This window comes from Hetaerina americana, unplaced genomic scaffold, assembly GCF_022747635.1.
Source record: "Hetaerina americana unplaced genomic scaffold, ioHetAmer1.1.p SCAF_9, whole genome shotgun sequence".
NCBI lineage: Eukaryota > Metazoa > Arthropoda > Insecta > Odonata > Calopterygidae > Hetaerina > Hetaerina americana.
This window is the reverse complement of record NW_027287538.1, coordinates 20,940,729-21,012,817: the sequence shown is the minus strand read 5'-3', so window position 1 is coordinate 21,012,817 and position 72,089 is coordinate 20,940,729. Positions and strand designations below refer to the sequence as shown.

Genomic DNA, 72,089 nt, shown 5'->3' with positions numbered 1-72,089 from the left:
GCTGAATCCGATCCCACATTTATCAAAAGGATCATTACTGGAGACGAGACGTGGGTTTATGAGTACGACACGCAATCCAGACATCAGGCAAGTGAATGGCGTTCACCAAATGAGCCGAGACCAAAAAAACCACGTCGTTTTCAGTCAAAAAAGAAGGCAATGCTGACGGTTTTCATGGATTACAACGGTGTAGTGCATCATGAATTTTTGCCAGAAGGCCAGACAGTAAACAAAGAGTATTATTTGGGCGTTATGAGACGTTTGCGTGAAGCAATTCGCCGAAAGAGACCAGAAATGTGGGCAGAAAACTCGTGGATTTTGCACCATGATAACGCACCGTCGCACAGTGCTATCATTATTCGTAATTTTTTGACGAAAAATGCAACAAATACCATCCAACAGCCACCGAATTCACCTGATTTGGCTCCCTGTGACTTCTTTCTGTTCAATCGAGTTAAAAAACCATTACGGGGAACGCGTTTTAGCAGCCGAGAGGAAGTAATGGAAAAATCGCAGGAAGCACTGATGGACATACCGAAAACCGAATATAAAAAATGTTTCGAGGATTGGATCAAGCGCTGGCATAAGTGTGTTGCAGTCGATGGGGATTACTTTGAAGGGGACAATATAGATTTAGATGAATAAACTTGTATTTTTAATTTTCTGAATAAATTCCGGGAAATTTTTGATCAAGGTAGTATATTTATATGTGTTCCTATCCCTTTTCCTTATATCTGTTTCTGTATAAATGAGTATTTATTCGCCGTTTGGCGGGATTTCGTGTCTGAATGTATATATATATATATATATATTTTTTTTTAATGGCCAGACTGCCTTTACTTTTCGAACAACAATGCCCGCGTTCGTATGTACATATACAAGGCCCTGAACACTTCTTCTTCGCAATCTTATCCTTTCTTATTTCCAGCACGACCACCCTCATAGCGACACAGTTTCGGACCCATTAAAGAGCAATATGCGGCACGTCTTGGCACCAATCCTAAAAGATAGCTCTAGGTCCGTAAGACGAGGAAGGCGTAGGGGGAGGATCAGCTTGAAGAGGGTTGTCATTGTGGGGGGGGACGGGACTGAAATGGGAGCTTCGCCCCTCGGGATCGAGGAGACGACATGTCCCGGAGATAACAATGCCCTACGCCCGCTAGATTGCTTGAGCGGAACAGTCAGCATGAACAAATGAGATTGACGTTGCGAGCAACTCCATGTAAAGCACATGTGTTAAGAATGAGAATCACTAGCAAAAAACCCTATCAAAGATACAGGACATCCTGTATGAGTGTAAAATTTTATTATTTTGTGTGCGGTCAATGTGGTCATTCATCGTAAAGGACGCAAAGGAAGGTGGATTCAGAGCATTTGGATTGAAGATTGCGAATGTTGCAGAATACTGTGATTTACAGCGTAGTTAGGCAGGCCGAATTGGGGGATTAAAAGGATAGGACAGACACATAGATTTTGGACGGAATGAAGAGAAGAAAAACGTCTGCGGAATTGTGGACGGGTTTATTACAATTTCAGGTGTCAGGTTATATGTTTCGTGAGGAGAGGAAACGACATTTATCGTTGTCCGGTTTATGTTCATCGAAAGTTTACCTTAAACGCTAAGCTGCCGAAAAGTAATAATTTCATTGAACTGATTCGAGGCATCTCATATTTCTTTAGGGTTGAAAATTTCGTAGAATTACTTCGAATAAAATTTAGTCTGCCATATGGAGCGTGGTTTTCTAAGGTGCGGAATCATGGTCATTGAAGCAGGAGGATAGACGTAGATTGGAGGCTTTTGAAATGTCGGTGCGGTGAAGAATGGAGAAGGTGAAATGGACAGAGAAGAAAACAAATGAGGAAGTACTTGGTATGGTGGGTGAGGAGAGTGGTTTGTTGGGAGAAATCCTATGGAGGCAGGAAAAGTGGATGAAGGGGGTATTGACTGGCAGTGAGATGTTGAAGACTGTAATAGAGGGAAGAATGTTAGGCAAACGAGGAAAGGGAAGGAACAGGATAGGGATTATTGGCGGAATGAAGGGAGAAATGAAGTACTCAGAGATGAAGAGGGACATGATGCAGTGTAGGATGATGGATTTTGTGTTTTTTTAGGAGTAGTAAAATATTTATTTGGTAGTAGTCTCCATCCAAAAATCTACCTTAACCGGTAAATTACATATAGTAACAATAATCACTATTCCCATCTTTAAATTGGATTTACTCAAGTCTTCCATCCTACTCTAATCAGTGTTGTAATACCTTTCATCCCCTGCCTGGGGCGTCTCTGTTTTACATCCTTCTTCATTTGTTTCCTATGCAATTCTCACTCGGTCTTCCATTACGGGTTATTCCCTTCAATGTATTACGTTAATTACCAATATATTTTGTGCCTCAAGGCGTGTGTCACATCCATTTACAGTTCTTCTTCTTAGCCGTAGCATGATAATTATTCCCCCTCACGAGCATGGCACAAAGTGTGAACTCGTGCTCATCATCCTAAGGGTCATTTTTAGCTTTTTCATGAATGTGAAGGGTCGATTATTCGGTTCGAATAATTTCGCAGAAATCCTTCGAGCAAGCATGCGAACTGTTTTAAACAGGTTCAATTGAATTTCCGTTTGTCACTACGAACACGGCAACAATACGGACAACTCTTTCGATAAACAGCGCCATTACAACAATCATTTAGAAGAGAAAACAATGTCCTTTAGGACGACTGCATAGGACATATTGATTTCGGCCATGCGACCACATGCGACATAAATACCAAAAAACCACAAATTAAATATGCCAATGATCAAATAATTAGAATAACGGCATACCATTAGGCCGGGCAAAGTGATCAGTTCACTGTGTTCTGTTAAATTTACGGCCGTAAAGCAAATCAGATAGTTAAATTAAGCTTTTACTCTTACCAACAATAAAAATTGTGATCTAAAATAATGGAGGAATGCCATTAATTTACTATATCAGTCACCCACAAAAAAATATCACTGGACAAAAAAACTCTCTCGAAAAAGCATAAAAAAAGGTTTCTGCAGATAAGAGAGAAACGGAAGTGGTTGGTTCACTGACATCACTGTGACGCGTCTATCGCTCTCAGATAAATATGAATGTGCAAGTTGAGAGCAAAATGACACGCCCAAGTCATATGAACCATGGAGGAATGGACCGGCACAACTGAACCGATGAGAGGTAAGTAGAGAAATTTTGGAAGCCAATTCCAAACCAATCCCTCTGCCATTAGCTACGGTTTGTTAGTTTTTTGAATATTGAACCGATAATAATTCGCATGGAAATGTTTATGACTTTGTTCTCATCACTTCACGAGATATTGTTCGTCTTTTGCCGCTGGAAAAGTAAACATTACCCATCCACAACCATCGTTTTTGAATACGAAATGCCAATTCCCTAAGTTATTTCAATTTTTAAATGGTACTTTATTTTTTAAAATGTATGAGTCAATCTGGGTACAATCAAGTCCTGAAAGCATTGGTATAAAATGAAATACTAGGTGTGAGATTATGAGAAAAACAAATTTGCTCTTTTCCATACATTCGTATATTCATATATCATTCGTAAATCTGTGCAAAAGGGCAAATTCGTTTTTCTCATAATGACGAACTTCCACTACATCTCGCCTGAATCTGTTTTTAGATCTGAGGTATGAGATGACAATCTATGTAATAACAAAGCAAAAGTTATGCGGTTATCGACTGAAAGGAAGAAACGAAGTATTTCTCTAAAATATGAGTTCTCAAATTAGAGCAGGTGGAACATTTAACATATCTCGGAAGTCTTCTGAACGTATTTACCTGTTTCTTAGATTTTGGTTTGGTTTGGTTTCTTAGATATTGCAGAAAATAGGAATAGATTGGAGGGAAAGGAGGCTAATCCGCAACCTGTACATGTCTCAGACTGCTCAGGTGCGGGTGGGGAACGGGGAGTCCGGTTGGGTAGTGTTAGGAAGAGGTGTAAGGCAGGGTTGCCCATTGCACCCATATGCAGAGGAAATGATTAAAGGGCCATAGGAAGAACTGGAGGTAGGATTGAAAGTGGGTGGGGAATTCGTAAAATCAGTTAGGTTCGCTGATGACCAAGCTTTAGTTGTTTGTCAGTCAGCCAAGGGGTTGCAAGCATTGCTTAGTGAATTGGAAATTCAGTGCGACAGGTATGGGATGAGAATCAATATTAATAAAACAAAGGTTATGCGATTTTCTCGAAAGAAAAAGGCTAAGCTTAACATTAAAGTAGGAGGGCATAAACTAGAGCAGGTAGAACAGTTTACGTATCTCGGTAGTGTTTTGGACCAACACGGTCAAAGTAGTAGGGACGTAAGGAGAAGAATTGCGCTAGGCAAAGAGGCTTTCACAAGGAGGAGGGAGTTGATGAGACGGACGTTGAGTAAGGATATTAAGAAAAGACTCGTAAAAACTTTGATATGGAGCGTAGCTATGTACGGCGCGGAAACATGGTCACTGAAGCGGGAGGATAGATGTAGATTGGAGGCTTTTGAAATGTGGGTTTGGAGAAGGATGGAGAAGGTGAAATGGACAGAGAAGAAAACAAATGAGGAAGTACTGGGTATTCCTATTTCACTCCCGGTGCACAGGCGATGAGGCAGAGTTCGTTTTTGATCGTTAGATCGTCAAGGCGACTATGTAGAAAAATAACTAAAAGCTCAGCCTTTCATACGATGTACACAAAGTTGAGAATAAAGTTTTAATTTTTAATTAAAAAAAACAGGAGACCTTACTTTTCGAATCGCCCTCGTATGACGTTAACATGAGGGTCACTTTTAGCAACCTATTAAGGCCAAAACTGAAGTTTTATGACCGCTAGTTAAGTTCCAAACTGACCGTTAAACAGTTCAATAACTATCGAATTACTTCAATTTGTTCATAATGCTTACATTAAACTATAATTAATCCTGTTTGTTAATAAAAACGGATTAGTCAGTAAACTCTAACTTAGATTAACTTCCAGGATAACTAGAGATTGGATGTAACGAGATATTATTAAACCGGGCCTTAGTAAAGTTCACTTGAATACATACGTATTTTCCTAGTAATATATTTGTCGGAAAATAGAAAAAAATTGTTAAATATACAGAGGCCGTTTTGTTTAAATGGCCAAATGAATACGCGACGCCATTATCGACCTAACATTTAGATGCCTCTATTATTGGCATTCATGGTCCTTCTCTAAATTCGTCATTCAAGCATGTTATTTTAAGTGATTGAGTTTTACGTATTATCTTTCCAGGTTTTGAAAATATTAGTTAAAACAATATTAGTAACGATAGCATTAAGGCCGATTATGGCATAACGGGAAATGATGGTAGTACATATTCAATGCAGAAATTCGCATTACACATCACAAACATCCACTTGTCTGCCCGGAGACCGTACGAAGCCACGCTTTTCGATCTTTCTGACTCACGAGCTCATATTGTGTACGCGCCTGCGCAGGAGTGAAAACATTTAATGAGCGAACGGATGAATAACCTTTATCCAAGCATCACTGATCGCGTCAGAAGAAACAAATGCGTAGGGCGCTAATTTAAACGCACCCGACCAATTGCGGGAGAGAGGAAATGGCTGGCTAAAAAAATCAGCGCTTCAAAAGGCGGGATTTGGGCAGTTAGGGGTAGACTGAGCCAGTGATCATGATCCTAAAAAAAACGTTTTCACAACCGTTTAGGAAGGCTAACACTTTTTGTATATATTAAAAAAAATGAGATTAAAAAATGAAATCAAAATTTAAGTAAAAGTGTTTCGATTTGGAAGCATTCGAGATGTTTATAACGGATCCGCCATTTTTCATACAGATCATAAATTAAACGAATTATATGTTTTTAGAGGTGTGATATTATTTCATATTTTTCAGTGGTATCTCGATCCATACTTGAGGTGCTTTGTGGAGGGCACTTTGAGTAAGTACGCCGTCCGTCGGATGGGACGTTAAACTGCGGACCCCTTGGCGCCTTTCGTAAAGAGTAGGCTAATGCCGACGCCGGGTTTCTCTCCAGCCTTCATCCTTTCCTGTCCATCCCCTATGGCGCAAATGACCTCAGCAGTTGGTCGCCTCCCCTAAAAAACTACAATATTATTTCATAGATGTTGCCATACTCTTATTGATATTCCGTCGACAGATTCACTTTTTAAAATCCCAGTATACACACGTGGGTAAAATTTATAATCACCATTCTACCCCCTTCCGATAGGTTAATGTTTGCTCCTGGCACTACACAATACTGCAGCACTCCCAAGCACTTTTTCTCATTGCAGCACACCCAAATTTCTTTTCTTATTTCCTCCCACTTCCCCACTTTCTCAGCACTCTTCCCTTCATTTGTAAATGTCTTCTCCCTCAGCACGCTACGAGTATTGCCTCTCAACTTCGTAATCTCCTGCATTCAATTGCCCTACCCTTTTAGAATTTCACTGACCATCTTCTCTTTTTTTCTTTACGCAATGCCCAGACCTCCATTTGTTTTCCATTCCTTCTATTTTACTTTCTTCGTTTTTCTCCAAACCCACATCTAAAAATCCTCCTTCAAACTACGCTTTCTCCTCCATCCTCAAAGATCAAGTTTCCGAGCCGTACACAACTACGTCCCATTTTAAAGTTTTTGCAAGATTTATTTTTTTTTGCATCTTTACTTAAGGTGGTTTCATCAACTCCCTAATATTTCCCCAAACTCTTAACTTACCTCACGCAATTCTTCTTTTTGATTTCTCCACCACTCTGCCCACCATTATCCATATGACTTCTCAATTAGGTGCAGCATGGGAAATACGTACTGGATTACAATAATTGAACTATTTTGACGTCTGGATTGATAGCAAACCAATTAATATTCATGCTATTGTTAGGACATTGTTTATTCGCCTGCCAATGGTTACCATTCACAACAATCAATCAAATAATCGATTTCAATTTATTCTTACCTATCCTTTCCTACACTAGAACAATCGACCACAAAGGTATTTTTTGATAGGTGGGGTTAGAGGTCACGTCATACTCAATCCTACAAGATTTTTTTTTAAGATAATCTACCGGTTAAGGTAGGTTTTTGGATGGACACAACTACCAAACAAACATTTTATTACTCCCAACAAAACACAAAATCCCTCATCCCACTCTATATCAGGTCCCTCTTCATCTCTGAGTACTTTCTTCCTCCCTTCATCCCGTCCAACATCCCTATCCTGTTCCTTCCCTTTCCTCGTTTGCCTAACATTCTCCCCTCAATTACAGTCTTCAACATCCCACTGCCGGTCAACACCCCCTTCATCCACTTTTCCTGCCTCCTTAGGATTTCTCCCAACAAACCCCTCTCTTCGCCCACCATACCAAGAACTTCCTCATTTGTTTTCTTCTCTGTCCATTTCACCTTCTCCATTCTTCTCCACACCCACATTTCAAAAGCCTCCAGTCTACGTCTATCCTCCTGCTTCAATGACCACGTTTCCGCTCCGTACATAGCCACGCTCCATATAAAAGTTTTTACGAGTCTTTTCTTAACATCCTTACTCATCCTACAAGATATGAATGAGAAATACACACATTGATTCAGGGTAATAAGGAGGGCCGGTCACATTCCCAGTTCCATAATTTGGTTTTCTCGAAAGGATCTTGTACCCTAAAATAGGGTTCCTGGTCATTAATATGTTAAAAGATGACCACTGCGGTCTGAAGAAGGTTTAGCCACAGGCAGGTGAATGTAGAAAAGTACTCGGGAGGTAATCCTATAGAAAAAACTGTCATCGGTGAGAATCTATCAAATAATGGGAGGTCTCAGGCGATTCCTAGCAAATACTAACATTCACGCCTTATAGAGAGAACTAAATCTTGTTTGCCTAGCATCATTTCCTTCATCAGTCCCTTCAAACCAATTTAATATCGCTTCAATTGAGTTCAGTTTAATCATATGCCTACTTGAAAAATGGCAAACATTACCAATATCAATTAAAAATGTAAATTGAACGCATTTATGATAAATTTCACATTAAACGTGAAATAAAAAGGAATATCACAGGAAAATTCGCGAAAACATGAACGAAATATAACAATGATTATCGATATCAATGGCATTTATGATACACAAATGCAGATGAAGATGAATTCAGTTCATTTATATCATAAGCAAAATAGTTGCTATATCCAATATTACCTACGCAAACGATTAGTTTGGAGTTTTACGTATGAATAGGATTGTGAGAACTGCAAATGATTTTTTTTTCACATGGTCAGATCCAAGCAGTTATCGAAGACTCACAAGAGGCAAAAAGTATGAATCCATCGAGGCACAAAAACGTGAATGAAGACAATTGAAGGGAAACCAAGGGAATGGACGGAAATAAGAACGTATACCCTAAACGATGACGATACGTCTACATCTACATCTACATAATACCCCGCAAGCCGCCGCAAGGGCGTGTGGCGGGGGGTGTTAGGTCACCAACCGTAAAAACCAAAAATACCACATGCAAAAAACAACACGGAAAATTACACCCCAGCAGCGCACACACTCATGCAAAACTCCCTCCATCCAATACTCATGCAAACACATACACCGCAAAACAACAAAAAACTGCACCCCAGGATACAGCACCAAAGCCATCCTACAACACGCAAGCCAGGACACAACAAGCAAGAATGTGAAACATCACTACCACATGAAAATGCACCACAAAACACTCAACCCCCCAAAGAGACAGTAAAAGGAAGGGAATTCGACCCAACGTTGCAGGTAGCAGGAATTTCCCCCCGCCGGGAGGGAAGAGGGACTGAAAGGGAAACTTAAAAACAGATGAACAGAACACGAATGATGTCATGCGGAAAGAATGGGTTATTATAACAAAACACATAAGGTTAGTGGAGGAGCATGCATTTAAGTAGAACTAATTATTTTTTAGACACTGAGGGTGGCAAGTGGAATTTTTACTATCTATAATCCTACAGTTGCTATCCCGTATTGTCCGTGGGAAGAAGGAGTCCTTGAGTCGGCTAGTCCTGGCATCTATTTCCCGAATTTTATATGCATGATCCAAGCGACCAATGTATGTAGGAGTACGAATAATCTGCGAGACCTCGGTGCTGAAACATGCGGATCTGAATTTATTTAATAATTTCAGTCTTGCATTGAATCGTCTCTCTTCTAATGATTCCCACCCCAAATCCATGAGCATTTCGGTAACGCTTTGCGTTTTATCGTAGGAATTTTTTACAAAACGGGCTGCCCGGCGTTGAACCTTCTCAATTTCCCGAATGAGACCTTTTTCACTCGGGTCCCACACGCTGCAGTACACTGCACTACGTGATCCAAATTACGACAGAGTTCAAAAGAGAAACGCCATGACATGAAAAACTTAACAGATGAGTGATTGCGAACACTGTTAAGAAAATATTCTTAGAGTAGATGACCATTTATTGGGACGGATGGTTTCATTACTGGAGCATGTGTCCGATACACATATCTTGGTTGCGAAATTGGCGCATTATATATGCAAATTTATTCGCACGTAATTGGGTCGCCTTGTGTGAGCGGATTTCGCGATGTGAAATCAAAAGTCGAGTAATTACGAAAATATCGACTATCTTCGAGAAGAAGATCGATTTTGTAGGCGAGAGTAGATTAATCTCACCCGAACACTTAGATTTTCGGCGTGTGCAAAATTACTACGTGACTAATTACTACATTAAGGGTAAAACACAGCATACCGGCGATACCCTAGCCACCATACTCTCCGGATCTTGCTCTAGCGGACTTTATCCTATTTCCTAATTTTAAATCCAACTTGAAAGGACGCCGATTTGAAACTGCAGAAAACAGCCAACAAAATTGTACCGCAGACTTAAAAAGGCTACCCGGAAAGAAGCGTTCGAGGCGGAAATTCGAAAGCAGGAAAAAACCTTGGGAGTCAAGGGCCTTAAAAACGATCAGTATGATTACAGGGTAACTTATAAAAACAAGTATTTATTCAAACAGTCTCATCTTTTTTTAAACGGACCTCGTATGTTAGTGCGAGCGGTTATCCCCGGCTTTGACGGACCAATATATCCGATAAGATAAGTCATAAAAAATATTCCAAAACTCACGAATTCCGCTGTAGCTGTTTACAATGCACGAAGCGTGTTCCCAGCTGCCGGCATGAATCAATAAAATCTTAATTCTGAGTAAAAAAATGAGCTACCATCTTTGTGAGAAAAAATTATTTTTAATGAAAAAATCGACTTTTTTAGATCGTAAAAAAATTGTCAGAAAATTTAACCTTTCCCATCTTCCTGCTGACCAGTATCCTTAAAATCTTCATATTTAAGTAAATAGTTTTGCTCCAACGACCATATTTCCGAGCCGCACAAAACAACGTTCTCTTTTTTAAGTTTTAACGAGCCCTTCTATAACATTCGTAAAGTCCCCTCTCTCATCGACTGCCTCCTCCTCACGAAAGTTTCTTCATCTGATGCAATACTTATTCCTATGTACCTCCTACGTGTACTTTGTCCATCATAGTCCCTAGCACTTCCAAGATAGGAATGTTGTTCCAACTAATCTATTTTTTTGTTTATTTAAGATTTTCATTTGCTTTTTATTTCTAGAAAATCTCATAACCGATGTTTTGTTTACATTAATTCTGATCTTATACCTATCGCACTGACATTTCAATGCACTGAGCTAAGTTTGCCAGCCCTTGGCCAACTGAAGAACTAAAACCTGGGCACCAACTGACATAACTGATTTTAAGAATTTCCCGCCAACTTTAATTTATATTCCCAGTTCCTCGGTCCATAATACCTGTATAAACCTCTTTAATCATTTCCTCCCGGTGATAATGGGCAACCCTGCCTTACACCTCTTCCTAACACTGCCCATCCGGACTCAACGTTCCTCATTCTCACCTGAGCAGTCCGAGACATGTACAGGTTGCCGACTCCTGTCGCCTCCAATCTATTCCTATTTTCCGCAATATACTCATTAGATTTTCCCAATTCACTCCATCAAACGCTTTTTCGAAATCTACGAAACAGGCAAATACCTCCTGGTTGTGTTCTATATTCCTATTATTAATAATCGCATTACTGCAATGGCATCTCGCGTACCTCTTCCCTTCCTAAACCCAAACTGTTCATACCCTAAGTAATCATTTGCCCTACTCTTTATCCTTTTGTTTATGATCCTGAGAACAACTTAAGCTGCGTGGGATATCAAACTTCTTGTTCTGTAGTCCTCACATGATGTAGCCTTTACCTTTTTCGGAATAGGAACTAAAACTGATCTCACAAAGTCTCCCGGCCAGATTTCTTCCTCATAGATACTACGAATCAGTCAATATAGACTCTTCCTCCCAAATTTTCTTAAACCTATAAGTAGTTCCCAAGGAATTGTGTCTACCCCTACCGCCTTATTTGATTTCTATTCTCTGGATCTACTTTCTATATCACCATGAAGTAAGCCTGGACCTAAGCTATCTTCATCTATGTTATATTCCCGTTCTCTGTTTAGCCTTTCTGGCCTAGTGACTTTACCGAACAAGGTTTTTATAAAAAGGATCTGTAACATTTTTTATCCTGACGTGTGCGTGAAGTGATGGATTCAGACCGCCGTTTAAGTGTGCGCATGATCGCAGATCGCATTGGCAGTTCGCACCATTATCACTGAAAATTTGGCGATGCGAAAGATCTGCGCTAAACTCTTCCCGAAGGTCTTGACGGACGACTAAGAGCAGAGTCGAGCGTCTGCTTGCAAGACCTTCTGCAAGGGCATCGCGACGGTTCCCCACCCTCCGTACATCCCGACTTGGCACCAGCAGACTTTTTCCTCTTCCCTAAAGTGAAATTTTCCCTTGAAGGACACCACCATGGGGCCCTAAGTGTCGTCAAAGAAGCTTGTACGCGAACCTTAAAGTACCTTTCGGAATACACCTACCAGGGAGCCTTCAAATAGTGGAAAGGCCGCTGGCAAAAGTGTGTCAATATTCAAGGGATGTACTTGGAGGAAGTTTGAGGCATTCAATTTTTTTTCGAAAGGTTTCCCGATACTTTTTATGCAAACCAAGTACAGTTCTTCTAATTATTCCTTCCATCTCTATTGGATCTTCTCTGTTTCAATTCAAAAATGTCCCAACTTCTCTTTGATTAATAAATCAAAAGAGAGATGGTACTTTTTTCCACACTTACCATCTCTCTTTTGATTTATTAGAATGGATTTCCACAAAGTGAAACCTGAAACCATCGAGTTTATTCTCTTTGATTGCTTGCTACCATGCATTCATAATATAATATTAATTTGAATAATTAGTTAATACAATCGAGTAAGCCATTAGAGAGGCAATTTAGGCACTCAGCGACATTGTATGGCAATATCCAGCGTCGGGAATCCTTGCCACCTAGGCATTTTGGGCGACAGTCATAGGTACGATTATATTTCAGTTCCTAGATAATTGCCAAACGCAGATCTATAACTACACATGTATGGGTATTGGAATAGCTTTTATTTGAAGTAATCTTAGGTCTGGTCAGTCTACTAGGTTTTCTAGCTTCTCGATACACCTAAGATACACCTACATATATGATCCGGCACTTTTAACCCACTTTCTTACCCGATATTGAATTAATTTTTTAGTTCCGCATAAACACTGTTCCTGTTAGTCTTAATTCCTAACTAAAATGTCTATTCCTTCTCCCTTCTTCTCATTTTCCTCTCCTCTAACAAGCAATCTTCCTTTGTTTTCCTCTCCATCCATTTCATTATTTCCATTCTTCTCCACACCAACATCTCATAAGATTCAAATATACGCCAGTCATCTTGTTTCCACTACCATGTTTCCGCGCATGTACAAAACCGCGCTCCATAACAAAGTCCTCACTATTCTCATCTCAACGTCCCTGACATCAATTCCCTCTTTGTAGAAGCTTCTTTGGCTGAACAGAAAATAAGTCGGCCTCGCATAGTACAGTAGAATAATTTCCAGAATAATCTTTCAATGGAACTTACTCCAAGAATTCTCTTTCTCCATCAATCCGCTCTGTGTCTAGAGTAGATAGATGTGGTGACAACGAGTGGTAACTAGCCGAACTTAGAGGCTCGTTGACTTAGGCTAGGCCAGTTCTTGATCGGCGATTCTTTCCTGATTTTACCATTCTTTTGGAGTGCTAGTAACTAAAATAAAGAGCTGATGTAATTGTTGTAAGTTTAACGCTTGAAATAATAGCTATCGAGTCAACAATCGGCGATTATTTGGCAGAAGTTAATAGTTAATCGCACGCAACAATTTACGACAGGCTGTGATTGTTGATCACGTGATTTGGGATCAACAAGCAGTTGGCGGGACGGGAGCCTTTTAATGAGGTGAAACGGTTGAGTTAGATAACGGGAGGAAGGAGTAGTGGAGAGGCGGGAGGTTGTGGTTCAAGATGCTTGGGCAAATTATAGCTCGTGAGTGAATGAGTGAGAGCGGACTCCGACGAGGAGGAAAGTGAGTGGGGAAGGCAGGGAGTGTGAGTAGAGGGGAGGTGGAAGAGAGACTGGTGCGAAGGGGAGGGACGGTGAGGGGCCGAGAAGAGAGGCGGTGGGGACAGAGGGATAAACACTTAACACGGGATCACGACCGCGCGCGTTCCATGAACCAGTTGGAAAGAAGGAAGGGATATGAGAGCAGTTGAGTTCGGGTCTACCCCTGAGAAAGTTAACTCCACGTAGCGAGGAGGACAAAAAGCTCTCTCCGTAGAGGCAAGAGACAGGTAGTTTGTTGTGAGGGAGAGGCTGAGAGTGGTGTTGGAAGAAGGGAACTATCTCGCACGTGGCTTCTGTGAAGGATATAACCAAATTTGAAAAAAATAAAAGGAGGAGGAATTTCCCTAAAAACACAGTCGCCCATTTCGTCTGGTGTCAAAGCCGGCTGACTGCTTCGTCGCCATGGAAGCGGAGAGGACCTCTCTGAGGTGGATACTGACCGCCACAGTCTTCTTGGCGGTTATCTCCCGTGAGTTTTTCATATTTTTCTAAAAGAGACCCCATACTTTTTTCGACTATTTCCCACCATATTCGTGTGATTCGTTTGCTTCCGTCACAACGGCGACTCAAGCAAACATTGGGAAGAATCGAATTCAGAACATTCTCTCGATTCGAAAATAAACACACAGTCCCAACTCCTTCCCCTCAGTAAAAGAAAAACGTACGGTACAGGCATGTGAAAGAAAACTTGTGAAGGTCTTGTGTTTTCCCCTCTTACAGTGTTGCCGCATTTTCAGAGTACGGAGGACGATTTCGAGGATACTGAGACCGATTTTTCTGAAGGCAAGGCATTTTAGTGGGAGAAAAAATTTCGCGTTTTACAGACGAGGAAAGGAACTGGTTTTTGTTCGTATTTTTACTGAGTTCGCTACACGCAAGTTTCTTGCAAAAGGTTTGACCAGGTAACGAATATAATAAGCAGCTCGTTATGATCAATGATAAAAATTGAATGTTCAAGTTAATCCCGAAATATAAGAGAATTGTGATGAATCTTCTAGTTGTGATAACTTAGGGGAAACACATTATTAATTGATTCTTTCCTGCAAATTTTATCAAAATGAGTTCTTGTTTATTTTCCTAACCGAAATGCTTGAGTCGAACGGTGCAAATCTATCGGTTGCATGTTTATTTCTATAAATTCTTCCAGATTGTTCAATCACCCGAAAGATGTCCCATTGCTCTTTTTATAGATGTTCTACCAGCGCAAATTCTCAGTTTCGTATGTTTTTCTCAAGTGTTTTAAACGAATTATTTTGAAATCGTTCTTCGGAGCGCACCTCGAATTTCTCAAGTCACTTGTTCTTCCGCCGCGAGGTTTATTCCATAACCCGCGCCGTCGATTCATGTCTGATTCATGGAATTACGCCATTTTCAACATGTTCGTTGCTTCGGTCAATTTGCCATTTCTTCGGGACTGTAATGAGGATAAAACTTCCTGATGGCTGTCGGAGTAATATTTTTCTCTGTGAGCAGTATAGCCATCGTACAATCAGATGGAGAACTGTACACTAAATGAGAAAAGTCTTGTTTCAAATCTACGTCGGAATCGCCTCAATGATCATGCTCACGGTATCTTATTGCCGTTTATCAGTATTTGTACACTATTAGGTTCGTTTTTCAGTAAGGGAAACCCGTGATTGGTAAGTGAATATAGTCAGTGAATAGGCACAAAAAAACACGTATTTTTTGACAATTTTTTCCCAAAAAAGTGATAGTATTTTAAATTTAGTGCGATTAATTGTATTTAGTTTAAAACCTAGCCAGGGATGTATGCTTGAGAAAAGCGTGGTAAATTTTAGACTCTTATGATACGCAGACAATTTAGGGGCGTTCGTGAAAAAAGGAATCAATTAATTTCGGCTGAATTTAATTTTTTTTTAATATTTGCAGCCGAGAGAACTAGGACATTTTTTTAGGAAAGTAAAACTCTTGAACTTGGCGACGAAATTGAATATGACAGAACATAAACAAGGTTGCGAGGTACATTCACTTAGTCTTAATGCAACTTTCGGCATGTATGAGGCTCTGATGGTGTGTAAATCCACAATACTTAGTAACAGCGCTTAACATACATGATCATACGTCATTTCTGAAAGTTGTAAAAACAAGTCGAAATCATCTACATTAACAATTAAAGACAAAGTACAGGTGAACACAAAAACGAGTGATAACATCTATTTTGCTTGGATTTGAGCACTAACCTAAAATATAAATGCATTCCCATCTTTCTTTCATTTTAATAAATAGATCGACAAAATCCTTATGGATATAGAATTACGAGCAGGGACTATATTATTTATCAGTTTGTTTGTTCACCTTCGCAACGATGCTCAGCGCGGTGACCCAACAATGGAATTCTGTCATTTATTTATTTAGTTAACAAAAACGAAACGTTAAGACCCTTGTGAATTGTTACATCCGGCTTTAAGTGAGGTTTTTCCCAAGAGTCAAGACGTATCTAAATCCCTTCTTCATGAAAACGGAATATTCACTCCATTACATCAAAATATTTACGTGTGTGTTTTCAAGATGAAATTTACAAGAATCGATTTCTCTTGTATAGCGTACCGGTGCAAATATTAATTTGCGCGTTAATTGGATGGAGCAATACGGACAGCAATCAAAATTCCTACAGAATTCCTCGGACGCTCTCAAAAAGTTGACATGTCAGGAAAAGAACCGGACGTTAGAAGTCCCTGGATAGTAATAGCAGCGAACTGAGAAGCAGTCCTACCGACGAAGACAGGGGCGTGACCTAATCGGTTTCGTGTGTCACCGTGAACAAATAAGGACTCCTAATTGACGAAACCGGTAATAAAACGATTCCTTCCTAGGTTTCAACAAAAAGCTCGGGATATCTACACAATATCCCGCAAGGGTGTGTGGCGGGGGGTGTTAGATCACCACCCGTATGCCTTTTACTCATGAATGCTCACTACCATCTTTCCTCCGTGTTGCAACAGTGACTAAAGGAAAAGCAGCTTGCAAATTGTAACTCACTCGTATTTTCTGTTTTCTGTAATAGCCTCAATAATTAATGTTTATCAAACATTCATGATATGCTTGACAGACTTGAAGTGACTAGTGGAAGGGTAGTTGTGTGAGTAGAACGTTCGATTAATATACTTTTGTCAGCCGGTTTTAAGCCTGGAGTGATGTCTTTGGACAAAACCATCTAAAATAATTAGTAGCGGTGCGATTTCCTAGTGAATAAGAGCTTGGCGGGAAACCGAGTAGTAGTAGTTTTGAGGGGAGGCGACCGACAGCTAAGGTCATTTGCGCCATAGGGGATGGACAGGAAAGGATGAAGGGTGGAGAGAAACCCGGCGTCGGCATTAGCCTACTCTTTACGAAAGGCGCCAAGGGGTCCGCAGTTTAACGTCCCATCCGACGGACGGCGTACTCACTCAAAGTGCCCTCCACAAAGCACCTCAAGTAGGGATCGAGATACCTCTGAAAAATATTCAACACCACCGGGATTCGAACCCGCGCCCTCAGGGTGGGAAGCCCCCGCACCATCTCGATCCCCGCGGGAAACCGAATGGTGCCACAAGGGAAGGTATTAGGGTCACCCTATTGATGTGCATGTGAATTTCACGTATTGGCTTTGTGTTTTTGAGATGCGGGATTGGAGAATAATAGAAAAGATAAAATGGACGGATAGGAAGCCGAAGTTGTGAGTATGTTCACGGGGAAGAGAAAGGAATAGGTAATGCTCATTCAAGGTGTTCTTCCTGTTTGAAAAGTAGGTCTTTACCAATTTACTTAAAAGTATCGTGAGAACTTTACCTTTCTTTGCCCTACATTCCCTTCTTTCCCTTTCCCTTCTTTCTTTCGTAACTTACTTCCAGTGTTCATGCTGTCTATGAAGTTCTCATTTTCTCCCTTCCTTCCTCTATACCCCACTTACTACCCAAAGTGTTTTCCATTCCATATCAAGGCCTTTTCAATAAAACCATCATAGCTTTCAATATTTCCTCCATTCACAATTTATTCTGCCTTATTCGTATTCCCAAAGTAGCATTTTTCACTCTTCGCCCACCATTATTTAAAACCTCTTCGTTTCCCTTCCTCTCTTTCTCTCTTTTTCTAACTAACTTTCTCTATTCTTCTTCTCCATCCCCAACCCCACATCTCGATATCCTCTTGATCTATGCTCATCCCCTCATTGTCTCATAAGACCAAGTCTCACATCCTTATAACACCACGTTTCAATATTGAAGTCTTAACCAATCTCGAATTAACCACTCACTTGCTACGTATACAAGTCATCAATTCACTTTCTCTTTTTAATGCTTCGTTTTTTAACTTAATTCTTCTCTTTAAGTTCCAATTAAAATGCTCATTTTTTTCACTACAATACGGCCCAAATACATTGACTGCTCCAGTGTATTTTTTCCTTCTTTGATATGTGACTTTGCTTTCCTGCTCCTGGAGAATCTATTTGCTTTCATTTTCTTGTTGTTAATTTCAGTTCCCGTACCTATCGCATTGTTCCTGTAAACCAATCAATGATAACTACAAACTCTCGGCTTTGTAGCTATCATTGAGTGCTTTGTTGGCTGCAATATATTATTGCAGCCAACAAAGCACTCAATGAACTTGATTGTATTGTTTGATTGCCTGCAAACCTTACTGATTTAATCAAAAAGGATATTGTAGGGAGAATTTCGAAGATGGCAGGACAATCAGTTGAAGGATACATTGATAATAATGGAAAGTTGAAGACTGATATGGAGAAAAAAATGCTTGAAGGATTATTGGCAAGCTGAATAAGTAGAAGCGACGTAGTTTGGAGTTTCAATATCGGAAATAATAGTTGAGTAGAACACACCGCTTACAAAATATTTGCTAAAATGGAAGCTTTTGATGAACTGCTGATGAGGAAGAGAATAATATCGCCCGTTAACGGGAAGAAATCAGATTATTTTAATTAGGAGTAGACTAAAGAGGATTCAATATTTAAATAATGCAATGATTCCCACGATATGTGAATGCAGTCACTTAAAACGGCATGAATTTTAGAAGTAACAGAACATATTGGATAAGGAGGAAAATTATTGGCTCACGTATGTCAGTATTTTTTTTAAGTCTGGCGGTCAAGTGATCTAGTTTGTCGAAGTATTTACGTCATAATTGTCAGCAAACAGCATTAACCTAACTGTTGAGGAGAACATACCCATGTTTGCAAACCTGCTAGAAGTTGAAATTTCAATTCGGATTTCAACGTATCTCTTTAGACTACGAAATATGCTGCGTACTCTTTCATTTTCATCGGGAGGTTTACCTTTGAAATGAAGCGAAAGGGATTTGTAAAATGTTATTGCCATAATACAGTTTGGGTCAGTTTTGAAGGTATTCTCCCAAACAAACAGATAATTGGTCGCAACGAAGAATGGAAGCCTTGAAGTAGTAGTAGTTGTAGTTTTTAGGGGAGGCGACCGACAACTGAGGTCATTTCCGCCTTGAAGCTTAGCCCAATACTAAAACAATGGCATGAGCACGCATTTATGGTCATTGTGGCAGAGATATGTAATAGCTTTTAGCAACCGTTGTTTAGACCGGGAAAGTACGGCTCTGGCAGGAGCACGAATCCTTCGCCATTGTTGTGTACGGGTATAACAGTGTTGGCAACGTTGTTTATGTTTATCGATCACGGATCGGATGAGTCGAAACAGTAATACAGGTATCGTAATGTGCTCTTCCTAGGAAAACCTTCTTAGACCTTCAATCTGAATCCTTCCTTAAGTGGTAGATTAATGGTTATAATAATAATAAGGATTACCTCGAAGTGAACTTAACCTCCATCTATCAAAACAAATCTTCGGGTTTCAGAGCATTGTGTTGAGATAGTTAGAGGGCTCTTCATTATCCTTGAAAACCAATTACACATCGTCTTCGACTTCTGAAGCTCTTCCTCGCAACATGAAACACCTTTTGCCTGACATCATTCTTGTCTTCCTCCTCCTCCTTAAGATTCCTAATCCCTCCCCTCCAAGTCCCCCGCATACGCAACAGTCTAACTTCTATTGCATCATTTGACATCCCACGACTTGCCAATGTCATTTACGAGTACATTGATGTTTCCCGACTTCTTTTACCTCCCATCAATTCCTCTTTCCCATGACTACATCCAGCGTTTATTTTGTATTCCCCTCAGTCCCATCTATTGCCTCCATCTTTCTCTGTATCAACAATGATAAATCGTCTCCATTAGTCGTCTTTTCTCAGGCATCAGGTATCTGAGCCTCATAATAATCGACCACTTTTGAAGGCTTTCTTATTAATTTTCTTCATCGCTTCCGTATCTCTATCGTTTATTCACTTCAATTCGTCTTTACTCTTTTTATATTTATCCAGACACTTATTTAAAATAGTCAAGATCTACTTGGTATTTCAGAACATGTATGGGTTCAAAGGTGGATGAGGATGCAGATAAGTGAACGCCCTGCTAAATTTCAGACGCTATAAAATTAAAATGTCCTCTTCCTTTTTGAGAAAAATGAATGGATAGTTAAAGGAATGTTTTCTAATTTCTTCTACTATATTGATGGTAGGGCATACCTTAGAACAGCTAGCGTATTTAACATATTTTGGAGGTGATTTAGAAGAAAACGGAGAGATAAGCGCAGGCATAAAAAAGAATTTCACTCGGTAAAGAAGTGCTAAAAAAAATGTCGCGAGTTTCTTGCAGGTACCTGCATGTAAGAATTTAAAGAAAAGATTTCTGAAAACTTTGACGCAGAGTGTACTTTTTCAAAGGCTCGGAAACTTGGCCGCATTTTAGGTACCCTGGTCGAAATTTAGTACGGCTCGGAAACCTGGAGGAAAGAGAATAAGAGCCGATTGGAGGTTTATGAGATGAGAATGTGGCGGAGGAGAACGGAGAAAATAATTTGGACGGAAAGAAAGACAAAACTGCGATGTTTAAATTAATGGTAGACAAGGAGGGGAATTCGCTGTTGTGGAAATCCGAATTAGGCAGGGTAAAGTGGTTGGAGGAGGTAATATAGAAATGTATGATGGTTATGTTGAAGGGAAAACACGTTGGGCAAGAGAGGAGCAGAGGAAGGAAGAGAGTTGGCTCTTCAGACAGAATGAAGACAGGCAGAAGTTACGAAGAAATGAAGAGGGAAATAATGTCGGACAAAGAAAGAAGAAATCCTTGCAATACTTAGGAGTAAATAGTCTTTAAGGATCGTCTAAAACCTGCCATTAAAATATTACCTTAAGTTAACAAAAACTAGAGCATCGACCCGACGCTCTACTCTCATTGTTGAAGTTAGATGGATGGTCTGCATTATAAGGCGCCCGTCTTCGGATATTCTGGAAGAATACGGTGACGTAGGCATTCATCTAAGTTGAACGTACGTGTGTCGAAAGCTATCAAACAGAGAGGACCTCTCGCGAAAGGTTATCCACCCTTCGTAGACCCAATCTGCTTGCGCTTTGATAATATATATGTTTTTAACCCCCCAGTCAAGAGCGAATCTAACCCGTCCCATGGACCCACGGATGAAAGGATACTTTTTCCATTAGCGTGGACCAGAAAAGCCGAAAGTGGCGCGAATAGTCAACAACCTAAAGAGTCTGTTAACTATCCCAGAGTGCGAATGTTGTCATGGGGACGGAATGAGAGTTTGACCGACTCTACTTATCATGCGAGTGCTACAAAACTGGCGAAACAAATCGATCAATAACCGATGACGTCTGAACCCGACAATCACATGATATAATGCCAGGAAATCAGCGTCCAATGACGGAGAAGGAATAGGAAATTGGCCATCGGGATTGTTGTGAAGAGGCCATTGCCACGGGTAACACGCATAATTCTCACCTCAATTCGATTTCGACTCATAGATGTCTCTAGTTACATCTGGTTAAACTATCGTTTTGACTCGAATAAATTGCCGGGGAGAGGAATAATATGTTGCCCGTCACATGTTTAACAAGATCAAATCATTTCTCTCGTCGATTCACATTTATTACATGAAGACTGGAGGCATTGTTTAGTTGTATAAAACAGCCGAAAATGACTCAAAGTTTTTTTAAAAATAACTTTAAGATTTGTGATTTGTGGTTTTAACAATTGAATCTCAAATTTAGTACTTTCCAACATTTTAGCTCACTTTTGCACAATTTTGCAAATTATAAAACATTTTTTGAACCACCAGGAGTTATTTTTTCCGTTTCATAACGTTACAAATAGGTAAACAACAAGGTGAAGAAGCATTTACAAAGAGGCGGTAAAAATCGAAGTATCTTTCTCAAACAGAAATAATTTGGTTCGAGTGCTATTCTATTATCAATCCACAAGCTATTCAACTTTCAAAACAATTAATGATGCTGAATCATATCATAAGCTTATGAAAAGTCGAAGGTAACCGCGGCCGATACCCCACCATCACTCAATATTCCAAATATGTCCTGAATTAAGGTATTCAGTTTCATTTCACACGAAAAAACATGCCCAAATCCGCATTTTTCTGTTTTAGCTGTGACTTTGATATGAGAAAACGTATTTTTCTGGACAAATGGTTAACTGTGGCGTTCCAGTTTCTCACTCCGCTGAGATTTCTGCTATTTGTATTGACGTATTTAAAAAAATACACTTTTCAAATTATTGAAAAGAACACAACAAATAAACTACGGAATTTCTAGATACGTAATTTCGTGTGTACTACACGATCCGTGTATAGGTTATAATCACCCAAATGGAAGTTTTCCTTTCGGGGTCACGAAGGCTTCATTGAGAGAAGGGAGAGAGATAAGGGGGAGGAATAATGCGGATGTAAGCCATTTCGCCGTATTTTTCGTGGTAGCCCCACGCGTCAAGTTGGCTTGCATATTTGGCATGTCTCGCCAGGAGCCCAATGAAAATTCGCACAGTCGAAATCGTTAGCCGTGTGACCAAGGTCACAACTTGCGTAACTGCATCGGCCATATATATCCATCTAAAGGGTGACAGGGCGAAACAGTGGAATACATATTTATCCGTGAGGCGTACGCAGTAGGTCATATACATCAACATATATCCATACGCCTACGCGACAATGGGCAGGAGAATGTCGGAAAGACTAGTCAAAGAAACGACTACGATAACAGTATTTAATTTAATGAACGACTTATGGACGTTAATGTGGAAAGATAAAACAAGGATGTAAAATTTCACTGCTTCCTGATTTAAGCACACGCGTTTCAAGTGTTACGAGACGCAATGATGTTTGAACGCGTCGTTAGGGCGATGACTTTTTGGCGTTGAATTCAGCGATGACGGTTTGTGCGTCGAAACACGCCATGTTTACAAATCAACAATAGAATATTTGTTTGTTTCACCTTGATACGTTTAATGCCATCTATTGGTTCTTTTACCATCTACAATAGTGTACAATAAATATACAATGGAAGAGTAATATTTTAACTCAGCGAATAGCATTAATAACGCAAAATATTAATTATAAATAATACATATTATAACCTATCCACACCATTTATCATAAACGAGTTCATCTTCTCGATCTCTCCACGTGTAAACTGTTAGCTTTCCGCAAATTTTCATCACCCACAGCGGAAGTTCGTGATCACCGGCTTCTTTCAGTTTGTTTTTCTATTAAGAACGCAAAGTTCTTTTCTTTGGTTAGAATAATTTCATAGCATTTACTTCAAGCAAGAAAGCCAATCAGATAAAGGTTGGTTTCAAGAAAGAGGAAGGCTCAGTCGATAGTGTTAACGTTAACTTTAAAATAGGAGGGCAAAACCTAGAGCATGTGGGACAATTTAACTATCTTGGCGGTATTTGGAACCAGATAGGTCAAATTAGTTGGAAAATCAAAAGAAAAACCACATTAAGCGGAAGAATCTTTCACAAGGAGGAAGAAATTCACGATAGGGATGTTGATTAAGATTGTCTAGAAACAGCTCGCCGAAACTTATGAGCATGGTTTTGCACGGCGCAGAAACATGGGCATTGGAGCAGGATTATAAAGCGTAGATCGGAAGCCTTTGAGATAATTCAGTTGATGAGAAGGATCAGGAATGTGAAATGGTTGGAAAGGGAAACAAGCAAGGAAGTGCCACTCATGGTATGGGAGGAGGAGATAGGTTTGTAGGGAGAAATCCAAAGCAGGTAAATGAATGATGGATTCAGAGCATCTTTATTGGTGATGGCATCTTGAAGAATAATGTGATATTTAAAAAGTGATGAACGTTAGGCAGGTGAGGTAAGGATAGAAAATGGGGTAAGGCTCATGTTCAATGGAATGAAGGGAGATAAAAAGTATGCAGAATGGTTTAAATCCAATGCAGGCTGTTAGGGTGCATCATTAGAAGAGGAAGATGAGAAATGTATAGATTGTCACTCTGTGCCCACCAAGAACCTAAGTTAAATTGTAGACTACCAATAAAAATAATATGAATGAATACCCACTATGATCTAAACTTCATTTCTTTATTATTTTATATGCTATTTCTCTCTCAGAAATTAATAAAAGTCAAATATATATATATATATATATATATATATATATATATATATATATATATATATATATATATATATATACATATATATATATATATAAAATATCTTCGAAATGGAACGCTCTTCGGCGACACACAAATATATAAAAAACACAGATGTAGATTCAAAGATTCTGAAGACGACAGCCGTGCTGTCGAAACGTAAATAACAAATTGTGAGTGTCCTTTCTTTGTGTCTCTATATTCTAAAAATCTACATCTGTGTTTTTTATATATTTGTATATATATATATATATATATATATATATATATATATATATATATATATATATATATATATATATATAATGATATATATATGTGTATATATAAATAAATATATATATTTATATTATATATATCTCCCACTTGTTCTTCTTTTAGTTTTTTGAAAAAAAATAAATCAAAGTTTATCTCTTGTCACTCTTCCAGAAGATTATCTGGCTCAAAGTCAACACTTTATCAAAGAGATAACAGTTTGAAAGTGCGCAAAACCCATATGGAATGTTATCATACTTGAATTATTTCAGCGGAATCCCCCCTCCTGAATGAAAGTTTTATAAAAACCCCTTCCAGTGATTTTGTTGAAAGTTCACATTGGAAGTACCTGCTCCTGAGTGACTTCTTCCTCTTTCAAGCAAAAAAGTGCAGCTCGGCAAAATGTCAGGTAGAGTAGACTTGTAAAATTCTTGAATTCACTAGAAGAAAGTTGACTTTATGTGAAGATGGGTAATTGAGATGCTTGTTCTTTCCAAGTATTCACCAAATGAGCATGCCTATTTCAGACAACACATGAACACTGGTTTGGTAGGTTATGTGTTCACAGACTCCAGTTTTCTCCAGCCCCTTCCCATTTGTCTCAGGTAGAACTATCACCTGGAAACTTTTTATCATTCCTCTCTGTAGTTTGAATTCTTATTCATGTATTCCTTCTGACCCTTTTGGGAAGTCTCAATTTTCCATAACTACTTTTCATCTTCCCTCCAATTTTTCCATTAGCTATTAGACCTAAATGGTCAAAGTAGTAGGGACGTAAGGGTGAAGAATTGCACTAGACAGAGAGGCTTTCACAAGGAGGAAGGAATTGATGACAGGAACATCGAGTGTGTATGTTAAGAAAAGACTTATTAAAACTTTGATATGGAGCGTAGTTATGCACGGCATGGAAACATGGTATTTGAGGTAGGATGACTATCTATTTGAGGCTTTTGAAATGTGATTGGAGAGGGATGGAAATGGTAAAATGGAAGGAAAGGAAAACAAATGGGGATGTACCTAAGTAAATAAGTATTTAATGGAATATTTTGTCTTCGAAAAAATTCAAAATTAATAGTCGTGACTCATTATATCTTTTAAATACCTATCCTCTTCTGAGTATAAAATTATCAACAGCAGCCTACGGTCAGTATCATTATTATTAGGTAATCTACCGGTTAAGGTAGGTTTTTGGATGGACATAATTACTAATTAAATAATTCGTGGCCCCTAGCAAAACACAACATCCCACTCTACATCAGGTCCCTCTTCAGCTCTGAGTACTTTCTTCCTCCCTTCATCCCATCCAACATCCCTATCCTGTTCCTTCCCTTTCCTCTTTTGCCCAACATTCTCCCCTCAATTACAGTCTTCAACATCCCACTGCCGGTCAACACCCCCTTCATCCACTTTTCCTGCCTCCATAGGATTGCTCCCAACAAACCCCTGTCTTCGCCCACCATACCAAGTACTTCCTCATTTGTTTTCTTCTCTGTCCATTTCACCTTCTACATCCTTCTCCACACCCACATTTCAAAAGCTTCCAATCTACGTCTATCCTCCTGCTTTAATGACCACGTTTCCTCATGGTCAGTATTATGATGTTTAAATAAGATTAATTTATTTTAAATTGAATATAATTTTCAGATTTTCTCTGCCAAAAAAGATTATAGATTAAATTTTTTTAATATGAAAATAGCTCCCTCTTTCTAGAGGTTATCTAGTTCAAATTACTGTTTGGCACAGCCCATTATTAGAGGTTCCACATTACAATGACCTTTGCTAATGTGTTGGAAAAATATGGCTACAGACTGGAAGTGTTATTTGGTCCTTCACAAACGTAATCGCCACTCTGCCACTTAAATATTCAATGATGTGTTTCACTTACCAACAGACTGGAGTGATGCAGCCACAAACATCGCCTCGACAACCGATGAAGAACTATCGACCCTCACCGAAAACCTTCTCCGGCACGACATCCACAATGCTGCCAAGTACGTGACCATAAACATACAAGGGAGAGCACCATCTGGCACCAGGGAGGACCGTGCACCAAATCCGTGAGTATAGTCTCACTGTTTCTTCAATAAAAATCAAAAAGCATGAGGGATCCTGTGAAAAAAATGAAATGAGGTATGAATTCAAATGAGAGCAATGCCTATGGAATCAATAAATTTGCATATAGTTCTTCTTTCATATATAATGATTGCATTAAAGTGAAATTTGGCTGTGTCAGGTGCATGGATATCAACTTAGCACTGAGGGTATGGGATACAATTAGCGTTGGTGGACAAAATAGGAGATAGAGGTATAAGTGGATCATATAAGAGTGTGAATTGAATGCTCTGGTATTAGATGAACTGATATATGATTTATGTTGAGATAATGGATGAGAGTTGATTGACTGACAACATATGTATTGGAAGAGAAGATTGAAATAATGGATTGTGAGAGAGGAAAGGTTAGACTGAGTGAATCACGAGTTAATATCATCAAAAAAAGACTCTTAAGAGCAGTGACAGATCCAAGGGAGAAGGAAGGAGAACCCATGTACTGGCAATCGTAGAACATTTTTGGTTTTAATTAAAATTTGAATATTAATATTTACATACATGCAGGACAAAACTTTTGAATGTCTTAATATCGACACAAATTATCCACTGCAATGCGGATAGCAGTCTTAAAATTAGTGCATTTGAAAATGCTATGATTTTTCAAAGTTTGAAAATACATCATTGGCCTTGATTGGGATTTGAACCCAGGCCCATAAATGTCTGACCAAGTATTTTAGCCAGTTAAGTTACCAAGGTATCCTCTTACACTGAAATTTTATGCATATTTGGAAGATGACTCCATTAAAAAGTTATTGTCACAGCATCTTCTGGAACACTTCGAATTTTTCTAAAGTAAATACCGCTGTTTACATATGGGCTTTAACCTTGTGGAATTAAACATACTTATCAGCATTCCTTGTATTGTAAAAAAGTTATTAAAATTATTTTCGCTCATGCATAATAATGCCACCCTATCTCAGCCCTTAAGAGATTTACTGCTATGGCTCAAAATAGTTCAAAGTATCACAAACAGAAGATAAAATTCAAAACAATATATTACTATGATTGAGATGAAATAAATATGCTAGGAAAGGGTTATTTAGAAAATAAAATTTAATGAGAGTGAATGGATTGCCTGGATCACAAGCTAACATTAGATTTTATAGTCAATGCGTCAAGACTAAAAAAAAAAAAACCAACCACAGTTATCAACCCGAATACCATTGGTTTTGATTGGTGAGGGTAGAGCTTCATCTAGTGCTTAGCACCAAAAACAGCGTGTGATAGCCACACATTAACATTGTATTATGGGTGGCAAATGCCTTTCACTGTACTGCCTCTGAGGTTTCCCAGAAAGATCTGACACCCAAAAAATCACACAGCTCAGGTCAAAGGTTTAGGGTCACCAAGAGACATCACCCAGGACTCAAACCTGAACTTTGGTCCCTGGTCCAGTTCTCTACTCACTGTGGAATACCATGTATCTTTGAAGTAGAACGGCACTGAGAATATGTCTAAATCTAATTTTGAATTTCACCTCCCCAGGCTGTTGACAGTGGACTCAAGAGCTTACCAAATCTTAAGCATCTCGAAACTGAAACTCCTTTACAACAACTATGTAGCAGATACAGGCGTGACTGAGCATGTGACTGCTGGGGAAAGAGCTGAAGAAAATAATCTATTGGATGCAGTCGTCGTGACACCAGTCATGACAAGAACACATAGGTTCCTGGCGGACAAAGGTAACTTCTGTTCATCTTAGGTCATTTATTTTAATGTGACCTTGGTGATTTGACCAAAGGGAATTAGGTTAATTGTGTAAATCATCAGTGGTAATATTATTGAAGTAATTGAGGAAGTCAGATATGTTGTCTGGAGAAGTGTCAATGTAATATAGGAAGCATTATCGATGTAATGGGCATGGGTAAGTGGATGGAAAATAGTTGAAGGAGAGTTTAATTGTAGTTTAAAAAATTTTCAAGAAGAAAAATGTTGTTTAAGAAGCTGGAGAAAGGGTTTCCCATATATCAATGCCAGCGTTATAGTGATTGTCCATTGAAAATACACATAATCAATTTCAGTCATTTAATATTTGTTAATCAATTTTTTATTATTTTTTTAAATTAATTAATTTATTTATTAATGGTAGTTTTTGTTTAAGGTAGGTTTTAGAAAAACACCCATGTATTCAATAACATCACCTAGCATAAAACAACCTGGCATCCGATGGTAGAAATAAACCCTTCTTCGACTTTGAATTTTTCCTACCTTTCTTCATCACATCCAACACGCAACTATCCCATTCCCACCCCTTCCTTGTTCGATTAATATTCTCTACGCTAATCATCGCAATATTATTCAACATCCCAATACCAATCAAAATGCTCTGATTCCACCTTTCCTGCCTTGTTTGGATTTCTCTTGTCAATTCCCTCTCTATCCTTCCCTGATACAATGCCTCGCACTTCTTCATTTGTTCATCTCTTCGACCATTTCACCTTTCCCTTTCTTCTCCACACCTACGTTTCAAAAGCCTCCAATCTACACCAATCATCATGCTTCAAAGGTGATGTTTCTATGCCATGTTTCCATGGAAGCTAAGTCGTTGAAACACAATGATGGTCGTAGAGATTGAAGTCTCCCAAGACATGGGGGTGGAGAAGGATGGGAAAGGCAAAATTGACAGTATGGCAAAAAAAGGAAGAAGGTTAGTTTAAATTATTTAAAAAATTATTTTTTCTGTAATTATGTGCAACTAATGTAATTAGAAGATTATGAAAACAAAGTTTGGAAATTTAAAAAAAATGTATTGAAATTGTCAGAATTTTTGCACCCAAAAAGTTGGAAAAAAATTCAAATTTTACGAATATAAAATGAATTATGTCCATTAAATAGAAATGTATTTATTTGTGCAAAAATTATAATTATTTATCATGGTGATATTTTTTTTATTTGCATTAAAAAACTTGTATGTTCATGTTTTTTCAGTTGCCAAACCTCAGAAAAACTTTTCGACTTTTTCATAATATTAATTGCATAATTGAGAATAAATATAATTTTTTTTTAATTATAAAAACATAGGATGATTTTCATGTCCTATTGTGAATGTAATATCTTGCTTAAAAAATTTTCCATTCTTGAATGTCCGCAGGTTATGTGAGGAGAGATCAAAAATCCTTCAAAGACATGATGCGAGAACTTTGGTTTGGCATGTACTCAAGGGGAGGAGGGAAACTTGGCTCTAGTGCAATGGAACACGTGTTCCTGGGTGAATTGAAGAAGGGTGAAATATCTGGGCTGCATAACTGGATATTTTTCAACAACGAAGAGATTCAAAACCACATGGATTACTTGGGATACGTGCGGAAGGTTGACCTGGGTGGTGTAAGTATACATCTACGTCTACAGAATACCCCGCAACCCACGGTGTGTCAGGTCACCAACCATAAAAAGGAACAATACCACATGTAAAACAACAATGTGGAAAATTACACCCACAGCAGCGAACACACTCATGCAAAAATCCCTTCATCCAACACTCATGCAGACACATATACCTTAAACCAACAAGCAACTGCACCCCAGGATGCAGCACGAAAGCCATCCGACAACACGCAAGCCAGGACACAACAAGCAAGAATGTGAAACTCCAATACCACATGAACATGCACCACAAAACACTCTACTCCCCGAGGAGACTGTAAATGGCAGGGAGTGCGAATCAACGTTGCAGGTAGCAGGAATTTGCCCCCGCAAAGAGGGACGAGGGATTGAAAGGGAGACTTACAAACAGATGAACAGAACACTAATGAGGTCATTCGGAAAGAATGGGTTATGATAACGAAACACACGAGGTTAGTGGAAGAGCATGCATTTAAGTAGAACTAATTATTCCCTAGACGCTGAGGGTGGCAAGTGGAATTTTTGCTATCTATAACCCTGCAGTTGCTATCCCGTATTGTCCGTGGGAAGAAGGAGTCCTTGAGTCGGCTAGTTCTGGCATCTATTTCCCGAATTTTATTTTTATGATCCAAGCGACCAATGTATTTAGGAGTACGAATAATTTGCGAGACCTCGGTGCTGAAACATGCGGATCTGAATTTATTTAATAATTTCAATCTTGCATTGAATCGTCTCTCTTCTCTACTATTTTGACTGACACCCAGAGTGAAAGGCATATTTTGGACGTAAAATTTCGTCTTTTCCTACAGCTTCTTTTAGATTTTCAGAAAATAAAGTCCCAAAGTATTTTCATCCCCAACATGATGCTAGTCTACATTGATAGCTAGCTCATCAGGGGAACTGTCCAAAACTGAATGTCTCTTTAAATTGCAAAAAATTGGGCAATTGGGATCACCTGCAATTGTAAAAGGATAAGACAGTTGCAGGAACCTATTTAAACAATTAAGATTTCTTCCATTAGTGTGTATTTATCGGTATCATGCTATTAGGCACCTCAATGAATATACAGGGTGCGGCATTTAAATCCGGACAAGCACGTGTTTCCCCGAATGAGATATCCTCGCCGGGTTAGCTAGACCTTACCCAGACTCTCCAAAGCATTATAATTAGACACAATGTCGTAAACAGTTGATGTGGGGTACCAGAAGAATGAAATAATTTTGAAATATAATGCCCAGCGCAAACACTTACAACAATAGGGGCTCTTCAATTGTACTCCGCACTTACACAGCCATTTTGAGGTTATGGCTGTTTACTAGATGCCTATAAATTTCAAGAACGCCAATTGCGACCTCCATTGGAACTACGATATGGTGGGAAATTCAAATTGAAATTTGTCTGGATTTTTGTGAAGTTAAATTAAATTTGATTAGTGACCAAGACATTCATAATTATCACACCAGACATAGACAGGATTTTATTGTAACAACCCATAATTTTATGTTATACAGTAATGGGCTATTGTATATACATTGTAAATTAGTCAACAGTTTAACTTCAGATATTAAAAATGTAAATGGGTTTTCTAATTTTAAATCAACATTAAAAAGGTATTTCTAGGATAATTGCTTTGATACAATTGATGAATTTCTGAAATGATAGTTTCTTACTATATTCTGGTAAACTGATATTATATCTGCTGTCCTCTTCAATTTTGATGGGTCTAATATATGTAAATTTCATATCTTCAGGACCAATAAAGCTATTATTATTATTACTTCTATTGAAGGCAGTTAAGAAGAGAGAGATATCCAAAACTGGATAATATTGTTATTTGGTATTCTATCTCTCAAGGTAGGTTTTGGATGGACCCAGACTGAGTAAAAATACATTTCTTAGCCTCGGGTAACATGAAATAACCTGACAATTACTCCACGTTAAGATATTCTATTCCACGTTATAATTCTGCATACTTCCTTCATCCCATCCTTACATGTACCTCTCCTATTTCTAACCCTAACTCACTTGCCTAGCATCCTACCCTCTATATATCACAGTATTCTTCAATATATTATCGCCAATCGAAATGCCCAGCATCCATCATTCCTGCCTTCTATGGATATCTTCTAACATTCCCCTCTCCTCCCCTACCATGACTATCACTTCGTCATTTGATTTCCTTTCCGTCCTTCTCAAAACACCCACATTTATGTCAAAAAACTCCAAATCTACATCAATCATCTTGCTGCAATATCCAATTTTCTGCGCTGATCAAAATTACACTCCATACCAGAGTTCACACTAATCTTTCCCAAGGGACATCCTCTGTAGAGTGCATCCCCTCATTACTAATGAGTGGAGCTTTCAATTTATGAAATTATTTTTTTTGTAGAAAATACACGAGATATTTATTTTCCTTGGGTTGATCTAATTGATTCAACAACAAATGGCATGTAAATCAATTGATTTTGAGCCATACAGTGTTCACTCACTGAAGATAGCGAACAATTGAAAAGATTGGTCATATCTCATGCTCAAGAGAGGAACCAGTTTGGGGAATGAGGAACTTAATCCTATGTTTTTTGCATGGTAACATTGAGTTTGGGCCATAAGATAGAAAGAGTTATTGGGCCCAGGAAGTAAGAGACAGTGAAACATACAAGAATGGTTCTCCCATGGTTGCCTATCAATACATACAAGTATATTTCCTGCAGTTTCATTAATTTAATGCAAACAAAATCAGTTCAATGCGTACTTATGTACAGCATGGTCATTGAAGCAGGATGATAGGTGAAGATTGAAGGCTTTTGAAGTGTGGGTGTGGAGAAGGATTGAGATGGTGAAGTGTACTGAAAAGAAAACAAATGAGGAGATGGTGGGTATCATGTGAGGGGAGGATCAGAGGGGATTGTCGGGAGAAATCGTAAGGAGACAGGAAATATGGATTCAAAGGATACTGATTGGCAGTGGGATGTTGAAGACTGTAATGGAGGGGAGAATTTTGTGCAAATGAGGAAGGGGAGGAATATGATAGGGATGTTGGATGGAATGAAGGTAGGAAGGTAGTACAGAGAGATGAAGAGAGGCTATTTGTAGAGTAGGATGTTGGGTTGTGTTTTGTTAGGAGAGACAAGATATTTACTTGGTTGCTGTGTCCATCCAAAACCTACCTTAACCGGTAGATTACCTAATAATGATCAGTTCAGTAACCAACTCACTCTGTTGTTTGACTCCTAATGGCAGAATTCATTCTCTTTACAGAAAGGGTATATTCTTAAGTTACCCCTCAAATGGAGTCACACTTACAAGCCTGTTGGAACAATGTTCATCGGAACTAGCCCAGAGCTGGAAATGGCACTTTATACAATCTGCTTCTTCACGAGACCAAACACACGTTGTCCCATCAGCTTAGGAGACCAACGTGTGTTCATCAAGACATTCACATTCCGGTTTAGAGGAAAAAACTATATTGGAAGTGCTTATCCAGATATATGATGAAATGGACGGTGTACTTTTTTAGATGTAAAGTGATGTGAAGATAAGATTTTTTTCCAAAAAAAAGCTCAACTTTTTTTTTTTTTTTTTTTTTAAAGGTTTCTGTGATTGTGTTTGGTATTGAAAGACGGTCTTCATGCTGCTATAGTTGTTTTTTTTTACTTTTGATATTTCATATGTGACTTAAGTAAATGTGATATGCATTAATTGGTTTAAAATATTCATTTTTGAATCAGTGGAAGTGAAAAATATTAAGGAAGCAACAGAAAATGTAATTTTCTATGGGATAACTTTTTTTCTACAATGGCTTCATAGTATTACTACAACATCCTGAAGTAATGATGACATACATAATACAAGAAAACTAATTTTTTTAAATCCTGTGGAAAAATTGTATTTCCGGTCCCTTATAATTATTGCTTTATCTTAACTTATTCTATCTCACATTCTTTATGAAACCTCTTCACCTGTGTAAATAGCATTTAATAAATTATACAAGTATTTATCTTTGTGCTACATCTTTAACATGTAAAGTACCAATATGTTAATTACTGTGTCTGTTATCAAACATAAAATAAATGTACAAACACAAACTTTGATCTTTATTGAATTGACAATGAAAGTTTTCTATTTACTTTAAAAAATAGTTTTGGCTAGACTGGTCAAATATTTGCAATGTCCGCTTTGTTATTGGAACACATCACATGATTTTTCTGAGTCTCATATTTGTCTACATTTCAAAAAAATTTTGACCAAGAAAGATGACAGAGGAGAAATTTTGAATATGGTTTTGGAAATGTCTACATCAATACCCACACTATCAATGCTGTACACTTTAAATTCACTCATTCAAATTAGTTCACTGAGACTTCATATGTTCAATCATCATATTTCAGGACAATTTGATGGTTTTCTCATGGATTATTCCTGTTTAGGAGTTTGAAATGTCAGGTTAGGGCTTGAAATGGTAAGAAAGTTTGCATGTTTGCCCCAAATTGCGACATATTTATGTGTGACTGAAACTTTACAGTCAGGTTTCTGAAGTAAAATACAAAGTATACTTTGTTTTGTCATCCATTCTTACTGAAAACTTAGATTAATTTCAAAGTGAAACTCAAAAGCAGAAATTTTGAGGATGAATGAAAAAAATCAATCTCAAAAATGTGCATGAAAATAATGTAAAAGTGTAATGTGAAACATTAAAAATTACTCAGTGTAAAACTCAATCGCCTAGAATGGGATATGAACCCAGATTCTTCAATGTCTAACCAAATGCTTAAAAGCTAGTCAAGTTATGAAGGCATCCTCTAAAAATGTGAATTTCTAAAGTATTCTTAGGAACAAAGTGTTCCGAGTAACTACAGAAGAAAATGGCTGCAATTAAATTTTCATATTTTGGCTCACTCCAGTGGATTTTACTGCTTCTAAGTTAACTGTTGTGCTCTCTTTCCTGTTTTCCAGATCTAGCCATCCCTGATAGCAGAAATTCATGCAAAGGATGCAAAATTCCAGAAGGATAACCTGTAATCATACTCCCTTTTGAGAAAAAAAAGAATAAGCAACCAAACCAAGGGGTATTAAAATTATACCTATTCCAAAACTATGTCTTTAAGACCAGAAAGTTCACTCAGATTAGGTTTAAGGGGGAGGAGGTGAGGACATTATCCTTTCCCTTTTTGCTATCAATCAGTTTCGCAGGAATATCTGTCCTCGGAAAGTAATCACGAGGCAAAAAGGGTGAAAATTGGCAGTCCCAAGAAACTCCTACTGGATTTGAACCAGGGACCTTCCAACCATCAACTGAACAATCCACTTACTGGGTTACCATTGAACTTAACTCCTTTCCTTCACAATATGACAATAATCATATTTACGTACATGTCATGATTTTGACAGCTTCATTCTGGTATGCATGCATAATCTATTTTTAACAAAATCTTCACATAAATACAGGAATATACGCCTGTATATTACACAATAATACAGGTATATACGCCTGTATATTACATAAGGTAATATACGCCTGTATATTACAGACGAAGGCTACATACATCAGTAAATATATTTCAGGCATAGCTTTTATGGTAGATTTTATGGTAGATTTTATGGCAGAAATGGAAACAGTTATTTTTTAAAGTAAAGGCCATTCTTGGAAATATATGTTTAAAAAAAACCCTAACTTGACTATAGGACTAATCTATGATTTTTATTCATTTTTACAAACAAATAAAGTTTCAGTTAGATATGCATTTTTGTTGACCTATGAGTTTAAGAAGCATATTGGTAAATATAGCAAGGAATTACACATAATTATATTCCCGATAATTATTAATATAATGAGATATGCTCATAGTTATGGAAGCATGAAAATCCTACACTTAACTAGGAAACAAGTGCATTCAAATAGTTCACAAAACTTAGCAGAAACACTTATGATCTAGCCTGCCTTTATCTTTGTTGCCATTCTGTTAGACAAGAGGATTGAGCAAGGGCTATTCTTATCTCAAAGAGGATTTCCTTTTCTTAATTGGAAATTAATTAAAAGGCCACACCTTTTGATGTGCATGGTATTTTGAAATTTTCGAGGCAGATCCCCACCCTATCCCACTTCCTCTTCCTGTCCAACCACCTTTTCCAAGCCACCCTACACCCCAAAAAAAACTCCCAAAGAAATCACTGCCAGGTCCCATAAGATCAAAGACCCACCACATCCAGAATAAGACACAAGGCACACCAGAAGGGAGTGAGCAGGCTGAAGACTTCACTGTCAAGTGGGCCTTTTGGGGAAGATAAGATTCTTAGGCAACTGCAGCTGTCATGGAATTAGGAAAAACTTTCATTTTGGTGATATCAATTATCATCTTAATCATATTCTATCCACGTAAGTCTTTTGTCCAGTTCAAGTAGAATTGTATGTTAATTTGAGGAGGAAACTCCAAATATTATTTCAATTAAATCCTACCTTTTATAATATCCATTTACCATTCTTTACTATTATTATTAGAAAATACACCAGTTAAGGTAGGTTTTGGATGGACCCAACTACCAAATAAATATTTTGTGACTCCTAACAAAAGACAACCCAACATCCTACTCTACATCAGGTCCCTCTTCATCTCGGTGTACCTCCTTCCTCCCGTCCAACATCCCTATCCTGTTTCTTCCCTCTCCTTGTTTGCCTAACATTCTCCCCTCTATTACAGTCTTCAACATCCCACTGCCGATCAATATGCCCCTTCATCTACTTTTCCTGCCTCTATAGGATTTCTCCCAAAAAACACCTCCCTTCGCCCACCATGCCAAGTACTTTCTCATTAGTTTTCTTCTCTGTCCATTTCACCTTCTCCATTCTTGGAGAAGGTGAAATGCTCCATATCAAAGTTTTTATGAGTCTCTTCTTAACATCCTTACTCAACATCCCATCAACTCCTCCTCCTTGTGAAAGCTTCTTTACCTAGTGCAATTCTTCTCCTTACGTCCCTACTACTTTGACCATGTTGGTCCAAAACACTTCCGAGATAGGTAAACTGTTTTACCTGCTCTAGCTTTTGCCTTCCTATTTTAATGTTTAGCTTAGCCTTTTTCTTTCTAGAAAATCGCATAACCTTTGTTTTATTATTCCCTCCACATACACGTTGAACAGCATCAGTGATAATGGGCAACCCTACCTTAAACCTTTCCCTACCACTGCCCATCCGGACTTCTCATTCCCCACTGGCACCTGAGCAGTCAGAGACATGTACAGATTGCGGATTAGCCCCCTGTCCCACCAATCTATTCCTATCTTCTGCAATATACTCATTAGTTTTTCCCAATTCACTCTATCGAATGCTCTTTCGAAATCTACGAAACAGGAAAATACCTCCTGGTTGTGTTCTATATTCCTCTCGATTAATAACCACATTACTGCAATGGCATCACACGTACCTCTCCCCTTCCTAAACCTTAACTGATCATCCCCTAAGTAATCATTTGCCTTGCTCTCCATCCTTTTGTTGATAAACCTGAGAACCACTGTAGCTACATGGAAAATCAAACTTATTGTCCTCACATAATGTAGACTTTATATTTTTCAGAATAGGAACTGACACTGATGTTCCAAAGTCTTCCAGCCAGATTCCTTCCCCATAGATCATATGGATCAGTCCATATATTCTCTTCCTATTACATTTTCCTAAACCTTTCTATAGTTCTGTAATAGGAATGTTGTCTACCCCCACTGCCTTATTTGATTTCATCTCTCTTAATGTCCTATCTATCTGATTGTTTGGTATGCCTGGACCTAAGTTATCTTCATCTATGTCATATTCTATTTCTAACCTTGCTGGCCTAAGTTCTTCACCATAGAATTCTTATACTTAATCCTTCGATATCTCTTGGATCTTTTCTATGTCAACTATTATATTACCAAACTTATCTCTAACTGTTAGCACAGATCTTCCCTTTTTGATTCCTGATATTATTTTGACCTTCTTGTAGTGCGCACCAATTTCACCCTTCCTCTGCAAACTTTCCATATCCTCGCACTGGGTCTTCCACCATGCTTCTTTTACTTTATTTGTAATCCATCTCAATTTATTTCTTAACTCTTTGTTCTTCCTTCAGCCTAGCTCCCTCTTTACATTCCATTTCCTGTTTATCATATTATGCCTGCTAAAATAACTTGCTGGAAATGAGACAGTGAGCAGTTTTTCACCCATAAATTAATGTTTTTTTGTGTTCATGGTAATGTAAATGGTATGAAGAAAAAGAATATTTGATTAACCTTAATGATATGCCCTTTTTCCTGACAAAATATTTGTTGGACGTACTTTATTAATTATCAACATGCCAAAACTTGAACTCATAAACTGGTTTTGTATGTTGTGGAAACATAATCATTGAAGCAGGATGATAAAATTTTGAAATTTGGGTGCAGAGAAGAATAGAAAAGGTGAAAAGGAAGAAATAACAGGGAGGAATAAAAGGGAGATGATTACATGGACTGACTAACAGCACTAGGGCTGCTAAGAAAAGTCTTGTTAAAACTTTGATTTGGAGTGTAGTTTTGTATGGTGCTGAAGAAAGACGACAGGTGTAGATTGGAGTATTTTAAGAAGGGTAGACATGCTCGGTTTCTGTCCAACCAAAATCTATCTCAGATGGTAGACTACCAATAGTAATTATACCTGAAGCATGTGTCTTTTTACAAGATTTAACAATCAACTATTTCCTACTCTCAATTGTCTTCAAGTCTTGAGTAATGCGGCCACTTCTTCAACAAGCAATGAAGAGCTGGCAAGCCTCTCAGAACAACTACTGAAGAATGACATCAACAATGCTGCCAATTTGATATCAGTCAATGTACAAGGTCGAGTTTCAGATGGGAATAAGAATGATAAAGCTCCAAAGAGGTAATATTATGAATCGATATTTTTAACTCACAAAAATTAGTCTTTGTAAGAGAGATGAATAGACTTATCAATGATTTAATCAATTCAGGTTGCTAACTGTTGACTCAAGGGCATGGTCAATCCCAACGATTTCCAGGCTCAGACTTCTTTTTAATAATTTTGTCCCTGATGTGAGGAAGTCTGAAAATGTCACCAGCATTGAAAAAGCTGAGGAAAACAATTTCCTGGATGCCATCCTCGATACACCCATCATGGAGAAGACTCAGAGTTTCCTGGCACATAAGGGTAAATCTTTTCATGCCAATATTTGACAACTTTCTCAATTGAAGTTTCAATCCATTTCGTTCTAAAATAAAGGTCGATGTGACATTTATGGCTGGAATTTGAAATCATGATTTCAGCTTTCTTTTATAAATAATCTTCCAATTAATAAGCATCCTTAAAGAGATGCGGCCATTTATGGGAAAGATAGATTTAATTAACTTAAATTTTATAGTTGCCAAAAATTAGAATTAAAAAATAACAAAACATATCATGGCATGGCATAGCATCGCATAGCATAACATAGCATTGTATAAATTAGCATAGCATAGCCTAGCAGAACATAGCATAGATTGACATAGCATTTGATGAATCATGTATCTTATGTCAATTGTTTTTCAGGTTACATTTCCCATGACAGAACAATCTTTAAGGAAGCATTGTATGACCTTTGGTTCAGTCTCTATCCAAGAGGTAAGGGAGAGCTTGGCTCAAGTGGAATTGAGCATGTGTTTCTGGGTGAACTGAAGAATGGAAAGGTTTCAGGATTCCACAATTGGGTGTTTTTCAACAATGAAGAGCTGCAACAGTTCGCAGATTACCTTGGTTTTATCCAAGATGTGGATTTGGGCTCAGTGAGTATTTTTTCAAAGAATTAAAAAAAATATTTTTTTAAAAGCAACCATACTTTTATGATTTTTTCTCAAAAATATTTTTTTAATAAAAAAAGATAGTTATATTTCCAATATGTTCAAGAGATTTTTGTGAAAATAAGCTTCTAATCAAAGTTTTTTCTAATTTTTTCCCTGGCATTCTTATCAGTACACCACTTATCAATTCCCTCCTTACTGAAAAAGCTTCTGGAAACACTTTGATTAGAAGCTTATTTTTTTTAATTGGCCATGGGGATAATGTAATATGTAGTTAGACCATGAAGCTTTATTCTTAGATGAACTTAACATTTTCCCTCATTCAGAGAATTAAATTTCAGCAATGTAAAAACAAACTCAAATATTTTTCCAAAGCATAGATGGTTGAGAATAGATATTGCATATCAACTCCTTTAACTGCATCTAATTGACCAAAAGTTTAGGCTATTATTGAATTAACACTTTTGTTTATAGAAATAAATACTTTATAGGAGTTCATCTTTGAGCCTCTTGGGCCCTTGGATTTCTTGGTCATCTTTGAAGAAATTGTGCTATTTTTAAACTGTAGTTTTTTATATTCTTTCATCCCTGAACACATGGCGAATCATGCACAATATTTCCGTACCCAATAAATGCATTCCAACACAACATTTGATGGCCTACCGCTGCTCAATCATTTGCTGCATTTTGTGCTTATACCGAGGCACTTACCTCGGGGGCCCACCAAAAAACACGAATTGCAAGCATTGCTGAGTGAATTGAAAATTCAGTGTGACAGGTATGGGTTGAGAATCAATATTAATAAAACAAAGGTTATGTAGTTTTCCAGAAAGAAAAAGGCTAAGTTAAACATTAAAATACGATGGCAAAAACTAGTGCAGGTACAACATATCTCAGAAGTGTTCTGGACCAAAATGCTCAAAGTAGTATGGTCGTAAGCAGATAAATTGCATTAGACAAAGATGCTTTCACAAGGAGGAGAGAATTGATGACAGGGACATAGAGTAAGAACGTTAAGAAAAGGCTCGTAAAAAAACTTTGATATTTAGGAGCACAGTTATGTATGGTGCATTATCATTAAAGCAGGATGATTGGCATAGATTGTAGGCTTTTGCAATGTGAGTTTGGAAAAGGACGGAGAAGGTGAAGTGGAAAGAAAGGAAAAGAAATGAGGAGGTGCTGGGTGTTGTGGGACAAAGGAAAGGGGATTGTTAGGAGAATTCATAAGGACACAGGATAAATAGATGAAGGGCATACTGATCTGGCAATAGGACATTGAAGACTGTCATAGAGGGGAGAATTTGAGTTAGACAATGAGGGGGCAGGAATAAGATAGGGATATTGGATGGAATGAAGGGAGAATGGAAGTATGAGGATAAAGAAGAAAAGATAGTAACTGTTCGAATTCGAATTCCAACACATAACGCTTGAAACTACTCAGGTATGAGAAGATTAAGAGGGACTTGCTGTACAGTAGGATGTTGGATTGTGTTTTGTTAGGAGAGAGAAGAGAAACATTTGGTTGTTGGGTCCATCCAAAACCTACCTTAGCCGGTAGATTACCTATTCTAACAATACAAAGATGATAGCTTGACCATAAGTGTAAGATAAAATTGATCACAGCTGTGAATTATGCACCAGGTGATTGCAAATCAATGAATGCCTGTCTTCCCTCTTTCATTTACAGAAAGGACATGTCCTCAAGTTTACTTTCAAGTGGAGAAACACATACAAGCCCGTTGGGACAATGTTTATCGGCACCAGCCCAGAATTAGAATTAGCCCTGTATACAATTTGCTACCTGACAAGACCCAACCAAATGTGCAGGTTGAAACTAGGAGGACATCCAGTTTCTATTCAAACTTATCAGTTATCATATAATGGAAAATCTTATGTAGCAAGTGCCTTCCCAACCTTATAAAATGCATGCTTATTCCTCTTGATTGAAGTAGTTGAAAAATTTGACTCCATAGACTGACAAATATTTCAAGATTATGGAATCTTTTACACAATATGGATTTATAGATCTTGGTTAATTAACTGTTTTGGCTTATTATATTAGATTGATTTTTGTCCACTAATCCTTCATCATGAAAAGGACCTTGATTTAAAGCCAAACTGGTATAAAATGGATAGACAGGTATGCTGGGCTAATTGATGGTGCAATAATTAGCCATTGACAACCCATCTATCTAATCTTAATTCTTTAATATAAATCACAATGCTGCTGTTTTCATAGCATTAAAAGGTGCTTTGGGGTGCTTAAGAGTTTATGGCACCAGGACACAACTAAGCACCTAAAGAAAACATTATCTGCCAACTAACTACTGCATATTAATTTGACATTTTTGTATCCCCTATTATGGTATCTTTTGAAAAAAGGCCACTCACTTTTCTCTACTACCTCATTTATGTAATACCAATGTTACACGTTGGAGAATAAATAAAAACTATACCAAATCAATGATGTCCATTATCATTATCCTATCCCATGAACTACAACTTTGACATGGTGGAAGGGCTTGTGCATTCCAGGGACCCCTAGACCTGAGCTGGCGGGAGCAATGATAATTGCTCCTGGTAGAGTCACCCATGCCAGATAGCTCAAAGGTAAGGAGCAATATGAAACATAATCCACACAGCGACTGTTCCTCAGTGAGGTGGCTGCAAAGGTGTTTGATACCTTTGCAGCAATATGAAACATAATCCACACAGCGTCTGTTCCTCAGTGAGGTGGCTGCAAAGGTGTTTGATACCTTTGCAGTGAAACTGCCATTGAGTGATGGCATCACATTGAAAACACCATTGACAAAGGCAACAGGAAATGTGGGTGTGGAGAAGGATGGAGAAGGTGAAATGGACTGAAAGGAAAACAAATGAGGAAGTACTTGGTATGGTGGGCAAAGAGAGGGGTTTGTTAGGAGCAATCCTATGGAGGCAGGTAAAGTGGATGAAGGGGGTGTTGACCGGCAGTGGGATGTTGAAGACTGTAATAGAGGGTAGAATGTTGGGCAAAAGAGGAAAGGGAAGGAACAGGATAGGGATGTTGGATGGGATGAAGAAAGTACTCAGAGCTGAAGAGGGACCTGATGTAGAGTGGGATGTTGTGTTTTGCTGGGGTCACAAATTATTTAATTAGTAACTATGTCCATCCAAAAACCTACCTTAACCGGTAGATTACCTAATAATAATAATCAGTAGGTGATAACAAATGTTTTTTATAATGGGTTTTACCCCATAAAATGTTTCTGTCCTACTAGGTTGAACTATAAGGCACCATTCATAATTATTCAGAGCAATATTTTGATATTATTTAAGGATAAAATAACGGGCTATTCATTTGAAAAAAATATAGATATCTAATAATTGTTACCTAATCAGCCATTCCAACAGTTTTCTTTCCTGTCCATGGATATTTTTGCATGTCCTGATTACAATGTAGCAATTCTGAAGATACATGAGCGTACGCCCAGCGTAATGTAGAAAATCGAAACATTCGATTTCATTACTAAAAAAAAGAAAGAAAGACTCGTACTTTTCCACAGATTTTATTATATTTTTTTTAGTAATGGATATTAAATACTTCCACGAAGTGAAGCCTGAAACAATAGAATATATTCGATTTCAATTCGCATTCGTCTGAACTGTATACGTGTACTTATGCTACTCTTCCTTTTCAACGCGTCACAACGATTCTAAATGTGTAATGAAAACATTATTTATTTTCATATAAAAGCAAGAAAAGTCACACGTAATTTGCAGCAACTATCAAATTCAGAGGAAAACCTAAAAAAAAAGTACTGATCTCAATTATTCCGATCTTAACCAAAGTGTTAGAAACAGATTACTCGGAACCAGAGTTTAAATTTCCCTCTTGCGCATTCCTGCATTCTCATTGCGACTCGCACGGTTCTTCGACCTTGATTGCTAAATCAGCATTTTATATATCCCACTCCCATCATCAATGAGACCGTTTTAGGAAATCAGCTGTTACTCTTTATTTTCCGACTGATAGGGTGAGTTTTTAAAAGTTTTCTTTCCCCCTTCAGCAGCTGTAAAAAAATAAATCAACGTCCACCTGTTGCAGTTGGCCATGTACCGTTATTGGCGAAGTAACAATTGTTCAACCGTTAAAGGAGTACAACAATTGATGAGCGTTTTGCGACATATATCGTCAAATTCCGGAATTTGTTTCAAACCTTCCAAGTCCTACCCCCATTTATATCGAGGAAGTAAAAGTAAACTAATCAAACGTAGTTATCACAGTGAACATGGAGTTTATGGATACAAACCAAAACCAGCGACGACGTATGAGTGTAAATATCTCTCTTATCGGTCTCATCGCCAACGTTAAACCGTAAATTGCTTTTGTAAAGTTATGGTAAGCAAGAATGGTACTCTTCATTCCAGTGGCTGCAGAAGTTTTGGAATCGAGAATTAGTCAAAGTAATTTTTACAGACTTGTCACAGCATACAGAGAGCACGCCCACAGGAAAGCAAACATCAATCCAATTGCCATACGGAAGCTAAGGTTAGTTGGTGAGAAGTCATCACTGCATATTTTATTATTTTTCTTTGTCGACATATGTTTTTTCTGACGGAAACTATAAGAATGGTGTTGGTTTTTGTATGAGTATAATGATGAACTGTACCTAAGAGTGTCTTAGTATACTTGATAGTTTTCATAGCCATGAAATAATCGAATCAATATGACCGAAACTTGTTTGTAAAGATCATTGACACTTAAAAAAGCTCGCTGGCGGTGGCCAGAAAGGTCCATTCATCCACTTGACATCTCATTAGCACAATCAGAATGACCGTCTTAAATGGCTCATCAATTTTCACACTGTTGCTCGTATGTTCATAATATATTTTAATTACAGGCCAGTCCCCGAATTAGACCCAAGTAGATATGGGCTCAACGAAAGTGATAACTGCAACTTTTCTGGCATATTGTTTGGTCCAAAACAAGAGGGCTCTGTTGGTGAAGCTGTTGAGTTCCTGGAGAAAGTGTACGCCGGTAACATAAGCAGTGAATTTACTTATCTTCAGGTAACAACGTTACATTAATAATTATGATGATTAGTGACTTTCTGATTGAAAGAGACAAGGAGTTCCCAACTCCGATTATTCGTATTTTTATTAATTAGGAGGAAGAGGAACGCGAATGGTTTGCTGAAAGGTTAGAGAGGGAAATTTCCGGTGAAACGATTTCAAAAGAAGACCAAAGAAGACTAGCTGGAGATCTCCTGCGATGTGAAGCATTTGATCATTTCATGGCTTCAAAATTTGTGACAGTTAAACGATATGGAGGTGAAGGAGCCGAGAGCATGATGGGATTCTTCTCGGAAACATTTAAACTTGCTGCAAAAGGTAAGTTAGCTCTTTCTTCATGATTTCGGACATATATGGATTGCATGGCGAAATAAACATCCATGCCATGCAACAATGCGCCTGTCACTAGCTACCTGATTTTTGACTTTTGAGAGGTGATACTTGACTTTTCCCAGCCCCAATGCTTCCATTTCATGACAAGTATTCATAAAAAACATATCAAGATTTTAATCTGTAAAGTGGTATCAGCCAGGGAGAAAATCAGTATACCTTTCCAGATTTATATCACTCTTTGCAACCCACATCAGTGGTGCGTAGATTTTAGGCTTTCAATTTTTCTTGCAATATAATTGTTTAAAATTAACAGAAAAATGATTGGTCAATTTAAAGAGTAATTTGAAGAATTGAATTTTGAACTTCATGAATTTCGTATTACTAATTAAGACTGTTGATACTGCCAGCAAAACCATGGGTGTGTGTGGTTTTCACGGTAGGAGAACACCATGAGAAACCACGGATGGCTTAGAGAAAGGAGCCAGCACTCCCCACGTTGACTTTGTGTGCTTTGTGTTACACAGGCTGTGAATTTTTTTATTGTTATTTGTACATTAATCAGTTGATGAAACTTAAAATTAAAGTTTGAAATATGCATGGGTATGTATCAGGAAAGAATCAAAGCCCTGCAAGTAAACCTTTGATTAAAAAAAAACAATCTTTGGAATTTTGCATTGAAAGAGTGAATTTCAAATGATTTGCTACCTTTATGATTGTTAAAAAATGAAGAAAATCTTAAAAGAGCAAACAGATAATTTTCTTACCAGATGGCTAAACAAATGTCCATTGACCATTCATCTATTTTTATTGCCATGGAAAAATGTTTTCTAATACTTGTTTTATTCATATCATTGTGCTTTTCTTTTGCTTTTCTAATTAATCTCTAATTCTCATGCTTTCCTAATTCTGCGGAAAAATACCAGTCTTTTTCATATTATTATTAGGTAATCTACCGGTTAAGGTAGGTTTTTGGATGGACACAGCTACTAAATAAAACATTTTGTGACTCCTAGCAAAACATCTACCTCAGGCCCCTCTTCATCTCTGAGTACCTTCTTCCTCCCTTCATCCTGTCCAACATCCCTATCCTGTTCCTTCCCTGTCCTCGTTTGCCTAACATTCTCCCCTCTATTACAGTCTTCAACATCCCACTGCCGGTCAATACCCCCTTCATCCACTTTTCCTGCCTCCATAGGATTTCTCCCAACAAAAAACCCCTCTCTTCGCCCACCATACCAAGTACTTCCTCGTTTGTTTTCTTCTCTGTCCATTTCACCTTCTCCATTCTTCTCCAAGCCCACATTTCAAAAGCCTCCAATCTACGTCTATCCTCCTGCTTCAATGACCACGTTTCCGCGCCGTACATAGCTACGCTCCATATCAAAGATTTTACATCTTTTTCATATGGCACCTTTAAATTAAGCAGATGTAGTTGATTCAATATGTAATTTCTGCTTTATGCATATTTTCAAGACAAAAAAATGTGAACAGTTAATCAGAAATAGCGCAAATATTTAATTTCACCATTTGTATGTATTCTAAATATTGCCTTAACCCACATTTATGGACATATTATTTAAGAGATTGTGTTTTGTGTTGGTAAAGCTATGACGCTAGATTCCCGATTCACATTTGTAAGTTCCAGATCATGATTTTGATTATGTATCCTTCGCAGATGGTGTTGAGCAGATAGTGTTCTGCATGCCTCACAGAGGCCGTCTTAATCTATTGACTGGAATGCTCAAATTTCCCCCTGCTGCCCTGTTTCGGAAGTTGAAAGGACACTCCGAGTTCCCAGATGGCCTGAAAGGTTCTGGTGATGTCATTAGTCATTTAAGTAAGTATACAACGTCTCCCGATTAACTCTTATTGGATCAGATATATTATATCCTTTTGTATCTTACTCCTACCTCACGGAAAAAATAATCTATTCTCTTTTTATTTGTGCCTAATGAATTTTTTTTTTTGACATATGCCATATTTAGAAACGTTTTTATTTTATGTCTCTATGTGTGTTTTCATTTAATCTTTACCTCGTTAAGTGAAGTATTAAAGGAAAAGAAATCGGATGAAAAAACGTCTCCCTGGAGATTGTCCAAAACAATGTGTTTTCTCTTTTTTTATGGTTGTGTAATAAATAAGAAATGAGTATGAATTGTGATAGTTAAAAAAATAGTTCATCTTTAATCTGCTGTTAATCATGGGTATCTCTGTATTAATTTTTGCAATTTCTATAATACCGGCTGCCAGCTGTTGATCTTCTGAATCTTCAAAATATGCCTAATTATCACTCATGTATGAAACATTTAAGATTTCAATATTGCCTTCATGATAAGCTACTCTACAGTCATATCTCAATAATTTTTTTTTGAGGGAAAAATCTGTGGTAGGCTCGCAACTATATCAGGGAAAATGCTTTTGGAATACCTATTCATGATATTTTAGCCCATAATAATATAATCACCTGAATTTCAAGTGTATTGTAATGTTTTTAGACTTGAAACTAATTAACTTTGTACATTCTAATGAATGTAATGGAATGCATTTAATTATTAGATGCCCGAAAACAGTTTAGCTTAAATTATACAGGCACAAATAATGATAATTTTCTTTTCTGGTTTCCCATTCGGCCCAAGTAATTGACTGCTGAAAATTGGGTTTCTGGTTTATGGAAAATTTTCACTCTTGAGAGTTTTGTATTCAGGGTAACGACTTCCAAGTGGCCAAAGTACCATACATACAAGTTGTATACATACACACACTTCGTGACTTGTGTATGTATGGTAATTCATCATAATATCTTGGTCCTTTCAAATTTTGGCCCTTAAAAATTTCAAGTGTGTACAATAGTAAGAGAATGTTCTTCTTTATCTGTGAGATAAGTTGACTTTTGCCATAGATTATCATCATGAGTACAAGCCCCTGAAGAAAATTGAAAGTAAAGAAGGAAGACACTTGCCTTTTCCACATAAAATAGTTTTAATATGATCTAGGTTCCATTAGAGAGTAGCATCTTAAAGTGTTGAGTTGAAGATGTTACATTACAACTGAAACTAGGTTGGACATTAAAATATTTTGCATGGAAAAGCAAAGTGTCTTCTTTCGCCTTGAAGTATTTCCACCACGGTACACCTGAAACTGTGTTTTTTAAATTAATAAAGTTAATATTGACCAATTTCACTCATACTAATGCTGTCGCATGAAGGGATAAATCAAAAAAAGCATTGATCCACAAAAAGATACCAATCAGATTTCAAACACCCTGTAGATTGAACAGTAAACAATGAAGTCAATTTAGTTGGGGAGGGGGAGGAAAATACTGGAATGTAGTTCATGAAGTAAGTGGTCATTTTGTTATTGTTGTAGAGGAGTATCAGGTCATTGACATATCCTTCAATCTTTCCATTTCGTATCAATTTGCATTCCACAGCCTCCTCTGTTGATCTGAATTTTGATGGAAGATTTCTCCATGTGACCATGTTGACTTGTCCATCTCACCTTGAGGTAAGAGGCATTGGTGACATCTTCTTTGCATGTGATATCGCAAAAATTAGCTGTATAGATTCTTTCAATTCACCTTGGTCACCCTGAATTGCATGTGTTTTATTGAATTGAGAAGACACTGGAAGTCCTTTTCCAGCCTACCTTTTCTTATGTATTCGACCCTAATGGTCACAAAAAAAATGACTGGGTTTGTCATATGGGATAATGGTTTTAGAAATTCAAGGAGGCATAATAGTAATTGTATGTAAACTCATTATCATAGATGCTTTAAAAAAAATAACGGCTTATATCTGAAAGACCAGTACTGCATGTGATTGTGAGAAAATAAATTTGCACTTTTCAGACAAAGAGTCAAGAGGGACCAAAGAAATAGAGAGATAAAAAGAAGGGGTTGAAAAAGGAGAAGCATGTGTGGTCATTATTAAAATTAGGGCGATCTGTATTTACCCCATGCCACGCACCCTAGTGTAGGCTTGCAGGGTACATAAATAAATGAAATAAAAAACTTATAGAGAGGAAGGTGGCATGTAGCTGGTACCCTGGCGGTAGAAAGGAGGAAAGTACCCTATTCCTCAAGCATGTATAAATACGATGTAGTCACTATTTGACAGGTCTTGTACCTGACAATGGTTCTGTGAATGGAAACACGTAACACATCACTAGTGAAAGTGCAAATTTGCTTTCTCATAATGATAAACTTTCACTACATCTTGTGGGAATCTGTTGAATGGACTGCATGTGATATTCTTTGCTTGGGATGATGGAAATCAATGCTTGGGTCTGTGGTATCATTTTAAATTTGTATTTTAGGAAAATAAAAGGGTATACCTGTAGTTTTCCATATGTCAATATTATGTGATATCTCAACTCTTTAACTGACCTTAGAATTCTTTATACTGGTGCACACGAAAACATCTGAATGTTTCTTGTGATTATTTTCAATAGATATATTTTGCTATTTCATTATTATTCTAGTATTCAAATCGAAGGGAAAACTAATTAATATTTTTCTGCCCCATTTGGCATAATTTTTTAATTAAATAAAGTTGATTTACCCTTAAAGATTGATTTAAAATAAAATGGTCTCAGGAAATATAAGTATGTATCATTCAACTTACACGAGGCATCTGGGGGGATCAGGATTGGTGTGTTGGTTATCGTACTGGCTTCCCACCTAGAGGGCTCTGGTTCAAATCCCGGCGGTGTTGAATATTTTTCAGAGGCATCTCGATCCCTACTTGAGGTGCTTTGTGGGGGACACTTTGAGAGAGTACGCCGTCCGTCGAATGGGACGTTTAACTGAGGACCCCTTGGCGCCTTTCATAAATAGTAGGCTAATGCCGACGCCGGGTTTCTCTCCACCCTTCATCCTTTCCTGTCTATCCCCTATGGCGCAAATGACCTCAGCTGTCGGTCGCCTCCCCTAAAAACTACTACTACTACTACGAGGCATCTGTGAATATTATAGAACATCGGAGAGTTGATTTTATGGCAGAAAATTTTGTGATTAGTTTGAAATGTAAATGTCTCTAATCTATGGCCATTTTGATGTTTTGGAAGTGGAAGTAATATTCTTTTATCTGGGCAAGAGAGTAAAAAATTTCCCTAGCATTTGATTTTTAATGTTGTCAAAGATGTTGTAGAAAAATTATCATGCCTTTATCAAAACTTTTATTTGCCAATATTAAAAAGATTTAATCTTTATAGTCGATGCTAAAATTAACCCTAAATAACAGAATAATAAAAAGTTGGATTGAAGGGGATATGAAATGCTGCTAGCAATTATAAAATGTGCTGGTATGTGTACTGTTTGACAAGTGTAGACAGCTCCTTGCGAAATACCTTTTGATGTGACTACAGGCTTAGATATCTAGCCACAAGGCTATTGAGAATCTTTACCCAGGGGGAATAGATTAGAGAATTGGCTATTTATGCTTTACACATGGGTTTTTCTACGTGGAATGTTCAATACAGTCAATCAAATGATTACCCATTTGCATGTGGAAGCTGCTTACATGATATCTTTGAATGCTTATGTCGAATTCTGATAACTGCCGATTAAAGTAGTTAATAAAAATCAACATGAATGTAATTGATTAGCGTGATAATATTTAGGTTTGATTTGAATATCTAGTAATTTCTAATGAATGTTTTTACATGGAATTTTTTAAAAAGCTCTAATGTGTATCGCTCATTGTGATGTATCATTTTCTTTTTTATAGAGTGTAAACCCTGTTTCCATGGGAAAGACGAGAGCTCGTCAACAGTTGCTCAAAGATGGTGCCTATTCTGATGACTCGAATGCAAGATGGAGTGACAAAGTCCTCAACATTCAGGTGCGGGAAACGTGTGGAAATGCAACTGCAATGAAATGGTATTGCAGCTCGAAGTTGTGGGAATTAAATTAAGAGATGTCAGAAAATAAGTGACAGACAGACCTTAATGATACATTAAAAAACTGAATTGAGTCATTTATGGTAACATAATGTGTGCAGTCTTTTTTTTTTTTGATAGTGTGCATATAGAGATTTACACTTTTAAAAAAATCAGAAAAATGAAAAGGATTATTAAGTGATGCCTGATAAATGTATTAAGTCTTAATTTTATCTCAGCATTAATAAATTATGGATTGTAATGAACACATCCTTAGACATTTATGGAATGCAGAGATTATAATTTGATCCTCTGCATTCATTAAAATTTCTGTTGACTTCTTAATGACTACTGGCAAATTTTGAAAATGTAATAGAAATTTGTTTGATAGGGGGATTAGGATGGTTTGAAGGGTAATGTGGCGGCTGCCCTCTGCGAAGAGTTATGAATCTTGTAAGGCTATGGATAAGACTTTCCAAAGTGAAAAGATTAAGACCCTAGGTTTTAACGTGTCATCCACTGGATGGCACGTTAAAATGTGTGACCCCTAGATGTATTTGGTTATTACAGCTAATGCCATTAATAGCTTAGGATTCTCTCAACACCAACTTCGTCTATTCCCTCAAAATCCTACCTTTACCATATTGCCCTCATCTACCCCTGAATAGGGATAGATGAGGGCAATATGGTAAAGGTAGGATTATATGGTATGGTAAATATGCCCTCATCTATCCCTATTCAGGGATAGATGAGGGCATGGTAGTCCATTATCACCTGTGCTGTTCAACCTGTATGCAGACTGCAGGCTAGATAGTCTGTATACGAGTATAATTCAATCACTTGTCATATCTCTATGGTTTCTTTGAACCTGCATATTCCTCTTAAGAAATGGATTTCACAAAAATGGTCTCCTCTACAGACTCCTAATTTGGAGCAAGGATCAATTTGACATGCCAACACATCCAATCACGTTGAATACACCACGAGTAATTAGGGTATTGAATCTTTTCTTTTTTGGATGCTTGCACGGTATAAAATTGGCTCTCATTCCAAGGGAGGTTTCATAAATTCAATGAGGTGGGAAGCATCTTATTGATACAACTATCATATTACAATAATTGGTCGTGTCATCCTCACCTCCATTTGACCTTTGTCCTTCTGTCGTTAGGTTCACGGAGATGCTGCCTTTGCTGCACAGGGCGTGAATCAGGAAACCCTGGCGTTGAGTAATGTCCCAAACTTCGAGGTTGGCGGGACCGTTCACCTGATAGTCAACAATCAAATGGGTTTCACGACCCCAGCGGACAGGGGTCGCTCCTCTGAGTACTGCTCTGATCTGGCCAAGATGATCTCTGCACCGGTGATCCACGTGAATGGTGATGACCCTGAGGTGAGAGGTCAGGAACGAATTTCACTTGGGGGGGACCATGTTGAGCATCAATTTGAGGGAAAGTTAAAACTAAAAGGTAAGCATTTTATTCTGTGATTGAGTACTGCAGTTACAGCTTTAACCACCATTAGCACTGGAAACCTATCCGATTGGAATGAAATGTAATGATGAATTAATGCATTTTGTCCAATATTAAAAAAACAATATTAAAGCGGAATACTTTTGCATATTCATTAGTTGCAACAATGATTTATGTTGACAGTAGATCAGAGGAATTTAAGTCATAGTTCTTGCATGTAATACAGCGTTTTTTATGAAATTTAACTGCTGTATCAGTGTATAATATGCGTTGACATATAACTTGCAACCTAATTTTAAGAAGGAAGTTTGAGTGAAATACTTACAATTTAAAATAATTAATTTTAAATGAAAAAAATGTGATAAATCTTTACAGCATTATTAAAATTTCAGTCCTAAATGTTCATAAAAAATTTGTGTATGTTAACATCTGATAAAAATACAGTTTATATTTGGCTGAAAACGAATATAAGTTTATGTGAATACCATTTTTTTAAATTTGTTGTCTCAGACGTAACTTTGTGGAATTTGCATAACATATTGAAATGTAATGAAATAATTGACTTTGTAATTCCACACACTTTATTTAAAAACACGACCCAGGTTTTGACGCCACGTCGAAACCTGGATTGTGTTTTTAAATAAAGTGTGTGGAATTACAAAGTCAATTATTTCATTACATTTCAACCATTTTTTAAGTTCACAAAATTAAAAAAAATGATGCACGAATAGTTTCATATTTTCCTTTTAGATGGTCATAAAGGCTACTCGCATTGCCGTGGATTACCAAAGAAAGTTTCGTAAGGACGTTTTCATAGACATAAATTGTTTCCGTCGTTGGGGGCACAATGAACTGGACGATCCGACCTTCACAAATCCCTTAGTTTACCACATCATACACTCGAGGAGGTTTGTCTTCTTCTGTTATCTCATGTTTTATCGTGTTAAAAACGGTTAACTTTTCAAACTAATGGTCCCGAATATTCCTTTTTTTTCAGGAGTGTTCCTGATCTGTATGCTGAGAAAATGGTTAATGAGGGTGTCATGAATGAGGATGATGTCTCCGAAACTATTCAGAAGCACACACTTTGGCTGAACAATTGTCTTAAAAGTGTGGATAAGTTCAAGCCCTTGGTAAGTATTAGCTAGGCATAATGGACACAAAAGGCAGTTCGCAGAATTTTAATGGAAGAATCGATTTAAAATTAAAAATTTTTAATGGAACACATACCAGGGAAACAATGAATTGTGCACATTGAATGAGCTAACTCTGCAATCAAAATTTTTTGAAATATAAACCGTATAAGCTCAGGTCTATCCTCCTGCTTCAATGACCATGGCTCGGAAACGTGGTCATTGAAGCAGGAGGATAGACATAGACTGGAGGCTTTTGAAATGTGGGTGTGTAGAAGAATGGAGAAGGTGAAATGGACAGAGAAGAAAACAAATGAGGAAGTACTTGGTATGGTGGGCAAAGAGAGGGGTTTGCTGGGAGAAATCCTATGGAGGCAGGAAAAGTGGATGAAGGGGGTATTGACCGGCAGCGGGATGTTGAAGACTGTGATAGAGGGGAGGATGTTAGGCAAACGAGGAAAGGGAAGGAACAGGATAGGGATGTTAGACGGGATGAAGGGAGGAAGAAAGTACTCAGAGATGAAGAGGGACCTGATGTAGAGTAGGATGTTGTGTTTTGCTAGGGGTCACAAATTATTTAATTAGTAATTATGTCCATCCAAAAACCTACCTTAACTGGTAGATTACCTAATAATAATAATAAGCTCATGTATAGATTGACCTTAAAATGAAAAATTAGGGGATTACGATAGTGCCGTGGCTGGCATTCTGGCTTCCCACCCTAGGCGCCCCCGGGTTCATATCCTGGAGGTGGCGGATATATTTCAGTGGTATCCTGATCCCTACTTGAGGTGCTTTGTGGAGAGCACTTTAAGTAAATACATTATTTCTCTGACTTAGAATATAACGATAAGAAATATATTGTATCAATCACCTGAGATGAATTAGTCATATTTACAATGAAAAAAAAATTGGTCTTCACTCGTATCCCAAACTGATTCTTCCAGTAAGTACATGCAGAGTCTGTTCCTAAGTGAGGCAGTTGCAAAATGGCCTTGAGACCAGTGAGTGATCGTTTCACATTAAAAAAAATACCATTGAGGAAGGGAATCGGGAAATTATTGAAATGCCGTAGGATATTTAAAGGCCATGATAGATGAGAGAATGTTGGATAAGCAGGGTAGAGGAAGGAGGATTATAGATTTCTTTTAAATGGAAATGAGTGTAGATAGAATGCGCAAAGATCGAACTTTTGACCAGTTGACTTTGATTCATGACGATGAATTCAAAGCATTTCCATACAAATTGATAACAGATTATTATTAGCTAATCTACCGGTTAAGGTAGGTTTTTGGATGGACACAGCTACTAAATGAGTAAATATTTTGTGACTCCTAACAAAGCACAAAATCCAGTATCCTACTCTACATCAGGTCCCTCTTCGTCTCTGAGTACTTTCTTCCTCCCTTCATCCCGTCCAACATCCCTATTCTGTTCCTTCCCTTTCCTCGTTTGCCTAACATTCTCCCCTCTATCACAGTCTTCAACATCCCGCTGCCGGTCAATACCCCCTTCAGCCACTTTTCCTGCCTCCATAGGATTGCTCCGAACAAACCCCTCTCTTCGCCCACCATACCAAGTACTTCCTCGTTTGTTTTCTTCTCTGTCCATTTCACCTTTTCCATTCTTCTCCACACCCACATTTCAAAAGCCTTCAGTCTACGTCCATCCTCCTGCTTCAGTGACCACATTTCTGTGCCGTACATAGCTAAGCTCCATATTAAAGTTTTTACGAGTCTTTTCTTAACATCCACTTAATGTCCCTCTTATCAACTCCCTCCTCCTTGTGAAAGCCTCTTTGCCTAGCGCGATTCTTTTCCTTACGTCCTTACTACTTTGACCGTACTATGTCTTAATTGTGTGTATGTGTTCTTTTTCTTATGAATGCATCTAGGAACATTACAAAAAGCAGTGGAAGGGAGAAGCTCAGGCTCCAGCTCACGTCACAAAGTGGGACACTGGCGTGGATCCCGATCTACTCAGATATGCAGCTGTCAAATCTGTGGAATTTCCTGATGACTTTGTGAGTTCCCTAATCTTTTCAAATACTTACCAATCATTCATGTGTGGCACTACAAAATCGAATTATATTCTCGTGAATGCTAACTTTCAAAGTTTGCCTATCAATCACGTGCATCTTCTCTCACTTTTGAAGAACATTCACCCCCACCTCTTGAAGACACATGTGAAGGGAAGGCTGGACAAGATAACGAAGGGAGGTAATGTTGATTGGGCAACCGCTGAGGCAATGGCTTTTGGATCTCTTTTGTACCAAGGTATGATCAATCAGTCTTTTTTTTGTTTAATGCATGTCTGCATTTTATTCAAAGTCATTATGTTGCTCCTGCAATTATTATTAGGTAATCTACCGGTTAAAGGTAGGTTTTTGGATGGACAAAATTACTAATTCAACAATTTGTGACCCCCAGCAAAACACAAAATCCTACTTCACATCAGGTCCCTCTTCATCTCCGATTACCTTCTTCCCCCTTCATCCCGTCCAGCATCCCTATCCTGTTCCTTCCCTTGCCTCGTTTGCCTAACATTCTCCCCTCAATTACAGTCTTCAACATCCCCCTGTCGATCAATACCCCCTTCAGCCACTTTCCCTGCCTCCATAGGATTTCTCCCAACAAACCCCTCTTTTCGCCCACCATACCAAGTACTTCCTCATTTGTTTTCTTCTCTGTCCATTTCACCTTCTCCATTCTTCTCCACACCCACATTTCAAAAGCTTCCAGTCTATGTCTATCCTCCTGCTTCAATGACCACATTTCTGAATATCATGGCTAATTCATTCCTCAGATGGTCTTGTCTTATTTCATGAAGAAAAGAAGGGAAATGTTGTACTGAGTAACTTTAGTTGAGTCTTGCACACAAATTCAAGAAATTTCACTCAGGAAAAAATCTTTCAAGTAGGCTAGGATACAAGTTTGTATCACTTGATTTCCAGCCGAGTGCTTGGGCTGGTTTAGTTATTGAGGAATTCTTATACACTGTGAGGTTTTCTGATGATTGGCTCCTTCATTAGCTTACTTCTGTGTTTCCACCCATCTGGGAATTTAGTAGAAATCTGAAAAAAAACCCAGGGCTACCTTGGAAATCTGACATGGAACCAGGAATTTTCTCTTCCTGTTCCCTCCATTCTTAATTGCTTAGTAGGGTGAATGTGGTTTATTTCATTATGATTTTCCCTCTCTACTGGGATCTTGTACCCCTGTGGTTATTGCTGGGCCATGTGACTAAGATCTTACTCCTTCTGCATTAAAGGAAGTTATGCAAAAATTTTGCAAAACTAATTTTTTCCTCATGTTACAATTAGCATAACATAGTTTGGCCTTCATTTTGCACAGTATAAACCATTATGTTGTTGATTACTATTGTACAAACACAAATTTTTTTTCTTGAATACATGCCATTCGTGAAATTTTGTGGTATAAAAGTTAAAAACTCTCCACAATATTAGTAATATGAAAGTAGCCGGCCATTGTATGGAAATATGAAAACAAAATACCTTGATTATTTTTAGGTATCCGAGCTAAATATAAAACTAGAAATTTATTTCTCAAATATGAAGTTTTACCATGTTAACTAGTTAAAAATACTCAGCCAGGAATCAAGTATCCTGGGTTCAACTCCAATATTTAGCAAAAACCTTTTTTACATTTAAATTCTCGCATATATGTCCACATTAATCCATTAAACTTACTTTTGCAGAATTTTTCATAGTCTCTTTGAATTTTTTTATAAGGGAAACAAGAGTTTAATTGCTGTAGTAAACTGAGTTGAAGTCGTGAATTTATTGCAGAAAATAAAGGAGCACATTTGGGGTACTAGAGATTTTTTGCAAACCTGTACATGTCTCAAACTGCTGAGGTGTGAGTGGGGGATTGAGTCCAGATGAACAAAGTGAGGAATAGGAGTAAGACAGCGTTGTCCATTATCACCTGTGCTATTTAATGTACATATATGAAAGAAATGATTAAAGAGGCCTGGTGAAGCACTGCAGATAGGAATGAAAGTTTGCAGGAAATTCATAAAGTGAGGTTAGCTTTAGCTTGCCAGTCAGCAAAAGGTTTTCAAACATTGCTAAGCACATTGGAACGTGAGTACAATAGATAGAGCATGAAAATAAATATGAATGAAACAAAGGCTAAGCAATTTCCTAGAAAGAAAAAGGCTAAGCTAAACATTAAAATAGGAGGGCAAAAACTAGAGCTGGTAGAACAGTTTACGTATCTCGGTAGTGTTTTGGACCAACATGGTCAAAGTAGTAGGGACGTAAGGAGAAGAATTGCGCTAGACAAAGAGGCTTTCACAAGGAGGAGGGAGTTGATGACAGAGATTTTGAGTAACAATGTTAAGAAAAGACTCATTAAAACTTCGATATGCAGCGTGGTTTTGTACAGCACGGAAACATGGTCATTGAAGCAGGATGATAGGTATTGATTGGAGGCTTTTGAGATAATGGTGTTGCACAGAAGGATGCAGAAGGTGAAGTGGACGGAAGGGGGGAAAACAAATGGGGAAGTGCTGGGTATGGTAGGGGGAGGATAGAGGAATGTTGTGAGAAATCAAGAGGTAGGAAAGATGCTCAAAGTATTTTGATTGGCTGTGGGACATTGAAAATAGTACTATAGGGGAGAATTTCAGGCAAACAAGGAAGGGGTAGGAAAAGGAGATAGGCACAGGTTGGGTGAAAGCAAGTATGTTGAATTGAAGAAAGGTTTACTGCAGCGTTGAGTGTCAGGTTGTGTTTTGCAAGGAGAGGTATAAATGTACCATTGTATTGTCAGTGTCCATCCAAAACCTACCTTAAACAGTACATATAATACCAATAATAATAATAATGTTGTGTTTAACCTCATGTACTGGAAATTTACACCAATGGTAATGAGTTTGTGACATTGTGTGCATGGTGATTTGATAGAACATATTGTTTATTTATAAAACCTTTAGAAAGTCACAGTGTGCGAGAGACCAGCTTGGTAACATAGCTGCATGTTATTCTCTCAACCGGGAATGAATGGATTAAGAGTTTAAATTTTGGCCTCAGGGAATGATTATTGTATTTATAAACCCTTTGAAGTATCTTGCATATGTTTCATTTTGTTCTGAATGTGTACAATCTTCTGTTCACAGATTATGGTGTGAGAATAAGTGGGCAGGATGTTGGTAGGGGTACATTTTCCCACCGTCATGCCATGATAATTGACCAAAAGACTAATGAGATCTACATTCCCCTCAACAACCTGGTTGCAGGCCAGAAAGCCCATCTTGAGGTATTCTTTCAAATTAAACTCGTTTTGAACCTACTTATTTTGTGTTGATTCAACTTTTGAACTGATATATTATAAGTTATTAGATATAGTTTGATATGTTTGATAATTTCAGTCTAAATATCTTAGTTGTGAGTGTTTGGCATTGTATAAAAACTATCATATTGGATGCAATCCCTTTTGATTTTGGTAAAGAAAATTTGTTGTGTTATAATGGAAATAGATCACTTTGATATAATCAATTACAATTTATCTAAACTTAAAAAATTATTCCTTTTTATAAAATTATTTTATTGTATTTGTCAACACCGTGGGTCGCGGTAGTCCAGGGAGGTAGAGCGTTGGCCTGCTGACCGGAGGGCCCCGGGTTCGATTCCCGGGCAGGGCACTGTTATGTTATCTATCATTAAATATTTTCATGATTTTATTGCATATGGTGTTCATACTGTAACTTCATTAATTCAATTCCAGCTATTGAATCTAATCAACCATCCAACATAAATTAATGGAATATGAAATATTTAGTTTTTTATGGCCTTTTAGAAGGTTCATCAGATGATGTTATTTTTTTAAAATCTGTAATAGGTCTGCAACAGTATTCTATCTGAGGAGGCTGTTCTGGCGTATGAATATGGTATAAGCATTACCAATCCAAACATATTGACAATATGGGAAGCACAGTTTGGAGATTTCTTCAATGGAGCTCAAATACAAATTGACACAATGGTTTCCTCTGGCGAGAGTAAGTAGCTTCTTGGTTTTTTGGTTTTAATTTTTAACTTTCAATTTGTGTCTAAATTCTCTAATGGAATAGCCTCTGGAAGGACAAGCTTCTTGACCTATGACATGTGTTGTGGTAGGATCTGAGTTGGTGGTGAAGTTACTCCATTATCTGTTGAAGTCAAAATCTTATTTCTTCATAGATTTTTCTCTCAATTTTACTAGGATGTCCAACATTTAGAGAAAAACAAATATAGGTTTGTACGGCATAGAAACATGACCATTGAAGCAGGATGATTGGTATTGATTGAAGGCTTTTGAGATAATATCGGTGGATAAGGATGGAGAAGGTAAAGTGTACAGAAAGGAAAACAAACGTGGTGATGCTGGGTATAGTGGGAGAGGAGAGAGGGGATTGCTGGGAGAAATCATAAGGAGACAGGACAGATTGAACCAGAGCATGTTGATTGGTGGTGGAATGTTGAAGACTGTGATAGAGGTGGAAACGTTTGGTAAATGAGGAAGGGGCAGTAATAGGATAAGGATGTTGGATGGAATGAAGGGAGGAATGAAATTATGTGGATATGAAGAGGGGCTTTATTTCTAGAATATGATGTTTGGTTGTATTTTGTGGGGGAGACAAGGGAATTATTATTAAACTGTTGTATATAGCCGCTGTGTCCACCCAAAACTTAAATTAACTGGTAATATTACAAATATTAATATTTTCTGAGTTATTCCTGTGAAAAAAATGGAATATATTTGTAATCATATTATTATTATTAGGTAATCTACCGGTTAAGGTAGGTTTTTGGATGGGCACAGCTGCCAAATAAATATTTTGTGACTCCTAACAAAACTCAAAATCCAGCATCCTACTCTACATCATTGTAATCATATATTTCATTGAAAATATGGTTTTCAATTTTTCAAATTAGATCACTTGTTTTCTTAAGAACTCGTATATGTGCTTCACCTTATTTTATTTTTTCCTTTTCCTTCGCAGTTTACCTGAGTAGCAAGAAATAATGATATTTTGATAATGAATTTCTAGAGGTAAAAAAATTATGGCTAGGCTGTTGTATATGCCATTGCATATTTGATTTTCGTGCACATGTCAGTTTTTATGCAGGGTGAGTGCAGCTGTGACCATAGATGGGTCATTCAAGCACTTACAGACCTGACATCTTTGTACGGGCTGATGTTTTTTTTTATTGTAACTTGTGTATAAAAAAATCACCCATAAGCTGAAATTGGAGTCTACAGGCAAATCCTTTTTTTCTTTTTGCCAGGGCTATACAATTGTATCCGAGGGAATGGATTTTTTGCATTATTTTTCATTAAATTTTAAATAATTTTCTATTATTTATAATTTCCTAACAGTTTTTTTTATTTATGCAATGTGTTTAACCATCCAGGCTGCCTGTGCATGTTTAGAATGCTTCTGCATATATCATTTTCGAAAATTATTTTTTTGTAATCAGGCAGAGAGAGATATATTTATATGGTACATTCTCCTCCACTTCCCCCCCTCTACCTCCATCTCGTCTATTTTTTATTCTACTTTCATATTTTTTTCAGCCAAGTGGCTTCTTGAGAGTGGTCTTGTGATGATGCTGCCTCATGGTTATGATGGTGCTGGTCCAGAACACAGCTCATGTCGCCTGGAGAGATTCCTCCAACTGAGTGATTCTTCAGAGATCGCTCCAGATGGAGAGGATGTAAACTTGCAGATTGTCAACCCCACCACTCCTGCTCAGTACTTTCATCTTCTGCGTAGACAGGTGTGGGGAAAAATTTTAATGAAGTTGACCAATCCACGAAATATGTTTTTTGCCGATTTAAAGTTTTCATATTGTAACAGGATGAATTCAATGATTCCACTCCAGTTTTTAATTCAGTTTAAACATTTCTTTGAAGTTTTTCTTGTAATGTATGTAGATATACCTGCTTTACATAATGTTAACATAGATATTCACTTTCAGATGATCAGGAACTACAGGAAACCGCTGATCATAGCGTCTCCGAAAATACTTCTTCGTCTCGCAGCTGCTACATCTTCTTTGAAAGATATGGGACCGCAAACTACATTCCAATCTGTGATTGGTAAGCTTGTGAGTTAAGTTTAATAGGCAACATTGATAGACCCAGATGAAACAAACAACTTTACTCCTAAGCTTTGACAATGGTTCAGTGATAAATTTCGTTACCAATACTAAAAAAACACCAATTCCATATCCAACTTTGCCTATCATATTTATTCTGCTTGCCATAATGTTCTTCCCCTCTATTACAGTCTTCAACATCCCACTGCCAATCAATATGCTTTTTATCTATTATTCCTGTCTCTGTATGATTTTCAAAAGCCTCCATTCTATGGCTATCATCCTGCTTCAATAAACCATGTTTCCTTAAAGTACATAATTATGCTCCATATCGAATTTATGGCAAGCCTTTTCGTAGCATCCATACTGAACATGCCTGTCATCAACTCCTTCCTCCTAGTGAAAGCTTCTTTGCTTAACCCTATTCTTCTCCTTATGTCCCAACTACTTTGAACATTTTGATCCGAAACACTTCAGAGATACAAAAACTGTCCCAATTGTTCTAGTTTTTACCTTCTTATTTTAATGCTTAGCTGACCCTTTCTCTTTCTGGAAAACTGCTTAACATTTATTTTATATTGATTCTCATCCCGCCGACCCCGTTGGCAGTGGGCTAACATCCTCGCCTACCAACCCAAAGGTTGCAGGTTCGATTCCTGCCTGGGTGGATTTTCCTCCATCTAGGGCTTCATTGAATGTGATTGTCTTCAATATAATGTCTGTAATGTAAGGGTTAGGTGGAAGAAGGGACTATTAGTCGCAACCTCATCCGATTAAGTCAGTAAATAAATAAATCCCATGTCTATTGCACTGACTTACCAGTGTACTCAACTGTGTAGCATGAATTCTAGACTGCTGCCTATCATGTATTCGAATTGTTCTAAATGCTTTGCACTTGATCTGGCCTATCTTAAAAATCTGAGTAAGGATATTAAGAAAAGACTCGTAAAAACTTTGATATGGAGCGTAGCTATGTACAGCGCGGAAACGTGGTCATTGAAGCAGGAGGATAGACGTAGACTGGAGGCTTTTGAAATGTGGGTGTGGAGAAGAATGGAGAAGGTGAAATGGACAGAGAAGAAAACAAACGAGGAAGTACTTGGTATGGTGGGCGAGGAGAGGGGTTTGTTGGGAGCAATCCTATGGAGGCAGGAAAAGTGACTGAAGGGGGTATTGACTGGCAGCGGGATGTTGAAGACTGTGATAGAGGGGAGAATGTTAGGCAAACGAGGAAAGGGAAGGAACAGGATAGGGATGTTGGGCAGGATGAAGGAAGAAAGAAAGTGCTCAGAGCTGAAGAGGGACCTGATGTAGAGTGGGATGTTGTGTTTTGCTATGGGTCACAATTTATTTAATTAGCAATTACATCCATCCAAAAACCTACCTTAACCGGTAGATTACCTTATAATAATCATAAGAATCATGTCTGCTGTATCTTGATACTAACTATAAAATGCAGTACGTGGTAATTCTGAATTACCAATGTTATTATGATTTAAGGATAGGGAAGTCAACTGTGGTAAATACCTTGCATGCTCATTGTTTAAATTTCAATTTCTTAACTTAACCTAATTGTAATGTTTTCCATTGATCATTACAGGAGATAATGTGGCTAATCCTGACACTGTGAGGAGGGTGGTTTTCGTGTGCGGGAAGATGTACTACGCCCTTGCCAAGCATCGTGAAGAAATTGGTGCTAAGGACATGGCGATTATAAGACTTGAATCATTGTCCCCATTTCCAACTCATGAACTACTGGAAGAAGTCACGAAATACAGGAAGGCCAAGGGTTAGAGAGAGTTCGATTTTAAATTATGAATTCTAGCATTTATATGGTCATTAATGGAACTTGTTCATTTTTTTCTAATAATTTCTCATATTTCCTTTGAATTTAGTTTTTATATGGAGTCAGGAAGAACACCAAAACATGGGTGCTTGGAGTTTTGTTAGACCTAGATTTGAAAACCTCATCGGTTGCAAGGTAGGTTGAAGGAATATGTGATGTATGGTGGGATCTGTCAATGTTGACCACTCTTTCTACGAAAATGGTGTTCAAGGCTGTTGGTATCTTACGGGAATTGAGATAGTGGGATATCATGTGTTCTCTTTTTTGATACTTGTAACAGTGGTATTCTTTAGAAGCTAGAGCCAAATTATCAAACTTAATGATTCTGTAGTATTAGCAAATCTAAAAAAAAATATTAAAAGTTTTATCATATTTCCATTCCCAATCGGTTGGATAATATAGGAAATTGGATGACAAATGCATTCTAAATGTTCTGAAATACAGGGTGCACCCAAAAGTGGTAGGACTGATTTTTTTATAAGAATTTTATTGACGATATACTTACATCGACTTAATAATCTTCAAAGTATGCTCCTTGAACTGCTACACACTAAATACTACCTTGATCAAAACGTTCCCGGAATAACCACCGTGTGGCGCTCCCATCGTTCCGATTTGAGTTCTGTTTTTTTTGTTAAATTGGTACATCTGTTGTTGATATTCCCTTTAAATCTTAGTGTCATAACTTGACATTTGCAAAAGTTACGGTCGGTTTTCGGTATGTCCATCAGTGCTTCCTGCGATTTTTCCATTACTTCCTCTCGGCTGCTAAAACGCGTTCCCCGTAATGGTTTTTTAACTCGATTGAACAGAAAGAAGTCACAGGGAGCCAAATCAGGTGAATTCGGTGGCTGTTGGATGGTATTTGTTGCATTTTTCGTCAAAAAATTACGAATAATGATAGCACTGTGCGACGGTGCGTTATGATGGTGCAAAATCCACGAGTTTTCTGCCCACATTTCTGGTCTCTTTCGGCGAATTGCTTCACGCAAACGTCTCATAACGCCCAAATAATACTCTTTGTTTACTGTCTGGCCTTCTGGCAAAAATTCATGATGCACTACACCGTTGTAATCCATGAAAACCGTCAGCATTGCCTTCTTTTTTGACTGAAAACGACGTGTTTTTTTTGGTCTCGGCTCATTTGGTGAACGCCATTCACTTGCCTGATGTCTGGATTGCGTGTCGTACTCATAAACCCACGTCTCGTCTCCAGTAATGATCCTTTTGATGAATGTGGGATCGGATTCAGCCTCGCAAATCATGTCTTTTGCGACGTCAACACGGTCTCTTTTTTGCATGAAATTGAGGTCTTTTGGAACCAACTTTGCTGCTACTCGACGGAAACCCAAATCATTAACCACAATGTCTTGGGCGGATCCATAGGCAATGTTCAAGTCCTCCGCTATTTCTCTGATGGTTAATTTGCGGTTATTGACCAACATTTCTTTTACTTGATCAATTTTTTCACCGACTTTCGATGTCGATGGTCTGCCACTGCGTTCATCATCTTCGATTGACTCACGACCACTTCTGAACCGCTCGTGCCACTGGTAAACGACCGTTTTTTTTAGAGAATCGTTGCCGAAACACTTTTCCAACATTTCCAACGTCCGTGCGCCACTAAATCCGTTTTTTACGCAAAATTTAATACAAGTTCGTTGTTGCAAATTTAAATCCATTTCTGAAATTGTAAAAAATCGCCAACACACACAGAGATAGATGTACTCTTGGCTACGTAACTTTTGCAAATGTCAAGTTATGACACTAAGATTTAAAGGGAATATCAACAACAGATGTACCAATTTAACAAAAAAAACAGAACTCAAATCGGAACGATGGGAGCGCCACACGGTGGTTATTCCGGGAACTTTTTGATCAAGGTAGTATAACGTTGCTCCCATTCCCCGTACGCCCGCTGGAAATTTTCTTTGGGGTTGCCGTTGATGACCCCCGTCGAAGCCTCTTGAACGGCCTTTATCGAGTCAAAACGTCGTCCCTTGAGCTGTCTTTTCATCAAGGGGACGAAGAAGAAGTCCGGTGGTGCCAGATCGGGAGAATAGGGCGGGTGCAGCAACGTGGCAACGCCGTATTTGGCCAGGAGCTGTCTGACGACGAGCGCGCCATGGCAGAATTTTCGGCACCATCTTGGCGCACACCTTGCGCATGGCCAAATCCTGTGAAATTAATGCGTTGGACGTTGGATGCAGACAGACCCAACTGGTCTGCAATTTCTTCACTGGTTAAGCGTCGGTCTGTGTTCAGCAGTGTCCTCACTCTGTCCACATTCGTGTCAGTTCTTGCCGTTGACGGCCGTCCGGAGCGATGGTCGTCTTCAACGAGCTCCCTACCATCTTTAAACAACTTGTGCCACTCGAATACTGTGGAACGGCTTAAGACCGTGTCCCCATAAGCCTGCTTGATCATATCGAGGGTCTCAGTAGCCGTCTTCCCGAGTTTCGCACAAAACTTCACGGAACAACGTTGCTCTAAATTCAGATTCATTTTGTTTTTTGACGCGGACAAAAAACCTGCTTCACTAAAAACGGTGTCCTCACTCAACGACAGCCCGCAGGCGACTGAGGTTGGTGTTGGTCTGTTGCTAAGAGCCCCCTCCACCTTACCCTACCAGGCAGACCCCCCTCCACCACTTTGTTCGCGCCAGAGAAAATCAGTCCTACCACTTTTGGGTGCGACCCTGTTTGTGAGAATTCTTTTTCCTCAATGAAACAGTGTTATATTTTGTATGATTTGTGGGTTTAATCTTCAATATTTCAGCTGAGATATTCTGGTCGTGGTCCATTGGCAGCGCCCGCAGTCGGTATTGGCTCTGTTCATCAACAGGAAGCAGCTAACGTATTGCAGAAACCATTTTCCTTCAACTAAGTCATGAAACTTCAGCATTTGGAAGTTGGTTAGAAAAATGTAAAGACAGAATTTGTTTTGAATTAAAAAAAATAAAAAAACACAACCTGGTGCTTTTAAAGCCTTCCATTGCAATTCGGAAGTTGTTCACTAATGTTATCTTGGCTGTCTTATGAGCTTAGAAAGAAAAAAAATCCTGTCGTTATCCTAAGTGCCTTGGGAGAAATATTTTTCTCTTTCATCTTTGTAACCACAAAGGTACCTGATTTTAAATGATAATAATGGTTTTTTTTATGGAGCATCTATTGAATTACAAGAATGAATCTATGGTTCTTTTTTTGTATTATCTCAAACATCACAGTTAACTTTTTGAGCTCAATTTTTCTTTTTTTATAAATTACCATTTTAAGGTTTTTGAAGTTGTGTTTGCATTTGTTGACAACACGCAAATGAAGTAACATTCCTATCGAATATTCATCAGCAGTTCAAATGAATTAGTGAGACTGCTTCAAAATTCAGTTCCTCTGCCTTTTGGAACTCCAGGAATATTGTTATCATATCTATGAGATATTTTTTACTTGTACATGTTGTTGAATTTTTAACAATAAAGAATTATCAATTGAATGATTTTTTTTCACTTTTTAAATACCTAATAAAGAGTTGTCTACAAGAGATCATCTCACTGTTGTTGTATACTCCATATGACTGATCAAAACAGACCTAGACAATTTCTCAGATATTTTAAACGGTATCCTCCTTTTTAGGTGCAAAATTTGCATTGTAATGCACATTTAGTTTGACCCTTTTAACGCTAACTTTCTTCAGAACATTTTGTTGTTTTATCATAACTTGTGTTGTTTACAGTGAGTCGAAAATTTTTCTCTCCGCAAAAAAATGGAGTTAACTCTTGAACAATTTCTTGCGATGATTTTTTACGACTTTCGACGTGGATTATCAAGACAGGAGGGCATGCGGATTTTTTTTCTTTTCTAAATTAAGGGTAGTGTCCTAACACCCGCCCGCCACACGCCCTTGCGGCGGCTTACGGGGTATAAAGTAGATGTAGATGAGTGAATCGATCAACTTACTTCCACTTTTGGCAATGGAGCCCCATCCTTTGCCACTGTGAAACGCTGGTAAAACGAATTCCGTAATGGCCGCCGTTCCCTCAGCGACGAAAGTCGTGAAGGTCGTCCAAAATCAGTTGTTATGCCAGAAAACATTGATGCTGTGCAAGAACTAGAAAAGGAAGATCGTCGTGTGAGTTATCGTGAGATTGAGGCATCTTTGGGGATTAGTACGCCGAGCATCAATAAGGTATAGCATGAATATTTAGCTGTGTAAAACATTGGTCCACGTTGGATCCCGCATAATTAGGCAAAAGCTCAAAAAGATGCTATTGTCAATTGGCGCAAATAAATGGTCAACAAATACAATCGCGGTGCATCAAAAGCTGTATATTCCATCTATAAAGGTGACGGTCTCACTGAAGATCAGCCGAAATCAATATATCATATGCGGTCCAAAAGGACATAGTTTTCTCTCATAAATTTATTGTTGTCATGGCGCTGTTTATCGAAACGGTTGTCCGTATTGTTGCCGTGTTCGTAGTGACAAACAGAAATTCAACTGAACCTGTTTACAACATTTGGTATACTTCCTAGAAGGAATTCTGCGACATAATTAGAACCGGATTCCCGTTCTAAAAAAGCTAAAAATGAAACTTAGGACGATGAGCACGAGTTCACACTTTGTGCCATGCTCGTGAGGGGGAATAATTATCACGCTACGGCTAAGAAGAAGAACTGTGAATGGATTTATACAGACACCATAGGGCTTTAAATATATTAGTTATTAACATAATACATAGAAAGAAATATTCCGTAATGGAAGGCAGAGAGAGAATTTCATAGGAAACAAATGAAGAAGGACGTAAAACAGAGACGCCCCAGGCAGGAGATGAAAGGTATTACAATAGTGATTATAGAAGGACGGAAGACTAGCGTAAAACCAATCGAAAGATGGGAATACTGAATATTATTATATGTAATTTACCGGTTAAAGGTAGGTTTTTGGATGGACACAGCTCCTAAATAAATATATTGTGACTCCTAGCAAAACACAAAATCCAGCAGCCTATTCTACATCAGGCCCCTCTTCATCTCTGAGTACCGTCTTCCTCCCTTAATCCCGTCCAACATCCCAATCCTGTTCCTGCCTGTCCCTCGTTTGCCTAACGTTCTCCCCTCTATTACAGTCTTCAACGTCCCACTGCCGGTCAATACGACCCTCATCCATTTTTTCTGCCTCAATAGTATTGCTCAAAAATTCCCCAGGGTGGTAAAGAGGAGTATGTGTTACGATAATTGAAAAGTACGATTCTTGGTGACTCATGAAGATCGCTGACCGAAATTATCGCAGATGTGTGCTAAAGAAAATATTTGACGTTTGAGAACATATCACTCAGAGGAGCGTCCTGAGATAATAGCGCGTTCTATCTGATTGATGAATAAGCGCGCGCAAACATCGAAGAGCAACGGAATTGTTGACTTCTGTTGCACAACAATACTCCAACAATAGTATTTCGATTATATTTATATGATTATTGAGAACCGCCCTTTATCTGCCATCTTGATTCCAATTGCGAGATTTAATTTTTTTCTCCTCATTTAACTAGCTTCTCCATACCATGCAGTGCCAATGTGATAAAAACAAATTTTATATTTGCAAAAAACTTGATTTGAAATTGGCGAAACGGTTTCCGCCACCCTTATTAAAACAATATATAATTTTAATTTACTAATTCTATAAGCTCGAATGCGATATAAATATAGTTACGCCTATACAATCCTCTTCAGAGGTGTTTGGTTGAATCTTTCTGAGATGATGTACGATTTGATGCAGGACTTTTCTGTCCATTATTTCCTTCTATACCCTTCTGTGTGTCTGTCAAGGTTTGTACACAATTTATAAGGTTCTCTTTTCTTAAATTTTTCTCCACATGGTTTTCTCCTCTTATATTCATCTGTATATTTATTAATATCTTACTTCATCTGCCCATTTAATCTTCGGCATTTCCCACCATACCCAAGTTCCGATAGAAACACAAAAAAGGAGCACAGAAGAGATGGGGAAGGCGGAATCAGGAAGATCACAAGCGGAAATATGTTTCCTTGACCGGGACTTGAACACCGGATCTTTCGACTTGCCGGGCTTTTTGACTGGTCGGGACTTTTATATGTGTTCATATCCCTTATATATATATATGTATATATATAAATATATATATATATATTTATATATATACATATATATATATATATATATATATGTATATATATATATATATATATATATATATATATATATATATATATATATATATATATATATATATATATATATATATATATATATACACACACACACACACGAGGGTCATCCGGAAAGTAGTACCCGTTCGTGCCGCATGAAGTGCTGACGACGCGAGTAGCCGCTGGACGAGGTCAGATAGCTTCAGTGGCTTGTCTGCCTTCTCTGAGCCAAGTTGCGTGACGCTAGCATTGCCTGTGTTGTTTCTGTGATTGTTTACAATGTTTAAAAAAATTGAGAACGCCGCCAGTTGTGAAGTGAGGGCAGTGATTAAATTCCTCAATGCAAGAAACGTTCGCCCATGTGATATTCATCGCCAATTAAAGGAGGTGTATGGAGACAATGTAATGGACGAGTCGTCTGTTCGGCGGTGGTGTCGCAACTTCAACATGGGGAGGGGGAACACACACGACGATGAGCGTTCGGGGAGACCGTCTGTCATTACAGACCAACTGGTGAGCTCAGTTGACGAATTCGTGAGGAACGATCGGCGCGTCACAATTGATGACATCTGTGAGCATTTTCCCAATGTTTCTCGAACAATTGTTCATGAAATTGTTAAACACCATCTGCATTATGCAAAAATTTGTGCAAGATGGGTCCCTCGCGTATCTCAATGAGCTGGCGGCGAAGGACTATGCAGCAGGAATACAGAAACTTGTCACACGTTATGACAAATGCCTTAATTTGCTTGGAGATTATGTTGAGAAGTAGTTTAAAGTATCCTCTTTCAAATAAAATTTTTTATGTTTGTTAATATTTACTTTTGTCTTTTTATTTCACGAACGGGTACTACTTTCCGGATGACCCTCGTATATTGTAAGTATACATAGGATTTGCATCTAGTCTTAATATCTTGAGCTATGCTGCACTTAACACATGTATATCCTTCCTTCTTTCATTTCATGTTATGGTGTTTTCGCCAGCGCAAAATATGCGTTAAGTTTCGTTTAGTTCTATGCCATATAATCAATTAATTGATTCAATTATTTTATTTATTCAATTGGCCTTCATTCTCTGCGTTTGGCGATGGTGTCGTATTTATTTAATCGGAAAACGCTTACCTTGGTAACCCATTGTTTGTGACGTGGTAATGCACAAACGGCTGATTGTAAAAAGTCTCTTAAAGAAGGAAAACCTTTAAAAATTCGATCGGTGCCCCTCCTTTAAGCGAAGTGACCTTCTTGCCTTCATGAGGGGTCATCCCTGCCTGCCGAGCCGAAACCGCGCGCGTCAATTTGATTTGTAATGAATTTGACCGAAATACTGCAGAATGCAGACACCAACATCTCTCTTCTAACCACGGCCACTACTCCTGAAAGCATGATGCGTCTCCTTAGTCCTACCCTCTTCAACCAATCACGAGGAGCTGTGTAGGGTTGGGAAGAGGGGAATGGGAACGGAATGGTTTGCTTGGAGGTACGCTTGTGTCACCGATGACCTCAATTGTATAGTGGTGCATATCCTGCTTCGGGAGCAAATTTGGCGGCGTTTTGTCCGACGGATATATATATATATATCTTTCGAACGTAACGTCGCCAACCTTGCTCTTATATATATATATATATATATATATATATATATATATATATATATATATATATATATATATATATATATATATATAACACTTTTTGAAAGTCTCACGGACGTGTTTAATAATGTATAACACTTAGCACTAGTGGACACAGACAAAAACACAGAAAAAAGAGGCTCACTATTTTTCGAATTTTCGGTGGTCGTTGCCACCTTTAAAGAGAGGGACAGAGCTCAGTTCTGTCCCTCTCTTCCTTGATAAAGGTGGCAACGACCACCGAAAATTCGAAAAATTGTGAGTCTCTTTTTTGTGTGTTTCTGTGTTTTTGTCTGTGTCCACTAGTGCTAAGTGTTATACATTATATATATACATATATATATATATATATATATATATATATATATATATATATATATATATATATATATATATATTATTAAGCCTCATCGCACTACGGTAGGAGATATGATATCAATAATAGAATTTAGAAAAAATGATTTTATAGCGAATGGATTCAAGTTTTAATTTTTCTCCTGAATGAACAAAAGGGAACAGATTAATTTAATGCCCTCTACCACATACCTTGGCGGCGGCGATTGGGAGTTCGAAAAAATCACTGGATGATTGAAAAAAAATTTTAATTATTTCCGATCAAATTAGCAAAAACACGGTCAAAGTCGCTTCCATGCAGAAGAATACACCGTACAGCGAATGCCATAGGCGCGTCAGTTCGGGCGATTTTAGTGCGCCACCAGCAAGACAGCACCAATATACACTTTCATATGGGCAATCAAGTTTGCTCGCGAATGGACACAGGAAACTTCGGACCGCGCAAAACGCATTGTATTTGTTGCGTAAAGATATACTGAAAATAGCGCGATCCAATCTGTTCGCGGTTAATAAAATTGATTATTAAATTGGGACTAATTTTTAACAAATCAAAGGTAA

General features: G+C 38.0%; 3 protein-coding genes across 4 annotated transcripts; all 3 read left to right on the top strand.

Moving 5' to 3' along the window:
- The first annotated feature begins 13,599 nt into the window (after nt 1-13,599).
- Nucleotides 13,600-33,784, top strand: LOC139698911 (endoribonuclease Arlr-like). Its single transcript, XM_071597865.1, has 5 exons — nt 13,600-13,991; nt 26,190-26,355; nt 27,895-28,091; nt 29,501-29,733; nt 33,013-33,784. Exons 1-5 carry the CDS (start codon nt 13,925-13,927, stop codon nt 33,244-33,246), a joined length of 897 nt encoding a protein of 298 aa, XP_071453966.1. The 5' UTR covers nt 13,600-13,924; the 3' UTR covers nt 33,247-33,784.
- Nucleotides 33,785-38,073: 4,289 nt separating this feature from the next.
- Nucleotides 38,074-41,471, top strand: LOC139699024 (endoribonuclease Arlr-like). The gene is made up of 5 exons (XM_071598023.1): nt 38,074-38,104; nt 38,480-38,639; nt 38,728-38,924; nt 39,303-39,535; nt 41,238-41,471. The coding sequence occupies exons 1-5, from the start codon at nt 38,074-38,076 to the stop codon at nt 41,469-41,471; spliced, it is 855 nt and encodes a 284-aa protein (XP_071454124.1).
- A 2,015-nt stretch (nt 41,472-43,486) lies between these two features.
- Nucleotides 43,487-66,856, top strand: LOC139698954 (2-oxoadipate dehydrogenase complex component E1). Of its 2 annotated transcripts, XM_071597933.1 has the most exons (20): nt 43,487-43,566; nt 43,638-43,866; nt 43,961-44,081; nt 44,434-44,602; nt 44,701-44,923; nt 46,614-46,775; nt 48,369-48,442; nt 50,665-50,778; nt 51,984-52,205; nt 53,035-53,192; nt 53,282-53,417; nt 55,312-55,440; nt 55,573-55,693; nt 58,560-58,699; nt 59,282-59,438; nt 60,998-61,200; nt 61,402-61,522; nt 63,122-63,310; nt 63,417-63,502; nt 66,146-66,856. In XM_071597933.1, exons 2-20 carry the CDS (start codon nt 43,644-43,646, stop codon nt 66,251-66,253), a joined length of 2,856 nt encoding a protein of 951 aa, XP_071454034.1. In that variant the 5' UTR covers nt 43,487-43,566; nt 43,638-43,643; the 3' UTR covers nt 66,254-66,856. The 2 variants fall into 2 exon arrangements, with proteins under 2 accessions (XP_071454034.1, XP_071454032.1); XM_071597931.1 differs by having other exon boundaries at nt 43,490-43,866.
- The last annotated feature ends 5,233 nt before the right edge of the window (nt 66,857-72,089 follow it).

Bases quoted from the DNA above. Each gene is read 5' to 3' on its own strand.
- LOC139698911 (XM_071597865.1), top strand. From the start codon at position 13,925: ATGGAAGCGGAGAGGACCTCTCTGAGGTGGATACTGACCGCCACAGTC. The intron at 28,092-29,500 runs GTAACTTCTGTT...GAATGTCCGCAG, and splicing joins TAGGTTCCTGGCGGACAAAG to GTTATGTGAGGAGAGATCAA. The intron at 29,734-33,012 runs GTAAGTATACAT...TTCTCTTTACAG, and splicing joins GGAAGGTTGACCTGGGTGGT to AAAGGGTATATTCTTAAGTT.
- LOC139699024 (XM_071598023.1), top strand. From the start codon at position 38,074: ATGCCAAAACTTGAACTCATAAACTGGTTTT. The intron at 38,640-38,727 runs GTAATATTATGA...TAATCAATTCAG, and splicing joins AATGATAAAGCTCCAAAGAG to GTTGCTAACTGTTGACTCAA. The intron at 38,925-39,302 runs GTAAATCTTTTC...ATTGTTTTTCAG, and splicing joins GAGTTTCCTGGCACATAAGG to GTTACATTTCCCATGACAGA.
- LOC139698954 (XM_071597933.1), top strand. From the start codon at position 43,644: ATGTACCGTTATTGGCGAAGTAACAATTGTTCAACCGTTAAAGGAGTA. The intron at 55,441-55,572 runs GTGAGTTCCCTA...TCACTTTTGAAG, and splicing joins TGGAATTTCCTGATGACTTT to AACATTCACCCCCACCTCTT. The intron at 55,694-58,559 runs GTATGATCAATC...TTCTGTTCACAG, and splicing joins TGGATCTCTTTTGTACCAAG to ATTATGGTGTGAGAATAAGT.